The sequence below is a fragment of the Cyrtonyx montezumae genome, unplaced genomic scaffold (assembly GCF_038088225.1).
Source record: "Cyrtonyx montezumae isolate F1298 unplaced genomic scaffold, pur_monq_1.0 scaffold_3, whole genome shotgun sequence".
NCBI classification, from domain to species: Eukaryota; Metazoa; Chordata; class Aves; order Galliformes; family Odontophoridae; genus Cyrtonyx; species Cyrtonyx montezumae.
The window spans coordinates 157,854,023-157,926,111 of record NW_027072034.1 but is presented as its reverse complement, the minus strand read 5'-3'; the positions used below and the strand labels follow the sequence as shown (position 1 = coordinate 157,926,111).

Sequence of the window (72,089 nt, the reverse complement as noted above, 5' to 3'; positions counted from 1 at the left end):
GAGAGCTTCCGAGTGAGTTACAATAGCTTTAGTCAGTGCCTCCCTTCTGCCCGAGCTCCTTGATCTTGTCTGAGTGTGAGAACAAATACGGGAAGTATTTTTCTTGGTGGGAAAAAACATTGGTGATGGGTAGAGTGATATAAAAACTAAATGCTTTCTTTACCTGGCTTTACCTTTCTTACATGGCTCCTCTCTTCATGAGGATCCTGAACCTCCACTCTGAACTGGAGGTCTCTTAGCTGGAAATGTCTAATTCTTTTGCAGATTGCCAGGGAACAGTAATTTTGCCTCTGCATTCTTGGCAAGGGTAAGGAAAGAATGAGAAATACACTCAAAAAGGGCAATCAATTCTGCCAGCATCTCTTACCCATGAATTAAATCATATCAGGCAAGATCTATGCATGCATGTGTGTAAAAACAGAGATAAGGCGTTTAACACTGTTGTAAATATAACATTTTACTGGACTCTGAGTGGCTGGCGATACCAACACATTCATGGGAACAGCCTCATTTCTGAACTATATCAATGTCTCTTCTTTTTTTTTTCCAGACCCTCTCTATTTTCTGGCTGCTGAGCATTCTGCTGTCACTGTCTTCAGCTGCTCAATGCACAGAAGCAGTTTACCTTGATTCTGCAGGGAATTCCCACCATGCAGTCTTTCCTAGTCCTCCCTTAAACTTCTCTGTGTGTGTGAGTTCCCCCCCCCCGCCCCCCCAACTAATATGGGATGCTGCAGAACTCAACAGGAGGGTAAAGGCTGTGGAAGTGTTCATTCTGAGCAGCCCAATGAATATAGGTCAAAGACAAACAACATAATAATGCTCCCACTAAAGAATCTAAATGAAAACCTAAGGTAGAGAAAGAACTCCACTGGAGTTCACCGATTCTGCAAGTCCAACCCTGAGTTTCAAGGCAGCAAATCTAGGCAGGTTCTGTCATCCAGGAACAGCTCATTTAGCCCTGACTGGAATAAAACAGATTTAGAAATAATAAGTGAAATGAACTTCTAAGCCACCCAGCTTAGGATCAGCTTCAGGTGGAGATGGTCTAACATGTTCATAAATGCCTTTCACAGTAACCCACTGACCTTGGGTTGCAGCTGCTCAGTCTTGTGGTAATGTTGTTAGTGCATTTGTGATGATAAACTTGGTATTATTAAAATGAGTTCTTCTGATTTGCCTGCCAATAAATAAATGCTTGCACAGTGCTTTGGTTTTGAACCACTTCAAGGAAGTAATATTAAAAATTGTGGCTTCTGCTAGTGCAGAGAGATGAAATCTATTTTGCTTTTGGAGAGAGGATGCATAAAGCTTTGCTGTAGCAGGTCTGGAAGTGTATGCAGAAGGAATTTATGGAGTTCTTAAAATGAAAGAAGATCATATTCTGGAGGAGGTTTTAGCTCATAAAAACTAAAAAAGATCTGCAGGATTTCATCAGCTGGGAAATGAGAAGCACAAAAACAGTTCAGGGAGCAAGAGAAAGGAGAGCAGATCTATCACTGAAGATGCAGGATAGTAAAGCAACATAAATGGCAATTACATAAGGCATCGTTGGAATTTAATGAAGAGCCTCTGCTGTCCCGGTGAACGACCGCTGGAGAAGACTATTGGCCACCACTTCTTGTGAATCTCATCAGAACCTTCAAAGTGGGCTCTCCTGGTGGGTAGGTACATAACTGATGATAGAGCTCCATCTACTGCCACAGAGGGAAATGTCAGTCCTCCACCAGCATCTGCACATGGCCATTTGCTCATGAATTGAACTCAGTGTAGAAGTGACTCACTCGCTTAAAATTAATAAGTATATAATATTATGGTGAAAATAACCATTTCTGGACTTTGACAATATGAAACCATTCTTTTTTTCAGCATTTTTTTTCACTCAAACTTCTCATTTAAGTAGCATCTTGTAAGGAAAGTGCAAAACAGCCTAAAAAAAGCAGATTTTGTACAACACGCTGAATAAAACCTTCATTGCACTACAGTGAACACAGGAACTGATACTAGTGTGTATGATGCTAATGGAGGAAAGATGCTGCCCAGATATCCCATTCAACAAAGAAAACTTTACCTGTCACAGTTAACCAAGACCAAAGAGAATCTTTCAAAACTTGGCCCAAAACACTGTGGCTTAACCTTACAGAAGAAAGAGACATGATTTGATCTTGATCAGTGGGATGAGTTAGTTTTTCAGTGGGTTAACTTTCATCTTTATTTTGCCATTGGAAAGCTAAGGACTGAATGTAAAATAATTGATTTGGTTTTGCTAGTAGCCAGTGTGGAGAGGAAGACAACTCCAATGGGCAATTTGTCCTCCTTTCTGGGATGCTTAACTCAGAGTTTCATGTCTGTCCCTCTCTCTGAAGAGACATAATTTCTGAATGCAGTATCAGGAGACATCCAGAGATGGAAAAAATACTTATGTGGGTCTGGAGAAGGGCAAAAAGCATAGATAGTAGGTAGTTGGTCACGCACAATTTGCAATGGGCAGAGCATAATGGACACAGGTTGTGAAAGCATCCATCAGGTCAAGAGAGCCAGCTGCCATTCTAAACATTATCAGGGATCAGGGACTAATTAATACTAGTGATGTTATTAATGATGCAAACAGAAGTTTTCAACTCTCTAGGAGAAAAATCTTGCTCAAGGATGTAAAACAAGAAATTAACTTTTTCTTTTAACACAGGTTCTTGTATGGTTTAAAACAACAAGATGATGCTTATTTGCGTAACTTCTCACTTTCAGCTCCTAAAAACATGTTCCTATACCCCAGCTCTGGTGTCACATCACACAAGAAGCAGCTCCTAGGAAAAGTAAGGAAAGTTTTGAAAAGGGTAGAATCATTAAGGTTGGAAAGGGCCTATAAGATCATCTAGACCAGTCATCAACCCATCCCCACTATTCTCACTATCCATGTCCCCCAGTGCCACATCTGCCCTTTTCTTGAATACCTCCAGGGACAGTGACTTCACCACCTCCCTGGGCAGCCTGTTCCAATGCCTTATAACTCTTTCTGAGAAGAAATGTTTCCTAATATCCAGCCTGAATGAGTATATGATCCAGAAGCGGTTGGAAGAATTCAATTCCTCTGAGAATAAGAAGCACTTAATAAATACTAAATACCTGTTGTAAGTCTGGGGTTATATCTAGCACCTTCTGAAATATGCAGAAAAAAGTGTCCACAGTTTTCAGCATCACCGTGACTCTGAAGGGAAACATGTTAAGGTCCCAGTCACATTCAGCTGGGGTCACTGGTTAACACTTGTATTGATGGTAACAAAAGGCGAAGCCAGCCTAATTTTGCAGAATCCAGGGGCAGTGCATTGGCTACTAGAGACAATGCCAGTCTTTCTATTGACATCACTGGGCTCAGGGTACAGCTATGAAAGCTGGTCTTGTGTTGCACAGAAAGGGAAGGGCTTTGGGACTGCATAGCTCCAGGGATTAGTAATAAACAAAGAGCCTTTAACTTTTAGATCACTGCTCCAAACCTCTGCCAAGCTGCAGGCGGCTGATGCTATTACCATCTGTATAGCTGATGAATGAGTTTGGCAGTTCTCAGCACAGTCCTGGCCAGAAAATCCCTATCATCACTGAGTCAGTCTTCTGCACCTTCCTTCATGGAGTAATAGAATCATAAAAGTTGGAAAAGAACATTAAGACAATCTAATCCAGCCATCAGCCTATCCCCACCATGCCCCCTAAACCATGTCCCCCAGTGCCATATCTACACATTTCTTGAGCACCCCCAGGGTCAGTGACTTCACCACCTCCTGGGCAGACTATGCCAATGTATACCCACTCTTTGGGGGAAGAAATTTCTCCTAATGCCCAACCTGAATGCAACTTAAGGCCATTACCTCTTGTCCCTTCACTGTTACCTGGGAAAAGAGGCTGACCCTCATCTCACTACAGCCTCCTTTCAGGGAGATGAATGGATCAACTGAACCTATAAGATGGATCATTTTGCTGCTAGTAGCATTCTCAGATATGTGAGACCTTTTGGAAGGGAGAACAGAGGTGCTGACCTTTGAGGAAATATACTTCCATCCATTTGCTTTGCCATCAGTGCGGCCAGGACAAAGTAGCCAGACTTTCTCACCTCATTTTTTGTCTCTCAACCCCATTCAGTTCATCTTAAATTCAGGTACCTCTTTGGGATCCCACTCCTGCCCTGTCCCTCTTTGCCTTGACCCTATCAATCTTGTGTTGCACTTTGCTTCACAAAAGAAAGTTTTATTTTTTTTTTTTTTCTACTTTCACTTCCCATTCCTGGAGGTAATCAGGGCCAGCTTGTATTTGCCTCTGGGCAACTTGATCTGGTGTCTGATTTAGTGGTTAGCAAACCTGCCAGAGGCAGTGGAGTTGGAACTGGATGATCTTTGAGGTCTCTTCCAACTCCAGCAATTGTATCACTGTATTATTCTTTTTTATTTTTTTAAAGAACAAATGTTTGCATGTGTATGGGGACACAGGTGTCTGGGCACATACTTGCCACACGAATGGCAAGTTTCAAACACATAATACCTTATTTGCATCACTGTACTGCATGAGCAGCGTCAGCTTTCCTGCAATGTGTGGGACAATGAAAGAAGAATTTTTCAAAGCATATTTTATTCCCTCAGTTCTGTCCCTGACAAGTTAAAGTGATGTCAGTAGGTAGTCCTGGAAAAAAGATATTCTCTCAACCACCAGAAACTCTCAGACTTGGTATGCCTTGTACACCAGTTGGTGTGATTTGTAGCTCAGTAGCTTACTTTGCCCTACTTTCTCTTTTCTAAAATCTGCTCACCTGTTTAACCAGAGTTTAAAACTAGTCAGTGGTGTGGTCTGCCTGTGAAAAGCTCTTCCTACCCCACCCTTGCCTATGCTATACTTATTTTAAAATTATAAGAACCCACAGAAATATGGACCAAAAGGAGGGTGCTGTGTGAAAATGGAAAAGTAGCAGGTAGTTGTGTGCAGCCTCTTGAAAAGGAGCAGGTCTCTCCAACAAGCAACATGGAGAAAAACCCACACAATAAATTGGGTTGGCTATTGCAGGACGTCAAGGCAATTGCAGGGAAGGAGTAGCTAAGTGGTGATCTAAAGATAGGTTAGGATTAGACCAATATATCCAAGGTCCACCTACTGAATTGGAGCACATCTGAGCCAGGCTGCAATTTTCCACCATTTGGTTTACTCAGTTCCAACCACTCTGCTATTAACTTGACATGCTGTCGAGTCGAAAGAAATCCTCAAAGCTAAGCCTAAATTATAGGCACTTTCAGGGGAGGAATAACGTTTATTAATGCATGACTGTGCTTTGTAGGAGGAAACCTGAAGACTTCTAGGAATGGCATTGAACCAGTTTGTGGGGGCTGAGAGGAGAAGATCGGTTTGGTTGAGGTTCAGTTATGATCAAGATGATCTGATTCATGTCTGGATTTGCATATAAGTAACGCTTGAAAGGGCTGTTTGGTTTCTTGTTGAAGTGAAAATAGGTGATGTGAAGGGATTTTCTGTCTGAATTTTCTGCCCTGCTTGTGTCATAAGGCAAATAAAGACCATAGCTGGGTGAAAAAAGAGCAATATCTCTTCTTAGAGAGTATTTTTAAAAGATTTCTTAAAATCTCCAGGTGATTTTTCATGAGGAAACAAATAGCTAAAACTGAGTAAAATAAATTCACAACTAGTAATGGTAAATGAAGTTTTGTTGGTAAATTTTCTATTTTCTTGCTCTTTCCCTTTCCTACTGTGTTTTCACCTCCAAAGTCATGGGAACTATGTAAAATGGCTTTAATTTAAAATAAGGGAACTTTAGATTAGATGTTAGAAAGATAATCTTTACTCAGAAGGTGATGGGGCACTGGCACGTGCTTCCCAGAGAAGCTGTGTATGCCCCATCCCTGCAGGCATCCAAGGCTTGCTTGGATGTGACTCTGGGTGGCAGCCTGACCTGGTGGGTGGCAATCAGCCCATGGCAGGAGGTCAGAAACTGGATGATCTTTAAGATTCTTTAAGCTGTTTTGTGATTCTAAGTATCAAGAAGTTCCTGCCTGTATCTCCTGTGTCACTGACACCTACCTGGACTGCCGCCAGGATGATCTGAAGATGAGCACCTGAGGAACCTGGACATTCACAAGTCTATTGGTCCCAATGAGATGCAGTCCAGAATTGTAAGGGAATTGGCTGATGCAGTTGCCAAAACACTGTCTATGATATTTGAAAAGTCATGGCATTCCAGTGAAGTCCCTGGTGACTGTAAAAAGGAAATATCATATCCATTTTTAAAAAGGATAAAAAAGATGACCCCAGGAACTAGTGACCCGTCAGTCTCACCTCTGTGAGGATGATGGAATAGATCTTCCAGGAAGTGATGCTAGAGCATGTGGAATTCAGGGAGGTGATATGAGAGAAATAGCATATCTTCACCGAGGGCAAATCTTGCTTAAACAACCTAGTGGCCTTCTAGGATAGTGTCACAGTATCAATGGATAAGGAAAGAGCTGCTGATATAATCTACCTGGAATTTATTAAGGACTTTGACACAGTAGAATCATAGTATCACCAAGGCTGGAAAAAGGTCTACAAGATCATCCAGTCCAACCATTCACCTATCACCAATTGTTCTCACTAAACCATGTTCCTCAACACAGTGTCTCAGCGTTCTTTGAATACCTCCAGGGTTGGTGACTCCATCACTTCCCTGGGCAGCCCATTACAGTGCCTGACCACCCTTTTGCAGAAGTATTTCCTAACATCCAGTCTGAATCTCCCCTTGTGCAGCTTGAAGCCATTCCTCTAGTCCTATCACAAGTTACAAGAGAAAAGAGGCTGACCCCCAGCTCACTACAACCTCACTTCTGGTAGATATAGAGAGCAATAAGGTTTCCCCTAAACTTCCTCCTCTCCAGACTGAACCATCCCAGCATCTTCAGTCGTTCCTCATTAAGACCTGTGCTCCAGACCCCTCACCAGCTTCATTGCCCTTCTGTAGACATGCTGCAGAGCCTCAATGTCTTGCAGTGAGGGACCCAAAGCTGAACACAGCACACGAGGTGCAGCCTTACCAGTGCTGAGTACAGGAGGACAATTACTTCCCTGTGCCTTCTGGCAACACTATTACAAGCCAGGAAGCCATTGGCCTTTTTGTCCACATGGGCCCACTGCTGGCTCATGTTCAGCCAAACACTGACCAACACTTTCAGGTCTGTTTCCTCTACACAGTCTTTCAACCACTCTCCCCCAGGCCTCTAGCACTGCCATTCTATCCCAAGCCTGTAGCATTGCCTGGGGTTCTTGTGGCAAAAGTGCAGGACCTGGCACTTGGTCTTGTTGAACCTCATCCCATTGGCTTCAGCCCAGCTATCCAGCCTGTCCAGAACCCTCACAGGGCCTTGCTACCTGCAGGCAGATTGACTCTTCCTGCTAACTTGGTGTCATCTTCAAACTACTGAGGGTGCACTCAGTGTCCTCGTCCAGGTCATCAATAAAGATAATGAAGAGGACAGGCCACAGTACCAACCCCTGGGGAACACCATTTGTGACCAGTTACCAGCTGGATTTAACTCCATTCACCATCACTCTCTGTGCCTGGCCCTCCAGCCTGTTCCTTACTCAGCAAAGAGTATACCTGTCCAAATCACAGGCTGCCAGCTTCTGGAGGAGAATATTGTGGGAGACAGTGCCAAAGACTTTGCTGAAGTCTAGGTAGATCATGTCAACAGCCTTTGCCTCATCCACCAGATGGGTCACCAGATCATAGAAGGAGATCAGGTGGGTCAAGCAGGACCTGCCCTTCATGAACCCATGCTGGCTAGACCTGATCCCCCACACTCCGCGTGATCTCCCTCAAGACAATCTGCTCCATGACCCTCCCTGTCACTGAGGTCATGCTAACAGGCCTGTAGTTCCCCAGATCCTCCTTACAACCCTTCTTGTATAAGGAAGTCCAATTGGCAAGCCTCCAGGCATTTACATTCCCATGGATTTTGCATGGTCTTTTATGAGTCCCTAAAGAGGAGAAGGTAAATTTACTGGTCACAAAGAAATCCTGTGCAAGAGCAGTAGGCAGACAGATGCATGGCCCCTGTACAGACTCCTGGGGTCTCATCATACGAAATAATTGTGGTGGTTACCATCCCCTGGAGAATCTCTCATCCCCTCTCCAAGAAGAGAGATAACATAAGTCCTTGATAAATTTATAACTGCATTTCTTGCAGCAATCATGCAATGTGAGTTTAACTTTGCTTGTCTTGAGCCAAAGGGATGTTATGGCTTATTCTAGAGAGACTTTTTGGCAAGCTTCATCAGCAAAGGCTTCCATATGGGCTTATTTTAAGCACACTGAGAAACAGAAACAGCTACACGCAAAGCAGTCTATGGGTGGATAGCAGCACCATCTTGTGTTCGCTTTTGGAGAGAGCACAGTGATCATTTTCATCACTGAACAGACAGGGATTTTCAACTTGCTCAGCAACTCTCCTGAGAAAAATAATAACTATTAGCAAACACTAAGCCAGTTTCATGGGCAGCCCTACCACACAGGGACCAGCAAGTTGTTAGATCCACTCTTTACAGTCAGATTTCAGAGAGATTTTCCCACTAGGTAGATATCAGTGTACAGGAATTTTCATTATCTGGTCTTATGGGATATAAGTTCATTGCAAGGAGGTTAGACTTTAGATCTTTAAGGGTCCCTTGAAATACAGGCTATTCTATGATTCTATGATATCTCTATCTGATTATCACGTGCATCTGAATCAAACTAGTAATTTGCTCCCAGAAAAAGCTCCTGGAACAATTAAAGACAGTTTCATCCTATTTTAAAAGAGTCTTTGTAGTCAGAAAGCTTTTACTTCAGGTCACTGATGTGACAAAATGAGATAACTTCAATTATTTCAGATTTGTGTGTTTGCATACATCTCCTAAATTTCTTCCCCACATTTGTGAACTCTGTGTCTTCTGCCACTTTATTCCTCATGGGCAGGATCAGATCTCTTTCATTCACAGAGCAGAACCAAGATGATTCAGTTTTGATGCATCCAATCATCATGTAGACACATCTATATGGCAGAAAGTTGCCAGATAAAAAGAACTAATGAGATGTTACAAGCATGTAGATAAGAAGGAACACACCAGGAAAGAGCAAAGAGAGTGACTGTCTACTGGGGGCGTAATATTTGACCAGTTTGCTCAAAGAGGTTATCAGTATGGTCAAAGTGTTTTAATTACAATGCTGATAGACCAAAGGACCTAGGAATGATAGCAATAGGACAGACAGATGCACTTTCATCACAGGGAAGGAACTTGCAATACTTTGAGTGTCTGGGTGTGCAAAGCTCTTTTGGGTATGTTCATCCAATGCACTGTCTGCTGATGTGGTGTGATAAGACCACAGCACAGCTCTATACCCTCACACACCAGTATCTTCTGCACTGGGGAAGTATCCCCAAGCGACAGCCAAGCTGGTACCAACTGGCCACTTAACTAGGGCACTGTCTGCTTAAATATTTTCCAGTGAACCCATATCTATGAGTAAGTTCTCCTAGCAGTTTTTGGTACTTGTAATTCTACATCGTTCCTACCATGTGATTATCTAGGTGCCTGGGTTTTGAGCTTGACCTGCACTAGATATTTGCAACCAAACCAAACCAAAGCAAGCAAGCAACCAACTTGCCAACAAGCAAAAAAAAAAAAAAAAAAAAAAAAAAAGAATAAGGAAAAAAAAAAGATGATACTTGACTAGATTTGACTTAATGACAGATTTGTCATTGCTCCTGGTTACAGAATATATGTCATAGTTGCTATTTGTGAAAATGTTGAGATTAAAGCCCAAGGTCTAAAGCAAGGATAAGATTGACTAAGTACTGTTTTTATATTGCAAGTGTGATCTGTTCTGAGGTGATGTCTTACAACACTCCCAGTTGGAAGGAACCCATAAGGATTATTAAGTCTAATTCCAGTTTTCAAGTAAGACAATAAACAACATGAATGAGTAAAGTTGTCATTGGAGGGATTTGGTCTTAATAAGAGATTTCAAGGCTGAAGGATTGGTCTGAATTAATATATCCATCAAGACAAACTATCAGGAAGAAAACAATTTCTGTCCATGAAGGTGTTTGATATCACAGGGATTCAAGAACTGAGATAAAGGAGGTAGAAATTACATAGAGGGTAATCCTATGGGTATGGTCATAAACTGAACTGGGGAGGATGAGTAAAAGGGGCTGCTGAAAGATGAGAGTGCATCTGACCACTGAATGCTGATGGTGGCTGGGACCATCTTAGAGCAGAGTAACATAACCCAAAGTTTTGTCTTCTGTCTTGCTCAGTGTCACTCATTTATCACAAGTCTTACCACTAGCCAGCTGCTCCATTTTAAATTTGCAGGAGAGAGGCTTCATTCTTTTCCCATACTGTGACACCTGGAGTCATGCTCACCTGTGATATTAACAGCTGGGGAGAAATAGGAGAGGCAATATTTTATGGCCCACTAGTGAGCAGTGTTATCCAATAGGGTTGTAATATAAATAAATCATAGTATTCCCCAACTTCAGACCTCTTTCATAGACAGCACAAAGAAGGCCCAGGGGGAAAAAAAAAAGTCAACTGTGGCCCCCTCTGTATTAGAGAGCATCAATACATCTAACAGATCCTGGTACCCCTAAGCTCAAAGGTGACCTGGGAGAATGCTGAGCTAAGTAGCAATCACCTTCAGTCATCCAATTTCAGGCTTTTCTGCAGGGAATGATATTAGAGCTGCCAGTTGTTGGTGTGGCTTCTCAGTAGCAGGAAATTAGCTAAGCTTGCCAGCTAATTTTATTTAAGCCAGTAACTGTGTTTCAGATGGAAATGACTTTCTGTAATGCTCAACCCAGCCTCAACTTAATTCAGCATCCGTACAAGTGAAGTGGATATATATACCAACCTCAGACACCTTCAGCACTCAAGAATCGTGATTCAAGACATGAAACCCTTATAGATTTACTGCATCATAGCAATTACTGTCAAATAGGTACCATGGGTATTCCCTCTGATTTTGAGGCACATTCACAATCAATATCCATTTATCTTCTGTGTGCATTTTAGCAAATGAGTTTGCTCGGTGAAAACTCCACTCAAGTAGCTAATTAGAGCAATTCATTATAAAAAGAGATTTCAAATTTGCAAGCATAAAATGATGCATGCTGAAAGTGAGTTCTAAGCGTAACATTCAGTCAGGTGGGAAGAAGAAAAAATATTGGGACCTACGTCATCTGGGCTCACAGTCTCATGGATTTTGACTGGGTATAAGGATAAAGATTTTTACAATGAGAGTGGTGAGGCACTGAAACAGGTTGCATAGGAATGTGATGGAAGCCCTGTCCCTGGAGACATGATTCAAAGTCAGGCTGTACAGGGCTCTGAGCACCTGATGAAGCTGTAGATGTCCGTCTTCACTGCAGAGGAGTTGGACCAGATGATCTTTGAGGGTTCCGTTCAATTCAAACAGCTCTATGATTTTTTAATGTCACGAGGATGGCCAGCCAACAATCACAAATGAGTTGGTTTGGTCACCCAGAGAAACAAAATATCTCCTTGACTTCCTCATTTTCTCAGAACCGTTTCTAAGAAGCTTAACCTGAAGATCATGAAGTTAGATTTGCTACTGATCGAATGGTATCAAATCACAATTCATGTGACGTACATTTACAGCCAGCCTACATTTGTAACCATTAGAAAGTGTTGCTCCTGGAAGAACTACAAGCTATTCAAGGGAATTAAGCAACAACTGACCTTCAGCTTGGATTTGGATTTGAAGAAAAATCCCCATCTGCTGATACTGAGAACAACAAAAAAGGGTAAAAAGCCATGCAAGGAGATTATTTGTCATGTGCCCTCTGTGTAGCTACTGTTGTTTTCCACATTAGAGTTATTTGGTAAGGATCAAATTCTTTTAGAAAAACTCTCCTCTTCAGCATTCTGTGAACTTTTGAGGTTCAAATTATCCACATACTTAATTAATGAATGTAAGTAGGTTTGTTGATCTGCCAGCTCATATATGGTAACTGGTCAGATGGTTGCTGCAAAACAAAACTTGTAATTACTGCCTTTGTCATACAATCATAGAATCATTAACGTTGGAAAAGACCTCTAAGATTATCCAGTCCAACCATCAGCCCACCCCCACCATGCTCGATAACCCATCCCTCAGTGCCACATCTCCACAGTTCTTGAACACTGCCAGGAGCAGTAATTCCACCAACTCCCTTGGCAACCTGTTTCAATGCCTTACCAAAAGTGTGTCATGAGTAAACACACTACGTTGCATCCATCTAGCTGTGGATGTACGGAGAAATTAAACAGCTAAAGATCTTCCTGAGCTCTGCATTGGATTCATTCGGTTGTTGCAATGAAGTTAAAAATAAATAAATAAAAAATAAAACTCCTGTGGGTTGGCATTCTTACAGAAAGCATTAGTTGTCCAAAACTTGGAAGACATCGATGAGCAATTCAGAAGGGACCTGTCATCAGGGTAAAAGAGTTGGTCTTGACTGCAGAAGGACAGATTGTCTCCTGCGGCCTCAGGCTTTGACCACAGCAGTGGTTTTCCTTCTATCTATTAATTTTGGTTGAAATCGGCCAAGAAGGTGAATGGAATAAAGACATGAAAAGGGAAGCAAACAGGGAATTGGACTTCATGTCTCATTTAGCCAGAAGAGAAGAAAAGAAGGAGGAAAAAAACAAAGACTGAACTTCTTTCATTGCTCAGTTTAATTTTAACATGGTATGTGGATGCTAATGATGGGTGTGCTGCAATTCATAAAGTCTGTTGAACATTTTTCAGCACAACCATCCTACTGAATCTGAGGAATCTTTAAACAGGGATTAGTTCCAAAATTCAGCTCAGACACGTGAACTTAAAATATTTTTTTCTTTAAATTTGACTGTACAAGATGATAGCCTGTCAGAACTGAATTTTGGGTTGCCTTACCCACTTATCAGAGCTTTCTGGGAGTACAGTAGTCATGCTTGTAGAGTTAGGTCACAATGTTTGACTTTAGCTATGTAATTATCCAAGTGATTGAAGTCAGCTTTGGAATCAAGGCTCTTTCCAGAACAGGAGTTAGAGTCCCAGCAAGGCATCATGAGTTTAAGTCACATATCTAACTGTGATTTTCCTATTTTTCTCTGCCTTTTGTAGTAGAGGCTATACTTGTGCTAGGAGAGGCTGAAAGTATATTGTCAAAGTTTCATCACATAGATTCATCCTAATAGAGAAGAAAAATAGTTCTCTAAATAAATAGAAAATACAAGAAAAATAAATATTCCACGCCCTTGTGGGCAATACAGCAGCAGTCTTGAGGAAACGGATGTCATTTGTTTCCTTGGATAGGTGTGACAGTAGTGCAGGGTAAAAGTGACAAATGGAGACAACAAACACTTTTTTTTTTTGCTTTTTGAGGTGCATTTCCTCAACCACCGGGACCTGCTGGGCTTGGACCATCTCCTCACATCATTTTAAGTGCTTGTATTACCTTCTTATTGAATTACTCCACTTAGACATCACAAACTTATGTGTTAGCTGTAACCACACTGAACAAGGAGCTCATTATTCCTAAAAATAGACGGGTTTGTAGAACCCACAGGGGCTTTGGAAAAGATGAATCATGATGATGTTATCCTAGAATAAATCTAATTTGACATTTTGGGCAAAGATCAGCCACCACTGTAGTCCTGGTCGCTGTCTGTTGGTCCCTTCTTTCCTTTGTCATGACATAGCAGTGTTTGAGGAAGAGAATAAGACAACAGGGAGTGATGCTGGATTTGTCTTCGACCAATTAAGAAGGAGGGAGTTATGTAGAGCCAGTACAGTAGCCCTAAATATGGTTGAAATTAGTCTCCCTGAAGGCTTTCTCTGAAATTGCACTGGAAAGGGGCTCCTTATGAGCCAACTGTTTCTTGGAGTGTTTTCTTTCATGCCATTGTTTAGTTTTGAACATCTGATTTTTTCTTCTTCTTGAATCTGACTGAACTATGCACAAGGGTGATCTACTGGCAATGTGTTTTGTGTTTTCTGTTTCATTGCCATATGAATAACTGATGTAGTTGCAAGGAATAGGACTTCTGAGAAAAAAAAAGAGGACATTTCTTGGCACACAAAAGCTCAAAAGTTCATAAAAAGGTTAACAGCAAGATCAGACTTCAGAGCTGCTTGAAACTTCCCATGGTATTAAGCTTAGGCTGACAATGAGAAAATCTCTGCAACTCTAGCTTGTTCATTATGCTTTCTATTTCATTCAGCTTTAAATCTGAGGAGAACAACTTCACGAGAAAGAAGATCCATAGGTTAAAGTATGCTTGTACCAAGTTTCAAACCACCATCCACCAGAATACTATGTGTGATTTACAGGGAACGTAGAGCTGAGACTGAGGATTGTACCTGTGCTCAGGTGGGGCTGAAAGTAAAACAGAAATAGCTGGACACTGGGGATTCAGTACTTGAAGATATAACACAATTTTTCCTGCAAATGGAGTGCTCCTTTGGTCAAGTCTTTGGCCAAACAGGGCTGCCTAGAAGAGAACCCTGTTATAGTTCCAGAACCAGTGGATGAAGGGAGGATTTACAGTAAGACCATCACACAACAGGGCTAATAAAGGGAAAATGAAAGTGAAGACAGCTGCTCCAAATCATAAGGCTTCAATGGCTGCACAGAGCACTTCTTGTGTAACTTTGACTGTCGGATGAGTTGTTGACTATTGAAAGTCTGAGCACAGGCAATTGATGAACGAAAAGTTCTGATCTCTCTCTTTTTTTTTTTTTTTCTTTTTGTTCCCCATGAATTTTGATTTGTTAACTGTCTCAGCTGATCAGATACTGGATATAGAATCACAGAATCGTTAAGATTCAAAAAGACAGCTAAAATCATCTAGTCCAACCATCAAACCTTCCCCAACATGCCCAGTAACTAGTGTCCCTCAGTGCCACATCTACCCTTGTACTGAGCACCTTCTGGATTGAGAGATTTTGATCCTGTTTTAATTTGGGGCCTGAGTATATTAAGGATTCAGTGATAGACTTTGTGGGTCAGAGGCTTACTCACTGACTGAGCTCTGCTGGAAACACACCGTAGTGAGCCAGCCATGGAAAATAAAGGCAAGAGAGTTGCAAAAGGGGATGTGGTTCACGAGAAGTGATCCTTTGAGCCTTCATGTGCACTTCCGTGGTTGAATTAAAATCTGGCTGTCAACTCGGGTGCATCTGCAGGGTGTCTGTCCTACTGCTATTCTGTCCCTGCACATACTTGTTGCTTGTCTTTGATTTTCTCTTGGCAGAATTTGCTTACACACATCTCCATTTAATGAGATAAAAAGAAAATATTGAATTATTCATTTGAGTGGATAGTTGAACTGGAGTGACCTTTATGTTGATAAAAATGCCCCTTGCCTCAGTGCAAACATTAGCCTTCATGAAGCAGGGAATTCACTGCATCTGTTGAATTCACAAGCGGCTTTTTTTTTCAGTTTTTGTTTTGTTTCTGTTTGTTTTGTTTTAAATAACTGCCTAATAGCTGGAACTGGCATTGTGCTCCTCCTGCTGACTCATTGGTTTCCAAAAGCTCTGTAATGAGTGTGACATCTTTAAACACCACAGAATATACTGTTTCTTTTCAACCGGACATAATCTGCAATGATTCAAAGCTTGTAAAAGAACCATGTGGATACAAGTATCCCATCTGAATATGTCAACCTCTGTATCTCCGGCCTCTGTGCCTTGCACTGATGTACTCTGCAATTCAGATGCTTTTTACTATGTCAATCCATAAATAGATCCTTTTTGTTTCAAAAATCATATAATATATGTGGAACAGGATGAAGCAAAATAGTCCATGGTCATTCAGCTCTTGCCTTTACTGTGATATGAGTACTGGTCCCAATCATAAGGTTACACTACTGTGGAAGAGGGTAAGACCAAAAATCCCTGCACTAAAATATCCCTAAATTCACCAGTATAAAGTATCTACATCTGAACATCGTGTAAATATAAAACCATAGACTAATATTATCTTAGAATGGCTCAGGTTGGAAGTATTCTCAAAACCCATCCAGTTTCAGCTGCCCTCTTAGGACAGGCTGCCATCCACCAGCTCAGGTTGCCCATGGCCCCATCCAACATTGTTTTGAACACCTTCAGGAATGGGGCATCCACAGCTTCTCTAGGCAGCATCCTCTGGTCACCATTCTCTGAGTAAATATTTTTTTCTCAATACCTAACCTAATTCTCTCCCCCCTTTTTTTTTAGTTTGAAGCCATTCCTGCTTGTCCCATCACTATTAGACAATGTAAAATATGAGAATTCAGAGATAGTAGAGGTTAATTCATGATTATACTGTGTACCATCTAGTTAGGATCTCTCCACTGTGATGAACATCAGTTTCTTGTCCGGAAAATGAGGATAGTGTCATATCATTTGTTTTCTGCATTTACACTGAGCTCTTCGGAAAGGAGATAATTTTTCCCTCTGTGCATTTAAAAAGTTGAACACCAGAGGGCTTTTCTTCTGGGTGAGATCTCTAGACAGTGTTGCAAAATAAATAATCTGTAAGTGTTCTTCTGTTTATGTGCAAAAACCTTTCTATTTGCTTTTTCTCCAGACGGAGTGTTTCTTCATAGGAATGTCTGCAGAAAGTTAAACTGTCAGGAGAATTGGTGAGGATAAATATTCATGAGAGTACTCCTGTTGCAAACGCTTTTGTGGCCATCTGTAAAAGCTTTTTATTATTCAAGCAATGCAGAGCTTTTTGCAGATAATTTGCCAACAGAGGGAAAAAAAAAGAAGTTTTTTCTTTTTTTCTCTTCCATTTAGAGACGTGGATGCTGTAGTAGTAGCACAGCTATCACCACTGTTATGTGATTTAATATTCAACATGTGGCACAAATAGCTAGGAAGGAGTAAGGAGAGCACTGCTGCCTTCTGCTAGAAAGGGAAATTCTTCATTGTGGGACCTTCCCTCTTTTTTGATGTGAAACAGGAAGAACTCAACCTCAACAATTTTTCCCTTTTCGTCTGGAGGTCTGTGCTTTTCATCTCCATTTTAGCTGAGCATCTACAAAGCGTTAGAACTCGGTTCTTATCACATCTTTGTAAATAAGACTTCTCATCTCTGCTTTATAGGAAGAGAAATGCAGTGCAGGGGGAATATTTGGCCTCTGTTAGGATCAATTATTATTATATTATCAAGATTACTTTTTTTCTTTCTGTTGGTCATCCTATTCTTTTTTTTTTTACTTTATGCTTTGCAGCTGAAAGTGCAGAAAAGTAGGAAATGTCACTGTGTTCTCAGACTTCTTTTTCACAGGCACCTGACATTCATGGGGAGATCATTTGTGCACCAAAAGTACTATAGGAGACATTTATATCTATGACTGTTCTTGTGGTTTTCTTTCCTATTACACAAGTGCTTCATCAAAAATAACTGAAACATTTTGTGTTTCTGATGAACTTATTGTCATTGTTTCACAGCAAATTCCATAGGACAGTTATTAATCGAAAGTGAAATGACTTTAACTTCTTATAAATTTTTCCTTTTCCCTTTCCCTTTCCCTTTCCCTTTCCCTTTCCCTTTCCCTTTCCCTTTCCCTTTCCCTTTCCCTTTCCCTTTCCCTTTCCCTTTCCCCTTTCCCCTTTCCCCTTTCCCCTTCCCCCTTTCCCCTTTCCTATTTCCCCATTCCCTTTTCCTTTCCCCTTCTTCCTTCCCTTCCCTTCCCTTCCCTTCCCTTCCCTTCCCTTCCCTTCCCTTCCCTTCCCTTCCCTTCCCTTCCCTTCCCTTCCCTTCCCTTCCCTTCCCTTCCCTTCCCTTCCCTTCCCTTCCCTTCCCTTCCCTTCCCTTCCCTTCCCTTCCCTTCCCTTCCCTTCCCTTCCCTTCCCTTCCCTTCCCTTCCCTTCCCTTCCCTTCCCTTCCCTTCCCTCACTCACTGCACTGATCCATATTTCTTATTGTGACATCTGCATGAAAGTCCTGGAGTCAGGAATTCATCCCTTCATTCAAATTTATTTAAAAAGCCTAATGGGAATCCCTTGTACTCTTTCTTGCAGTGGGGACTTTTCTAAAGCACTGTGATTCTGTAGGAATCCATTCTGAAAACAATTCCTCTCAGTTCCTTACATCAGGGTGGGAAGAAAGCATGGAGCTACATCACAGTGCCCAACCATAGCACTGTGGATCAAAATCAGGGCTCAGGACAAAAGACAAAGAACAAAGGGCTGAGATCCTTTAGATCCCCTATGGTTTGAATCCTTGCTCAGGTATCTGTCTCAAGGCAGTATGATCACAGCGTTTCTTTCTGCAGCTGCAGCGATGAACACTTGAGGGAAGCAATGTCCTTCCGGAGGAGACACCTTCAGAGCACCAGCAGTCAGGGGGGGGAAGGACCAAACCTGGCAACAGGATGGGTGCACTCTGCATGGCTGTGTGTCCTCGTGTGCCTGTTTGAGTGCCTGCAAATATGGAGGTGCTGCTGGATCACCTCATCGTTGGGATGGAGCAATGGCACTCCAAGCTCAAAATCATTTTCTTTCTCCAAATCTCTTGGTTGCCAACCCTGAAATGTTAATTATTCTAAAATATTTTTTAAAATACTTAATTATTTCTACTAAGCACAACGTTAGGAGCAGGCAGGTACTGTGAATTTAGTGGATGGAGAGACTACACAATGCTCTCAGTTCTGAAGGACTTCACACATAATAATGCTGAACTAAAATCAATAAGAACAAATTTCATATGTGGTTTTACCCTACAGTGCAGTGACCTTTGACACTAATTGTCCTTAGACATCAATCTGAGTGTCATGCACAGTGTAGTGTGCTCAGGCTCAGACTCTGAATTTCTAACAAAAAAATAAATTTCCCTCTCTGCTCTGAACAGAACAGGCTTGTGCTCTGCAGCTCCTGTCCTCCCACATCTCTCTCCCTCAGCAATTCCCTTTTTCCTTTCACACATCAGCTGCAAACATCTCATTTGGTGGAGATGTGCTCATCTCGAGCAGTTCCAGACTGTTAATTCAATCAGCTCTTATATCAGCAGTAACATCAGTAAGTGAAAAAGACTCTTCAATTTCATCACCTTGTTAAAAACTCACGATAGATTTCTGCAAGGATTATTTGATTTGCTTCAATGGGTTTTATAAAGGTTTGTACACAGCATTTAAGTCATTATTATTTACTTTTAACAAGCTATTTATGTCCTACTCTTGACTGCATAATCAATACTGCTCTCCCATCTGTTCAGAGAACCTGACATCAGCAAATTTCAGTCCTCTGCTGACAGAGTAAAAAGGAAGGAATAATTTAAACTCAGTGAATGAGAGAAAAAGAAGCTGAAAGAAACTGGCATGAATGAAAGCTCCATGTTCAAAGGCAGACAGGCATTCAGAGTTCTGGACCCAAGATCTGAACTAGCCAAGGACACCTCAAAGAGCACTGAAGGAAGATGGTATGCCTAGGACTAAATTAAAATGATTGTTGCCCCTGACAAAAATAATATTTACACAAACATGAAAATGTCTTCAATTATATTTATTTATTTATTTATTTTACTTTGCCCTGAAACAAAGAAAAATTTATTCTTGGAAAGAGTGGTGAGGCATTGGAACAGGCTGCTCAGGGAGGTGGTGGAGTCACCATACCTGGAGGTGTTGAAGAAACGTGGAGATGTGGCACTGAGGGACATGGTTAGTGGGGATGGGTTGGTGGTTTGACTAGATGATCCTAGTGATCTTTCCAACCTTAATGATTCTAAGATTCTCTGATAGGAAAATGCAGAGGGATGCAGAAGCACGGGTGGGTGATACAAAGGGAAGAGTTTGCAATATACTTCTATCTGTCATTTTCAGGGCCTCAGAAGATACTTGAAACAATAGAGGCTAAGGGATTCTAGTTTAATTTGCAGTTGTGTAAGTTTGGCATAACAGCAGTGAAGTTTTTGGATAAAGTCAAATCAGGTTGGGTTGATTTCATCTCATTAAAAGACTGCTGGCCAAGGACTGGTGTGATAACTTCAGCCTGTTGGAGTTATCACCAGAAACATAGCAAAAGATAGTATGGAAATCAAAGCAGAAATTGACGAGATCACTTTTTTGGTGGTTTCTATTTGGCCAGTAAATACTTACATAGCACTTTGGTGTAAGGCTTAGTTGAGCCATAGACATTATTATAGCTGACACTATTAGCTTATGATTTAATTAACACAGGTTGTGAGCTTCTTGTTTTAATCTCACCTGGAAGGAGATTCATCTCACCTTAGATCCCTACATAGGTCAGAGCTCTCCTGTTCCTGTGATAGACCAGGGACACCTACTCAAAATCATTCATGAAGTTTAGGGTATGAATTATATGGGTATCTACTTAAAGATGAATTGACTTGTGCAGCAAGTTTCTATGAGAGTAATAATTAGTCTTTAGTGACTATGAAGGGAGCTGAGGTTGTATTTGTTCAGATATAAGCACTTATGATATGTATTCTTCCATATTTATAAATGACAGATCTGGTTTCTACAGAACAATAATAAGCAAGGTTTGCACCCCCTGCAGGGCTACATTCAAATAAAAGCATTTTCTAGGCTGTGATTCCAACTTGCTGTTTTAGTATCTGGCCAAGGTCATGCAGTCTTAGTTGAAGAAGCACAAGCTTAATCTAAAATCTCTTATCAAGGAAATAGGAAGCTGCTTAGGTCTGATTACCTATGTAAATCTAACTTTCGACACTGAGAGTTCTCTCTCTGGTAAGGCATGGTAAAAAGATGCTTCCAACTAAATTCTTAATTATTTTCTCCAAAAGAGCTTGATTATAACTTTATCACAGCTTCCGTGCTAGGGTGAGCGATGGCAAGAAGAAATGTGTATTGCAGAGAAACAGCATCTTTTCTCTTGCAGTGGTCCTTTGCAGCCCCATCACATATCCTAAACTTTTCTAGCCAGCTCCTCAGCTATGTTTGGATCCTACGTTATGGTATACTTCAGATACAGGAGATCTTATTCTCCCAAATGCTCCCATGTTGCTGAGGAACAACTTCACAGCTCCCAAGTGGTCAATCAAAAACCCTTCATTTGGAGATGAGAAGTGTTTCAGGACAGTTGCTGCTGCTAAAAACAATGGCTTGTATTGGTACATCTGTTTCCATCAAGCAGTTAATCCACATGAGTGTTTGAAAGGATTGGTGTTCTCCATCAAGACACGAATTGAAATTTTGAGGGACAGCTTGTAGTAGCTTTAGGACCAGATGTGGCTGATTTTCAGTCAGAACTGCTCTTGCCTTTTGTAGACAGTTTCTATTTATTCTTTTCTTTTTCTTTTTATTATCTACCTAGACAAGCCAGTGTATGATTTGATGTGGAGACAGGTCAGCTCAAACAAACAGCTAATGCTCACCTTCCCATCTGAAAATAATTTCACCTCCAGGAAAACTAACATGCATTATTATGTTTCAACATCATCTTTTTCAAGAAAAAGTAACTGTGTCACTGATGACTCCTACCTCATTATCTCATAAATGACACTGTGGTATGGGATGTATTATCCTTATGATAACAGCATGTTCCATTTTTCCCAGTCTGTTAGTTTTTCACTCTTTTTTATTATGCCTACTATGACCGGAATTGAGTTGATTTGCTAGATGTGTTATTGTTTCTTTTGAAAGAGTGTTGCTATTCTGTCCCTATTTCTCCACTACTTTGGCCCCATGACATTTTGGGGATGAAGGAAAGAGGCAATCTTGAGAATTTCACCCTAGTGGAAAATACCAGTGATTTAGAATAAATATACTCTCTGAGATATCACATTACCCTGCTGAGCTCATGCACAGCAGAGATAAAATGTTTTTTTAGAACTTATTTTTCCTTTCTTACCAGCTGAGTGGAATAGCAAAGTACACAATTTAGAGTAGCTGTTAGAAAAAAAAAAAAAAAAAAGAAAAAAAAAAGGTTATACACAATGCTATCAACAGAAAGGAGCTGAAAATTAAATGGAAATGATTACCAGAGAACTCATTTCCTTTGCTACTGGGAGGCTAACAACAATAATAAAAAAAAGAATATTGAAGTGAAAGCTGATATTCTTTCTTTGATGGCTGAATATTTTCTGTTTAGGTTCCCTTAAAATAAAGGGTCACATCATAAAATTGGATGCAGTGCTTAATTTTTATTTTCTCTCTGCTCAAACAACATGTTTACTTCTAGGTGACTGTTATAGTCGTGGTTTGCCACTACAACTACCACTTATTGGCATGATTTTCATAGAGTCACAGAATCACAGAAAGGCTTGAATTGGAAAGGGCCTTAAGGATTCCACCCCCCTCACTACAGGCAGGAATGTCTACCATCAGGTCAAGTTACCTGAAGTCCCATCCAGCCTGGCTCTGAGCTCCCCTAGGGATGGTGGTTCAACAGCCTCTCTGGGCAATCTGTTCCAGTGCCTTACCACCCTCACAGTAATGAATTTCTCTTATATCCACTCTAAACCTACCATCATTTAATTTAAAGCCATTACCGGTTAGGGAGTGTAGAGCTACACTCCCTGATGAAAAGTACCTGATCAGCTTTCCTGTAGGTGTCCTGAGGCGTCCCTGGAGCTTACTTTTCTCCAGGCTGAACAACTCCAGCTCTCTCAACCTGTCTCGGCAGAAGAGGCACTCCAGCCCCCTGCTCATCCTCACGGCCTTCTCTGGACCCACTCTAACAGTTTCATGCCCTTCTTGTATTGGGGGGCTTAGAGCTGAATGCAGCACTGCAGGTGGGGTTTCATGAGGGTAGAAGGGGCAATTGCTTCCCTCACCCTGCTGATTACACTGCTTTTGATATAGTACAGGGAACAAATAACTTCCTGGGCTGCAAGCACAAATTGCTGCCTCATATTGGTTTTCTCATCTATCAGCACTGCCAAGTCCTTCTACTCAGGGTTGCTTTCAACCTAGTCTCTATCCATTTGTGCTTGGGATTTCCCTGACTCACGTACAGGGTCTTGCACTTGGACTTGTTAAACTTAATAAGGTTTGCACAGGGCTAACTTTCAAACCTATCAAGGTCTTTCTGGATGGCATCCCTTTCTTCCAGCATGCTGACCGTGCCATCAGTCTTGGTGTTGCTGGCAAACTTGCTGAGGGTGCACTTGGTCCATGACATCAGCAGAGATGTTAAATAGTGCTGATCCCAATACTGATCCCTGTGGAATACTACTCATCATCAATCTCCAGCTGGCCATCAAGTAATCGATCACAACTCTTTGAGTGCAACAATCCAGCCACTTCCTTTATCCATTAAGTGGTCCATCTGTTATTTATTCAAGATTTCAATCCACTTGAGGTTTGGAGGTAACATCATTGCTTTAATGAAAAATCTCATGCTGGTTGACCATAATCAAGAGAAGGATTAGAAGGAGTCAGTGTGGATTTATGTAGCAATAATTGTACCTGAGCAACCTGCATGAAAGCCTTCTATGACGAAATGATTAGCTCAGTGAAATCATAGAATCACAGAATCAGAGAATGGCTTAAGTTGAAAGGAACCTTAATGATTACCTAATTCCAGCACCCCTACCACTGACAGGGTAGAGTGATTGGAACTAGATCATCTTTATAGGGAGAGCACTTGATGCCTTGACTTCAAAGCTTTCAACACAGTTTGTAAGAGCCTTACGGACAAACAGATAAAGTCCAGTCTAGGCAAGTGTATAGTGAGATGAACCAGCTCCTTGGTTGTTCCTAGATGTAGTTATCAAACATGAGCATCGCTTCAAAGACCTCAGTATCACGTGACTTGCAGCACATTCATTCAGCACCAGTCTCGGGAGAAGTAAGTACCATTTACACCCACCTGGGGCAATTTTACACAAAGATAAAGTTCAGTGGGCTACTTAGAGAGTCTGCCATAGAATGGGATGAATCACACTCTTAGATTCTTTACTTTGATAATCAAGGAAGCCTAGATGATTAACTTGGATGCATCTAAATAAATTTTAATAAACTTTAAAAGATAACAGGCTCTTAGGCAGTTTGGTTAGTTGAGCCTGAACCTCATTCCAAGTCAACTGAACAGTTCAGAGCAACAGAGTCTGAACTATTTCCATTCAGAGGAAGAAAAGTTAAAGCAGATTGCATCAGGTCACAGGAGGTATATATAGCAGAACTGTGAAATGAATCTAGGTCTACAGAGACTCAATAGCACCTTAACCACAAGATTGTCTTTGCCCTGAGTCACGTTTCAGTGCAAAGTTGTGTTGAATGTTGTTACTTCACAGTTTTGTTCCAATTTAAACCCAGCAATAGATCAACTAGGCCTTGCTATTAAGAGTTGTGTTAAGAGTTTGCAATGACGTTCTACAAGATTTTCTTGGAAGTGAATGAAGATTGATAGCAGCATTTTTCTTTGAATTTTTAATTTTTGATGTATAGAGATTAAAAATGAAACAGAATATTCTTGAATGCTTTTGGAGTTTGAAACTAAGGACAGTTTCAGAAGACCATAAATTCTAAGCTTTGTGGCTCCCTGATTACCAGTGCTTTAGTGAGGGAGAAGGGAAGAGGCTTCCCAATGGGAACAGGGATATTGTGTCCTTTGGTTCCTCTTAATAAGGATGACTGAGAGCCATGATGATCAAGAATTTCCTGTCTGAAGTTTCTCTAACAACCGCACTGCACTTATGACTCATTTTTGATGCAAGCTCCTCCTTGTCAGGGACAAAGCATGATGACATTTCCAGTCTTCAGGTCAGTCTGTTTCAGTACTTTGATGCTGGCAAATGTCCCATGAGCAACCACTGAACGGATGCAGATCCAGTCCAATGTCCACAGTGCTCATGCTCACATTGAGGTGTCCAACTGTTCTCGAGGATGCTTTGGGGTAACAGGGCTTGGGGTTACTTCACAGGTAATAAAAGAGACCCCTGTTCACTAGAGGGATGCAGGAAAGTCCTCCTGATTACCTGATGGTCTCAGTGAAGACTAAAGGTGAACTGCATTTCTATGCTGTAGAGAGCTGAATTCGCATGTTTAAATTGAGATCTGAATCCAGATTCGTGTCAGAAATACTTTCATTTCTGAAGGAAATATAAGGGTAAATGTGACTGTACACCCAGGAGGACAGATAAGAGCTGTTCACCTGTTATAGTCTCATACTCACCTACACTCTGAAATCTCCAGAAATCCTGTGCTTCATCTACAAAAACAGCTCTGGGAAAATACTAATGGGTTTGGAAAGCAGAAAGAAAAATAGTAGAATTGTAGCTGAAAACACGGAATGAAGTATTGCAGAAAATAGTACCATCCTGTATTCCTCCCTTCTCCTTTGTTATCTTTTTCAGTGCTTGTTTCATCTTCCACAACACAAAGCTGATGCTCTGTTTTTCCCATGTTTTCATTTTCCTATTGTTTTATACCCTTGTATATATAAATATTTAGTTGATATGGATTGGTACATATAATTGATATAGATGATAAAGGACTCCACCATGCCTGTTACCAGCAGTAGGTGGGACCCCATCATGCCCAGGTACAGTGGCTGAGCCATGTAAGACCACTGACTTGCAACCAGTTCCAGTTACAGAAGAGACAGAAGTACATTAATTCCTTATTATCAGCAGCTTTACATGTTCTGTCTTGGTTGCTGTGAGACAATAAAGGTAAGGGGGGGGGCGGGAAGGGGGGATAGGGGAGGGGAGGGGAGGGAGAGGGAGAGGGAGAGAAGAGACAGTTATGGAGATGTCAGATTAAGCCAAAGCAAAATAACATCTCTGTGACTGCTAGAGCTCCTGTTCATTTCCGTGTGGGTGTTTGGCTTTCAGCCCATGTCAGCCTCTATCTCTTGATCACTCTCACCACAAGAACACACTTGCTGCTTGCCACATCTCTCCTTGCACACCGCAGGCACAGTTGGGCGGGTTTTCAGACTGTGGTCCTGGTGAGAAACGAAGCACGTGAGGTGGCCCATACCCAGCCGTCCTGCCTTCCTCCCCCCATCCTCAGTGGGCTTGCTTTTTAAACCAAAGATGTTCTGCAGAGAGAAGCAGTCACTTCTTTCTTGTGGTTTGCATCAAAAGCCCTGAAGTTAGCTTACCACTGCATCTGCTCTAGCAGTTAACCAAACAAGCACTTTCTCAGAAATCACTCTTAGGTTTGGCTGCTTTTGCTACACAAGGACTACAGCTGGGGTGTGGAAAACACTGTCCTTGGTCAGAGAGGTGTCAAACCCTTCTGCTCTTCAGTTACTCAACCACAAGAGGTGATTCAGCACCTTTCTTCCTCAGGCTGCGTTCTTGGGTTCTCTGCATTGCTGCCAAGTATAAACCACTGTGCCCTTGCAAGAAAACTTCTCTGACAGATGTTTAAAATGGTGTGTTGCTCAACTATCTTTAAATGCGCAGAAATGCAGTTATCTGGGCTGTGTCAGGCTATCTAGACTCCTTCCATATCATGCAGACCGTCACTCACTCCAAGGAGTTGTCTGGTCAGTCCCCAGTGAGGTGTTGAAGGAAGACCACAGAATCATAGAAGGTTGGAAAAAGAACTCTAAGATCACCCAGTGCAACCGTCATCCCATCCCCACCATGCCCCCTAAACCATGCCCCTCAGTGCCATGCCCACCCCCTTCTTGAACACCTCCAGGGATGATGACTCCACCATCTCCCTGAGCAATCTGTTCCAGTACATCACTACTCTTTATGAGAATAATTTTTTCCTAATATCCAACCTGAAGATGGCCAGAATTGCCTTCTGACACTGACCATCTCCTTACATTTGGCTTTGCAACCCTATAGATCCTGGTAACATCTGTCTCAACCCCCGATAGCAAAAAAAGAACTTTTTACTTCTTGGATTCCTCTGCACAGCACTAAATCCTGCTTTAGGTGCTCACCTGTCACCAACAATCACTAGGAGCTCAGTAGAAACAAACACAGTCGCATCCAGGGACAGCTTGACTGTGCTGAGTCTTTTGTGGCATCAGTAGAAAATACAGGTTGCATTTGGCTTTTGAATTGCTCTTGCAGTCACAGAAGAGTTAAGTTGTCCAAATGCCTGAAAATGCTGTGTATTTATGGTTTTGTGCAGAAAGCACAGAAACATTTTAAAAGCTTTTCCTAGCACTGCCATTTCCCCCCCACATTTAATCACTTTCACACCCATTTTCCAATAGTATACAACGTTTTATTAAACTGTACAAACAGCACTGGCATTTTAGAAACCCACTTTAACCATTCAAATTAAACATGAAAACCATCTGCACAAACTGCGAGCACAGATCCCCCTGTACTTCATGGAGCACAAACAAGAATTTCACAAAAAGTCACAGGGCTGAAATCAGCTTTTCTATTTTTTTTTCTTTGTTGTCAATGTTAGGCACCTTTACTATCAGCCTTGCAGGATTCAATGCCTGCAGTCACTGCCAGTGATATCCCAACAGTGGCTGCTTAGTCTGCAAGGCTGCGTTCATCCTGCTGGGAGCTCCAGGTGAACAGTCCGTTCCAGTGGAGCCAGAAAGGCACCTCCAAAAAGAACTGGGTTTTGAGATGATTCATCTAGAACTTCTGAAAGGGCTGAGGGAGTTCAGGCAGCAAAACTCCAAATTTACAAATTCCAGTTAAATCCAAATGGCAGCTGGGGTGACTTAAGTCTAAGATATTAAAGAATTCTCTGTTGGGACTTTGACTTAATTTTGACACGGTACTTACTGGTGTAAAAATCAGTAGTTGGCAGATACTGCATGCCCCCAGTGTCTGAAAACAGCACAAGTTTATTTAAAAAGATCCTGTCATAAATTGATAAGGGATAAGATTATTACTGACCCGCTACATTTCACAGATTGACAGAGGATAGAATATGCAGCAAAATGTAATGAAGTGGAAGAGAGGGTCACTCTCAACTGGTGTGCCAACCCACACTGCGATGTTTACATCTGCAACGCATGACAAAGTGTTGGGGAACCATTTAGAGCAATAGGAAGCATATCAGACTTTGTAAGACCTGATCACTAACTTTTCACTGAAGTACAGCAACCATTGGAAGGCCGATTTTTTTGATCAAGAATGGTTTGAGTAAAACTCTTCCATTTATCCGACTCAGTTTCAGAAAATATCCTAGAAAGCCCAGTCCAGATTTTGCAATGAGTCTGGTATGTTTGAGAACAGTTAAATCTTTAGAACAGATATGTATTTTCAGTGTTTTCTTCAGGACAGCAGCCTCCCATCTTTTCTGCTCAAGTACTAAAACCACTTGGTTTCTGTACTGATCTTGATACTTGCAATAGCAACGCTCCTCCTTTATGTTTGAGCTGTTGGTTGAGATATATGAACACTGGAAAGTGCGCCTACAAAATTTCTGTATCCCAGTGGACCTTGTGGCATAAAAAGGAATCCTAACACCTGTGAAGATTATTTTTTAGGCATGAGGGGAGATAATTGGCTTCTTCAACATTCTCGTACACATAGCCACGATTCTGTGCATGTTTGAATGGAAGTTGCAAAGACACCCAATCTTCCCAGATGCCCTGAACTCAACTCTCATTCTTCAGGAGAAGATGGGTCTAGGTGAGAATTGCAGAAATGGGCAATGAAAACATCAGAAGTACTTGCTTTTTCTTATAGAGAAAACCCACTGACTGTGTGGACAAGTGCAGAGGAAAACATTTTGTCACCTCCTCCTTTTCAGATGTTCTAAACTTCAAGAACATCAGGAAAACAGAAGAGAGGCTAAAAGATACCGTGATGAAACTCCATTGTTAGTGAAGAGTGGCTGGCATCTGCTGCAGGCTGGAACAAGCTGAAAGCCTTCAGGCATGGTACAAAGTTTCACTGATGGGTTTTTTTCTGGTGGATTCTTGATAAAAATAACCATGCCGTCTTCAGTTGACAAAATGTTACACACATCATGCGGGGAATTCCACCAGTAAGGCAGATCTCAGGAAAATATATTCTCCATTTTAGGGTTCACAAAAGAAAAGTTGCGGAACATATTTTGGTCCATGCTGTTAATCAGTGCTCTGTCAGCACAAGACAGTCTAGGCTTTTCACTTAGAAATTCCTTGTCGAAGTTGCTACAGTCACTTGGAGATTTCTTTGAGAAAAGAAAAATAAAACACTGTCAAATCACTAATACTCTTACGTTCATTATAACGGTATTGGCCCCATCAGACTGCTTCCTATGGACTCAGCTTCTCCAAGGAGCCTACAATGTATTTGTCTCTGACTTTTGCCACATTAGTTAGACACTAGAGTCCCAGTGATGCACAGTGACTTGCCAGGCTGCACTGAACTGCTGTCTGAACTCTTAATATCCAGCAGCTAATCACTTTCTTATTATTGTCCTACTGAAGTAGTCATGAGAATACATTTTACATAAAGAGCCTGTGACCCATGTATTCTGCCATGCAGGGATGTAGTGTAAAACAACAAACTGGATCCATTGATTAAAGAATGCTTTTGAAAGACTGTAAAATAGAAGCCTGATGCTCATATAAAGGTAAATTATATTATTCTTATTAATAGGACTGATTCTATTCTGACTTAAGTGACCACTTGGTTACCCAAACTACTTTTCCTTCTTTATCCTCTGCAATGAAACGACAGATAAATCCTACAGAATGGACTTCTCTTAAGTGGATAAAGAAAGGCATTTTAAGTGGCATTCAAACCCGTCCTATGCTAACTGAAATAGGGATGGGTTCCTCACTTGATTGTTCCTCAGGTGTGCACATGTCATGCCTGGGCTTCCTATAGCCATCAGAAAGTAGTAGTCCTAATGACCAAGGTAGGCAGCCTAGCCAATACATGGACATAGCTCATAATTCTCTACCTAATGATTGTACAATGAGCGAGGCTATAGCAGATCAAAACTGTAGATGGTTTCAGCCATCTACTTTATATACATATCCAACTTACACTACAGTCAACCTTTGAACAATTTAATCTGCATTTGGACACTTGAGCAAGGGTCAAGATTTTCCATTCTGATTGCCCAAGACAAAGGTTCTCCTTCAACTTTTAGATATAGAAGGATGCACAGAACAACTCTAGAAGTTGACCCTGAAAATTTGAGAGCGTTTTGAAAGTCCTGGCACTTTCTTCTGCTAGTTTAAATATGATGTCAAAATGTATTCACCTTTATAATGCTGACTCTGTGAATCTAAACAAGATTTGAGCTATCTAATGTAAAAGACCCATGTCTGAAAACTTTTGATCTTTAAATGAAGTAGATAAAAAAATAACTGTTGGTTTTGGTTTATTGCTTGCATGTTCTTGAGGTATAAATATTAGGGGAATTATTCAGGAGAAAATGGCATGAGTTGGAGGAAATGAAAGAAGATATAGCCTTACCACTCTTGGTTTAAAAGGAGGCTCCATCCTTCTTTCTTCTAAAGCTTCCCAGTTTATTTCCCTGAAAAAGGCATGCTGGCGGATATTCCCTCTGGGTCCTAGTCTTCTCTCAGGTTCTCTCACAAAAAGCTAAAATTTTGAAGAATAATAAATGCCTTACTGTTTATTATTTATTAATAACAGAGTATTCATTGGATCCTAACAGATAGGATCTCACACTTCAAAATCAAATAACACTGTTGAGAGTGTGAAGACTCTTCTACCTTACTCAATTTCTGATTGGATAACCAGTTTGGATTCTTAGTCTAACATGCCAAAAACTGATGGCCAAGATCTGGCCATATTCTATCTTGGTAAGAGAGAGAAGATAAATTTGCTACAGTGACTAGAACACGTGTCTGAAAGTGCAAGCATGCAACTATATAGGTGAAATCTCTACATCCCATTTGAAAGCTTTTGCCTAGATGATTTCTTTATATCAGGCAAATACTTACAGCTGAAGTATAAGCATAATCTGTGTAAATATTGGTCTGAGCTATGTGGGGTTGCATTCACCTCCCATAGCTTTGGATCACTTGAGTGTCTTTATTTGACCCTTCATTTCTAATGAAGAAAAAAGAATCATTTTAGGTGCAGAATATCTGTGTCTTTCTGGAGCTTGAGTGTCTTTATTTGACCCTTCATTTCTAATGAAGAAAAAAGAATCATTTTAGGTGCAGAATATCTGTGTCTTTCTGGAGCAAGTGCTTTTTGAATGCTTTAATTATTATCACTGCTCACAGGACTAAAACAATCTCTTATTCTCCATTGTTTTGTAGTGGAATGCTGTATATCGCCCTGTCACTTACCATGCTCAGCCATGAGGTAAGATGCCTTAGCTTAAATCATGTTCACAGTCAGTCCAAAACCTGACCGAAGGAAAGTAACTTGTTAGGTTAATTATGATGTCCCTAAGTTTTTATCTTGTAACTAACTCAAGGAGAATTACCAAACCAAACCAGAGAGGCCACAATGCTACCTGGCATAGTGCTGAGAGTGAAGTAATGAAAAATAAAGTACACTGGTGATAGGGAACCAAAAAAGCTAAGAAGATGACTATTACAGAGAGATAGAAGAGTGCTTTATTCACAAGGGAAAATATACATTACTGTGTTGGAGATTCAAAGGACCAAAAATCCAGATGACATGGTGCCATTAGCTTCAGCAGTCTTAAGCTCTTCAGGACAGAGCTCAAGCTTTGTTTTCCTGCTCTTGAACTTAGAGTAAAGATGTAAAATATTCCCTAATCAAAATCAAGCTGAACACCGAAAATATCAGCCCTTTGCTACAGATGTCCTTATATCTTTGAGGCACAAGAACTGTTTTAGCATGATAATTTTAAATAGTCACTGTTACCCTGTGTTTGAAGCCTGTGAGAATATCTTTCCCAAAAGTTAACAGGCCTTATGCCTGAAGGACTGCTCTGCAAATAAACTGAAATCTGCTGGTGTTTGATACCCTGTGATCTTACTTACTGGATGCGAGGAGCCATCAGCGTAGTTCAGGAGAAAGAAGTCATAAAGATGGCCTCAGGACTCAGGTCAGGTGAGCTCTGAGGTACCCAAACAGGAAAGGGAAAGTGACTCTCTCTGACCCTACCATACTAAAGTTGTTTCTCTGAACAACAGTTGAAGATACACAAGTCAAAGATGACAATTCTGGCAAAAAGGCTTACTTTTGATCTATGGTAATTCTTACCTTTACCAAAATGTCCTTTGCATCCTTGTCAAGCCAGCGAGGGTAGAACGGGTTATCCATACGGATAGACTGGAAAAGCTCCTCTTCATCTTGGCCATGGAAAGGAGATTGGCCAATAAGCATCTCATACAGGAGGACACCAAATGACCACCAGTCAACAGAGGTGTTGTATTTCTGCCCCAGAAGTATCTGCCCAAAGACAGGAGACAAAGACGTGCAAAATGTCTGTTGTCAGTATCTCAACTGCAGAGATGTGGCCAGGCCCTCATCCTTCAACAGCTGCTTCACTCTGAATGTGACAGCAGAGGTGCTTTTCATACCTGAAGCATAAGCCACAGCATCTGTCAGTGGTACAGGTGCTGTGGTTCAAGAAGCTCCTAATCACAGCAACAGCTAGGTGCCAAAACAGTACTTCACATTATGGACACTATGAATAACAGTTTGTTTTCTAGTTAACTCTTAAGTTTCTTTAACAATTCCTCAGCTAACAGAGAGATCTGAAACACAGAGAGTGAGAAAAATAATCTTTTGGTGCTTTACAAATTATTCCAAAGATTGAAACCAGACTTGTGAACTCCAAGAAGCCAAATAGTTAGGTAGTATTTTGGGACTAATTTAACCCACACAAGCAGTATTTTAGAGTTACAGGTTTGACAGTGTAATGGTACGCAATGGCTGTCACAGTGGAAAAGGTGTGAATCCCAGCAATCTATTCCAGGAAAAGAAAGGGATTGCTGATGTATCCTCTTAATTTTCTTTGTAGTCCACCAAGACTATGTCATAAGCTGTCTCCAGTTTACTACTGATCATATTTTCCATTGCATCCATATTATACAAAGTGTGTGTTGTAAAGAAGTGAAAGTTGAAGAAGAGGACCAAAACTCTGATACGCAGACAAGAAAATTATGCAAATTTTAGACATCCCACTGAATATCTACCTGCTGTAAAATGCAACCTGTTTTTCTCCTTTGGTTATCAAGGAGTCTACACAACATGCTCATATTCTGTGCCAGGCTGGATGGGGTTTTGAGCAACCTGGCCTAGTAGGAGGTATCCTTGCCTATAGCATGGGGTTGGAACTAGATCATCTTAAAGGTCCCTTCCAACCCAAATCATTCTATGATTCTATAATACACAGGTAATTACATTACAGATGTCTAATGAAAAGTCTAAAAATCTTCTAAAGAAGACTAGGACGTCTAGAATCATTATCAGGATTTTGGAGTTGGGGAGGGTAATAGTTCATTTTAAGCCATGATCTTTGTTCTTGTGCCCACAACCTGGTAGCATTGCCATCCCCTACAGAACAGCTGCATTGTTGGAATCAATGGCAAAACACTGAAAAGGCTTAATAACTTTGAAAACAAACACCTGGACCAGTGCATATGAATTTGTCAGTAACTGAAAAGTTATGATTTAGAGAGAGAATCTTTACTTCTGGATCTGAGTTACAGTAGACTTGTCTGAGTCTACTGTAGTACTACCTTGTCTGAATGTCTTGTAAGTGCTTTAGAGAGGTTTTTCCCACTTAGTCCTGGACTCATTTTATTTCCTAAAGGTTATGCATTTTATTAAGCTAGTTTTCCAGAGTCCTTCTAGAGTCAAGGAAGGAAAAATGGTGTTTTATCTAACTTACACATCTGTGGTAGGAAGGGATGAACTGGCTTCTCAAGATGCTTGTTTTCCAACAATGCTATAAGGTGCCACCTGATGCTTCATTTGTTGATAAATTTTGTCACATTAGGTGAGAATATTCCCCTCTGAGGTATGTGTGGCATCTAGCAAAGTAGGACCTTAATATCTTATGTCTAAATCCAAGCTGAGTTGACATGAATAACATGTCTGTCTCCAAAATGCCAAAAGAGGAAACACAAAAAATGATAACAAAAAAGGTATATATTTGAATGTAAGAGGCAATATAAACAACATGTTTCACTCAGAGTGAAAGAAAATAATAAAAAGAAATAGTAAATCTTCCTAACACATTTTCTTGCTCTGTTTGTAAACAAAATCATCCAAACCTTTCCCTCTGAAAAGACATATTTCTTTTATAAGGTCTCACACTAAAGTGTCTGAAAAACTAAATGAAATTATTTCTGTCAGTTAAGAGAAAGATTTATTTTTGTTTTCTCTGAAATTTCAAAGTAATGTCCAGAAATTTCATTTCAGATTAACTCTTTTCTTTTTGGTCAAATATTATTTAAGATAAACGATTGCTTGTCTATTGACCCAAAGTCCTCTTATTTGCACATGCTAGGTCTGTAACAAATTACAGTGCTAGCAGTCACACTGAAATACTGACAAGAAGTCTATAGATCCAACCTGTACTGTGTCCAGATGAGGAGTTCTCAGTACAGGAGGGACTCAGACTTACTGGAGTGCCACCAGAGGAGGGCCACAAAAACGATGCAAGGGATGGAACACCTCTCCTATGAGGACAGGCTGAGAGTGAAGGGTCTGTTCAGCCTGGAGAAGAGAAGGCTCTGAGATGACCTTAGAGCAGACTGTCAGTATCTAAAGGGGGGCTATAAGAAAGAAGGGGACAGTCTCTTTAGGAGGGTCTGATGTGATAGGACAAGGGGAAGTGGCTTCAAGCTTAAGGAGGGTGGATTTAGGTTGGATATAAGGAAAAATCTTTTACAGTGATGGTGGTGAGGCACAGGGTTGCCCAGAGACGTGGAAACTTTCAAGGTGAGGCTCAATCAGGCCCAGGAAACCAGACCTAGCTGTGCATTTCTCTATTAATTGCAGGGGAGCTGGACTACATGACCTTTAAGAGTTCCTTCCAACTCTAAGGATTCTGTGATTCTGTGAACCCCTGTCAGGGCAATTGATCCATAACCTCTAGCAGTGCTTTCAGTTTGGAGGTAAAATGTTTTATATGCACTTATTGGATCCCTGAAATAAATGATAGTGCAGTAATAAAACCTATAAGCTATTTTTGACTCTCTCTCTTCCATGAAGTAAAATCACAGGTACTGATTATCACTTGTCTCTCCTTTAGGATCAAAAAAAAAGTATTTTCTTTTTTAATTGAAAGTATATTGAAATGAAATAAACGACAATTTCATTTTGATGGCAGGCCACACTTACACCTATTCTCAGACAATAGAATGTCAGTTATTGAAGAGCCTTGTTCTTGTGTCAGCAGTGGAATAATTTAGATCAGAACTGAGGTCTTGGTAGATAGTAAATGATCAATGAATTACAGTGGAGAGGAAGAAAAAAAAGAACCAAAAGCTTTAAGAGCAATTCGGAAAGCACTGCTATCCATCATGAAAACATTAAAATAATGAAATGGGATTTTGAAAGGCAAATAAATGGATTTTAGAATGATGTTGGACATGACACATGGATGACTCTTAAGATTCTTCCCTAAGATGAAAAATGTCTTCTTTGGCTTCATTTTGCCACCTAATTAGTCAAAATCTCTCCACAGTGACATCTGTCATTGTTTGAACTTAAGGAAGCATCCTATTTTCTGAATGGATCCAGTCCAAACTGAAGTCTAGTGTCTGGGATCACCTGGATTTACTGCATGGGCAGAAGAAGGCCAAGTTCAGTTTTTCTGTGTCATGTATAAGGGCTGCTCTGAAAAGCAGTATCTCCTATTTTATTATGTAGACCCATAACGTCAGAGGTGCATGTAGAGTTTGAACCTTCTCACCAATATTTAGTTACAGATTTGTTGCTCTGTGACAGATAGCAGCAGAGGGGCAGTTTGACGAAATGGCATCTGACATGGAAGCGTGCATGAAGCAAAGGTGTGGATCTGAACTCCTCCATGAAAAAAAATTGCACCTGTTGACATTCACTGATGCTTGCTGAACATTAAAGAAGACCTAACAGTGGATGTTAGCACAGTGAGGTGCTTGGTGATGCGTTTCAGTAACAATGCCATCACATCAGCTGTGAAACAGTGGGTCACCTCCCCGGTGCAGATTTTTATGAGTGCAGCATGCAGGCTCTTATACATTGCTGGTGAAAAAAACACTGCTAATGGTGATGATTACATGGAAAAATAGTGTTTTGTAGCTGGAAATATGTTCTATCAAATAGTGTTCTCATGCTCTTTGTATCTGTTGTAGTTTGCATAGAAAGAAATAGGAGACATTAATTTCAGAGTGGCCTATGTATCAGCAGATATCAAATGGGGAAGAAGAAGTGCATTTTCTGACACATCTATGCTGCATGCAACCTGGACACTGCCTCCAGCCTCAGAGGACAGTACATCACAGGTAGCACAAATATCCAAGTCAAGACAGTAGAGCTCGGCCTTAATTCAACCAATGAGTTCTACCATGCTCAAGCACATCCAGGACTGAACACAGCCACATCAATACTAGTTTTAGGGTCTCCTTCACCAGGATGCAGCTTGTAGAGTTAAACCGAAATACAGTTTCTATCCTGGAACTTTTCAAATGTAGGCTATTGCATTTTGCAGTCTTCATCACCACTGACCAGCAGTCATGTCTCAAGGTGAGTTCTCTGTCCCACAGTGGATTTTCAACATCTCTCAGCCCCACACCTACCTCAGGAGCAATATAGTCAGGAGTCCCACAGAAAGTACTTGTCTTTGCATCTCCAAACATGTTCTCCTTACACATCCCAAAGTCAGCAATTTTGATGTGCCCTTCACTGTCCAAGAGGACATTGTCAAGCTTCAAGTCTCTGTAAAAGAGAACATGTATTTTTTAACTGTTACAGAGACATGAAGTTTTAGCAATGTAAACAATTCCATCTGTTATCTTCCTCTGTGTAGTGCCTATGTACTGCAATTACAAAGGAAGACTGAAGGTTGAAGGAGGTGCTGCTGTCCCTTGAACTTCAGTATACCTTTTCCTCATTCCCCTGTCCAAACACATATCTATTTTCTGGTGAAGACTTTACCCATATACTGTTTTACAGTTTATTTTTATTTTAACTCTCTCAAAGAAGGACACTTTCAATGCACTGTGTTACTGAGATGGTTACCTACTAATGCAGGAACAATGGCTCTTCATGCTCCTTTGCAGTGCCTACACAACCAACTGTTGTCATGGGGCAATTATTTGCTGTTGCTAGAAAACAGCCAAAGGAATAGAAGGAGTCATCAATCAAAAAGAAATATAGAGACAACCAATACATTTGCTTTCAGTGGCAGACACTCAGGTTGTCACAATTTCCAGCCGGAGTGACTTATTTTAGTTACATCATTGAGATCAATCTCTGCCTGCCAGCACTGCTTTTATTCATTTGGTAGTTTGAAGTAAAACAAAAAGTCCATCACCTACAGTTTGCTTTTGCAATTTTGATGAGTCTCAAACTCACTGGCTTCAGAGATTGGAGTTTCTGCCAAAAACGCCTCTGCTCATTCATTAAAATTTAAGCCAACATTTCCAGACATGGATGCAGGATACAAAACAGCTGGATTCATTATTCTTACTGCATCACTAGCTGTGTAGTTTCACAAATTATTTCTGTCCATTTTCCAAAGCGCTTTGTTAGTTCTGACTGAATTACTGATGGCTGTGCATTCTCACTTGACCTTGTGTTCACTGTCTTCAGTGAAAAAAGGAAAAAGGAGCAGGACTGGTAAAATCTTTTCTATCAAAGCAAAGCCACACTGATTCCTGAGCTAGTTATTCACGCCACTATGTTATCTAATGTCTAACTAACATTTTGCCCACTCTTCCCAACATGGTGTATGGCTCCAGGCTCTCACAATCTCTCTTCTTTCATAGGAAGATAGGTCCCAAAACCTGGCAGACCACTGGAGTAGCAGTTTCAAATTAAAATGTGAGCGATAAGCAACAAGTCAATGTTAACAGTCCTATCATGAACTCAATACATCCTGCAAATTCTTCTGATCAAACTTTTGTAAGAAGTTTCAGCAAAATCAACAGATACAGCTAAGTGGTTTGGGAACCACTATAGAGGTCATCCTGGCTTAATGCTATTGAAACGGATCTCATGCTTATACAATTGCTATCATGGGTCAATAAACAGCTCTCACAATGATGACTAACAATGAATAATGAGATTTTATATGAATGAAAGTTTGATTTTAATGGGAGAGTGAATTGTAAATAAGCCATTAACTTCTACATCTTTCTAATGTTCACACTATGTGACAAACATTGAAATAAGCTCATTTTGGCTTCAGCTAACATCACTGATCCAGTGATCTCTCTCGCTTGTGACAAGCTATTTATTTCCCACTTTCACAAGAAGCTGCAGTGTAGTAACTAAGTTTTTCCAAGAAGACAAGTTAGACAAGAGCTCCCCAGAAATTTTCTCCTTTCAACCATTTTCTGATTTTTGCAGTCCCTCTTGCTTCCATCTTGTCCCTGTCTTTTCCTATAGGTCTCAAGCACAACCTTTGTGATTCAGATCAAAACACCCATGAATAACTTCTAAGCTCTTAAGAAAGTGAACAAGCAACACAGCAGACATTCCAAATCTCTCATGGTATAGTTGAACTTACACATCTAAATACATGGAAAGCTTAAACTGAGTGCTTATACTGAGTGCTATATGAATGTCTTGGTATAAATGAATCAATTAGCCTGCTTTAATGTTAACTGGAAAAGAAATGAATTCCAAAGAAGAGCTCAAATCAGCCTTTTCTGAACTACCTCTTCAGAAGAAAACAGCCAGTCATTTTAGAAGGAAATCTACATAGGAGTGTAATGTCAGTAAGTATCTCCAAGAAAGTCCCTCTGTTACAATCAGTATTTTCAGGGAAAGCACAAAAGTTTAGCATATTAGACAGTAAGGAGTGGAATTACCTGTATATTATGCCCTTTGAATGCAGGAACTGCAGCCCACTTATGATTTCAGCAGCATAGAACCTGCGTGATAGAAAGAACAAGTTAGAATATATGTTTTCCAAAAGCTGTTTTCAGCTAGCCCCCCAAGAGATTCAAGTTTGCCTTCACAGCATCCAAAATTTCATAAGCCCCCTTGAAGGCCCGGAGCATCTCCAGAAGCGTGGATTTTTACAGGAGATTCCCAAACCATTTCACATAGCTAGCAGTCCATCTACACTGAAAGTATTTTGGGAAATGGATAGTATTTGAAGTGTTGTCATCTTCAGGGCTTTGGTAATCACACTACATGGCTAGCTGAAAATTTCTGGTGTGTAAATGTTTCTATCGATGTGACCTTAAGTGTACCAAGTTAGAGGACAGCAGGGCTTGGAAACAACAGAGGGACTCCTCAGCTTGTCAAACAGATCTCTTCATTGCTCAGAATAATGACTTGCTTCCAAGATTTTACTCAAGATGTGAACTAGCTAGCAGCTTGGTGGTCTTTATGTAGAGACTTCTAGAGTTTTAAATCTTTGTTCTGAATAAGTTTCTGCCTAAACTGCACAATGAAAGTGCTCTGACCAGAAGGAAATGTCATCATCACCTCATAATCCCTCAGTGTTGTAAGGTTTTGCTTTATTATGAACATTCAAACACTTCTGCAAAACAAAAGGAGCTCAGAAAAGTGAACACAGATGTAAATGATTTTTTTAGATTTTTTATTTAAATTATTAAATAAAATTTAATTCCTAGAGTGGCTTTGATGCTGACTTTTGAAATATAATTGTTTTTCACAGAAGGATTAAAACACCTTTCATTTAGTCTAATTCTCCTATTTAATCAGAGCAAAATAAATTTTTAATTCTCAGTTTATCTTTTTTAATCAATATAAATCTAACTTTTGCACTTACAATAGGTTTTCCCTATTTTTTTAACTCAAAATTTAGAAGGAAAAACTAGTTCATACCATTACTTCTAACAAACAATAACATTGTCCCTCATAACTGAACCGTGAACCTCATTTGATTTGGTGTTGTAAAGAACAAGATGTTTAGTTCCACAGTTGACTGAAAATGTTCCTGAGGGATTAATCTGATGGAGGTAAAGCCAGGATCATTTTTCTAGGGCCTCCAATTTTGGACTGTTCAAGAACTCAATCAATGCAATCCTAGAGAAACCCCAGGGCTGTTTTAATTCAAAGCAGACACCTGTAGGCTGCTTTAAAATGATTTTAGGCATGCTCAGTGCTACCTGCAGACTCCTTTAGACATAAGATCTCAGGTGAAAAACTCCTTTCTGTGGACTAATTCAGCAAGCAAAGCAGCCTAAGGCACAGCTTCTATCCAACTGGCCCTGGGGTTGAGGTAGTATTTGATGTTTGAGGGCCTATTCTGAGGTTAGAACAAAGTATGACAGTCAGGTCACAGAATGGGAGGAGGCCTCTCATCTGTAAGCTGAAGGACAAGACTGCAGGCAGATGCAATGCTGACGAGGGTATAGCACCATCTGTAACACTTTCAGACAGAAATAGCTTCCCCAGTTGACCAAGAATGCAAAGTGAGTTCACATCTGACTAAACGAACTGCATGGATGTGAACCAAAACACTTTTTGTGGGAGGAGAAAGATGACAGGCAGAGGAAGTGACTAGAGGAAGCTCCAAGTCTGTAACAGAGAAGGGGTGATGACCTGCATATCTGTTTTGCTCAGTTTGGAGAGAGCAGGAATTGAAAGTGGTTCTGCTTTCATGCTAAAAAGCCAGCTGACAGTGCTTTGCAGAAGAGACAAGGCACAGAGAAGTCAAGAGTTGTGCCCAAGGACAGTGGTAGAGATGGAAAACTAAGAGCCCTGGTGTCCCCATCTGCCTCTTTTGTTTCTACCATGTGCCAAAAGGTAATCATAACATCTTACGTTGCTCTGGGAAGGTCAAATTTATGACAACTCTGGATATGGAACATGAGGTCTCCTCCGTTGAGATATTCCATCACAAAAAAGAGATTTTCCTTTGAGAATGAGATAAAACAAATATTAGGGGTGGGGAAAAGGAAAATAAAATCGCTGAAAAAGAGAAAGGAAAACATTAGAGATAGGGTTTTGGGTAGAAAGCAGCTTCTCTTTTAAGTTCCTAATTTCTAATCTTTGTTCTCTAAGCCCGTGCTCACCCTTATTTCTTTAATTTCAATAAGCATCATTAACAAACATTGTGAAGCCACATAACAACCAGCTGGTGCCATTCTTTTTTGCCAGCAGAACTCAAGGATCTCCAGAAGGAGAGATAAGTAACTTTGATAAGTAACTTTTCAGTGCTTGTATAATGGAAGGACAGATAGACAAGATTCCTCAGGGACCTACGGAAGAGGAAGAGGCAAATCCCGGGTCAATCCCTCTGGTTCCCAGCCCAGGGCATCATTCACTCAGTAGAGTGATCTCAAGTTGGTGTTACCTGCATGCCCACACATCTTTAATGGATGAACATGGCTCTGGCCTATTTGAGTTACCAGAGACACTGACCACATGCAGTTATCTAATCTAAGCATGTTTGATATGAAGCCTGGGAAGTGCTACATTAAATAAGGCAGGATTTAACTTGCCAGTGGTAATACTTGTGAACTACTTGTATTTCTTGATGACCATTGGGTATCTACATGCTAGAGAAAAGTGAAAAATAATGAAATCTCTGTTCCCCTACCAGGGCAGTGGAAAACTCTCCTCTTGTACATAAGAAGAATGGGGGAGATCTCTGTATTGAAGAAATGGCAGAAATGATCACCTAGGTTTCCTTTCCAATCCTTGGTGTATGCCATACTGATCCTCCCCTTGCCCCCTCTAAATAAAGATAACAAGCTGTTATCTAATGTCTAGTACTTATACACTTCACCAAGTTTCCCTGTCTCTATAATGTGCCCTCAGCCCATTGGAGGAAGGTGAAAGATCCTTGTCTTACTTTGGTCTGAAATGTACAGAAGACATGAGTCAGGAACGGGTGCTCCCATGCTAAGGAGAGGACTCTCTTTTCCACCATCGTACATTCGACATCATCATCCATAAGAACCACATCCTTCTTCAGGGCTTTCACAGCAAAATACTGGTCTGTGTTCTTCAGCTCAGCAAGGAACACCTAGAAAGGAAATGGCTGCTCAGAAAAAACAACTCTCTTCTCTCTCAGCTGGCAACAATGGCCATGAAAGCTGACTGAGATAGCCTGAACTACAGCACCAAGCAGCAAATTTTGCATGGGAAAATGGCTCTGAGGAATTCACAAGTGGAGACCTTAAGAAGTTGTTATTTAGGTCCCGATTCTGTCATGAAGACTTTGTGGACTCTGATTTGTTCCCCACATCCAGAACACTTTTATGAAGCTGAATTCTGAGGAGAGATGTGTAACTGCTAATTACAAGAACACGAGATACCTGCTCATACAGATGGGACATGTCAGAGAGCAGAGCACTTCTGACAACAGAAACCAACTTTATGCAAATGCTGATGAGACAAATTTCCTGTTTCCTGGCTTGAATTAACAAATCACAGAATACTGCTTTGTCAGCATATGAAATGCAAATGCCTTGCACCAGATCCTCAATAGGTGTAAATTGGTGTTCATCAGTTAGACCGATTAAGTCCCCTTTCTCACTGTCAGCAGGAGGTGGGAGCAGACAGCCTGGGTCCCCTGTGCATCTACAGGACGCCTCTGAGAAAAGTAAAACACACTGCAAAGGAGTTTAGGACCTCTGTTGTTATGGGCAGGGAAGGCAAAGTAGCCTGTGCTGGAAAGCAGTGCCAGTTGTGATCTTCATGTTAACAGACGGTCAATGCTGTTTCCTAAATACTGAATAAATATCTACAGTTCATCACAGACCTTTGCAGTTCTCTACCAGACACTATTTGCTGAATTAGCTCAGATGTGTTTTGACCCTGACAAAGGTTTTATTTACCCTTTTGGTTACTGTTGTATTTCACTCTGTAGCACTATACACTATATGCCTGTGGCCCTCAGTCTCCCCAGGTCCATGCAGAAGTGAAGAAGTCTTCCAGGCCTGGAGATCTGAATATCTTGTTCTCTTTGAGGGAAAGTGAATGACACTTCAAATAAATGCAAGCACCAGGAGTTATACCTACATGGGAAACTTGTGGGACAAGTTTGATGCAGAAAGACATAAACTATCCCTCCCCCTCCATGCCCAAAGTACGCATGGCAGAGAAATGTGGATTCTTGGCTTCTCTACTTGACAAGCCTCTGAGTAACCCTCATCCTGTGAGACCTGTTTTAAGCAGAAGTTGAATTAGATGATCTCTGGAAAACCCTTCCTTTGATGATGAATACTTCTATGACATCTGCACTGTTGAGACCAGGTTAGCCTGGACTGTGCAGTTGAGTTTTGTGGTTTAGTTTTAACTCACATGTCTCAGCTCTGCTTCACATACAAAGTGCAGATGTGCCACGTGCTTTCAAACATACAAAGTCAACACAACAGATCTTTCCCCAGTTTAAGATTTGGTTGCAGTAGTTGCTCTAGCTCGCTTAGCAAAAAGCAGGCTTTCTAGGAGGCAGTTTCTCTCTTGGAAAGGTTTGTGATCCAAGCAATGTGATACACAATTACTCTCCCTATTGGCTATGAAAACACAATGGAGAGTTCCTCTGAAATTACTTCATGCAGTTCTGCATTGGCATTGAATAACAAGAGTCCACTTCCAGGAGACATCTGCACAAAGGAGGAATAATCAACCATTCATCAAGATTAATGAATCTACTGAAAACAGGTGGCCCTTGTTTCAAAAGCACAAATTCTCGACTGCTGTGAAATTTGCTTTATGCTCCAACACAGATCAGAGATGGGAAAAAGCAGTTAGCACTCCCAGCTGGACTTGCTGCTCTGGAGAAGGGAGGTGACCCATACTCACCTTTTCAGCTGAAGATTCTACCTCCTGCCAAGATGGCTAAGCTAACCTAATGGGTGTAGCTGTAGGAAGAGGAACAGCAAAGAGATCTCATCCTCCTAATGCTTACCTTGCCAAAGCTACCCTTTCCCAGCATCTTGTGCAGGACAAAATCCTCAATGGTTAGCTTTAGCTGCACTTGGTCCTCTTGCTGCTCCAGGAGTTGTTTTCCTCCCAGGTCTGTCTCTATTAGAGACTCTCCCTTGGTTGTGCCCCCCACTGGAGTCTCCCAGGAGATGCCCTGTGGCTCTGCAACACACATCAAAACATTCAGATAAGCCCTGGGAAGTAAGGAGAAAATCACCAGAAGTATTATGAGGTATTTTGAATAGTTTTAGAAGTATATTTTCAGATATATGGAAATGTGGTGGCCAGATAAAAGAGTAGATTGTCTCTGCTTGCATACAGCTTTCTCTCCAGATGAAATTTTGCTCCAGCATAACTCTATTGTCTTCAGTGGCTTTATTCCCACTTTATGATCTACTTCATCTGTTCTGTAGCATGGTAGCAAAACACAACCAAATCTCTTACTTCTGGCAGCCTTTGTTCTTCATTCCTTCTTGCTGGTTGCTGTTACGATAGGATCCCATTTCTTTTGAGACCTTCCCAGACCCTTGGCAAAACTAATGTGTCAAACAAATGGGACAGCATCTTCATATTGGGTCACTGCTCCAGTTATGGAGAATTAATGAAATATTCCAGCTGTCCTGGAGAGGAATTACTAACAATCTTCAATTCTTCATTCCCTTGGATGTTTGTGAAATTCTAAGAGCACTTGTCCCTTATTGGATTTATCCCACTCACTCAAGTGCATGTACTTGCTGTGCTGCCTGAAATTGCTGAACAAGAACACTAATAATCAGATAGAATTGTAGAACCACAGAATCATAGAATCACCAAGGTTGGAAAAGACCTACAAGATCACCCAGTCCAACCATCCACCTATCACCAATAGTTCTCACTAAACCACGTTCCTCAGCGCTATATCTAAACATTCCTTAAATATCTCCAGGATCTGTGACTCCAGGATCTGTGACTCTACCACCTCTCTGTGCAGCCCATTCCAGTGCCTGACCACTCTTTTCAGAGTACTATTTCCTAACATCCAGTCTGAATTTCTCCTGGTGAATCACATGTTAACCAGACGTGAATAATCCCTTTAGGCTTTACTAGTTCACACTGACACATTCAGTTCTACTTGTAGCCCACAGAAAATGAACACAGATGAGGACATCATTGATTTTCTTTAAGGGGCCAAAGGGAATAGATAATACCAAAATTTCAGGTTGGATATTAGGAAAAATCCCTTCTCTGAAAGAGTGCTCAGGTGCTGAAACAGGCTGCACAGAGAGGTGGCTGAGTCACTGTCCCTGGAGGTGTTCAAGAAATGTTTGAACGTTGTACATGGTTTAGAGGGGAAATATTGGTGATAGGTGGACCATTCAGACCAGATGATCTTGGAGGTCTTTTCCAACTTTGGCGATTCCATGATCCTATGAAGATCAGCTTCTGAGTCATGATGGGCTTGTGCTGTATGGTATAAAACCCAGAGCACTGGTTTAATGTGGCTCTGCTTTAACAAGAGCCCTCTGGTATTTTGCTCTAGGTCAGTTTCTGAGTAGTTTCAGGATATTATCTCCACACATGGGAGTATTTTTTTGCATTGAGGAAGGGACTGATGGTGGGGCCTAGGCCTTCATCTCTAGCTAGGATTAGAGCTACAGATCTACTGTTCCAGCCCTTCCTTGGTTTAAGTATTAATTTACTTCTCTTTCTTCCCTTCCCTTTCTGGTAGATGTACTTTATAGCTTGCAGGAGTCTACAAAAACGTTGCAGTTTCAGAACAATGCTCCACAAACCATGAAGGTGGAGCACCTCTGAAATGACGTTCTATATGGGACACGTAGATTAAATGAAAGATGGTAACATTTTTGATCCTATAATCCAGAGCTCTATGACTTCAGCACAAAGTAGACAAAGAAGGAGTCTTTCCAGGACTGCAATTTTTCATTCCATGCCACTGAGCCCTTGGTAGCTTTGTTCAAGGTCTGTGTATCAATGCTCATCCCCAGTGTTTCTTTTACATTCCTAAATCTCTGCTCTTATAGCACAGAGCAAAGCAAAAACTTGATCATTTTTTGAGTGAAAGAATCAAAGATCTGTCAGTGGTTTTTAAAGGGATTGGATATCAACTCCTACCTAAAAATCTGAACTCAGAAAGAGATTTCGCCATAATGATCAAAAGGACTCTGAAACTCCTGCTTCAAGGTTGGTTTCTCTTTGAATTTCTCATATATTATGGTTTATGAGTCCCAGGAAAAGAATAAACACATTATTGCTGGCTGGATGAGTAGTGATTGGCATCTTATGTCACTAAAGGCTGAAGAAGTCATGGGGGAAGTGCATATTTATAAAGTGGAACGGAATCTTTGAGGTCTAGGGTCTCTGCTTATCCCAAGTGATGTAGCTGGGAGGAGTTATAGATATCCAGGGATGAGAAAGGTATGTCTTGCACTAAGTGGAAATGATATATGAAAGATTCATTGGCTAATAAATTTTCTACCCTTGCCACCTCCACTTAACTATGTAAAAAGATTAATAAAGCTTGCTGTACCATACCACTAGGGTAAATTACCTTTTTTTCCTGTTGTAGATGCGGGCACTGCCTGAAGAGGTGTCACCTCCCTCACCAGAACTGGGAACCCAATTTCAAGAGGTCCATCCCTGGAGATCTGTTCAGTATCACGCTGACAGCGAGCCTGGATGACAGAAAACTGCAAATGACTTTTGAGCCAAACATTATGTTCTGAGCTCCTGCACACTGCTTCCTCTTGAGTGTGACTGGCATAGAAGCCAAGATCTAGAACAGCTCTTTGCTTATGAAAAGAGTATCTTTGTACTCATTGTTTAGGGGTCTGATCACCTATAGGAACCCATAAGCTTCATCAAAGCTTCTTATGTGTGCAGGTTTTAACAGATGTTTGTACAGCCAATATAGAGTTACCTTATTCTGCAGAGTGGTCTGTGTCCCCCCTAATTAGCCACATGAAGACCTTTTTAACATCTTCCTTCCTAATAGTTCTCTATGAAGGGAAACATGGCAAAACACTGGAGGCTGGAACATACCACAGGCTTATCCCTGTACAGTGACTGAATGTTACTTTGAGAAACTCCTTGTCCTGGGATGCTGCAGAGACTCTGAGTTTGTGTGGAATTAGTAGTGATGAAACAGAAGCAGGAAATGGAAATACTCTGAAGGTTATTTAAACTCTGAAACTCCACCTATGCCTCAAAAAGCTCCCTTAACCTAAATTTTGGGAAATAAGGAGAGTATTTTAGGGAAAGTACATAGTGTTTGCCGCCTTCAACTCTCAATGGTGACTCCTTGCCCTGTTCTGGGGACAGGCCCTGTTCACGCCTACTACAACACTCAAAGGTACAGGGCAAGGAGCTACAGAGAGCCAGAAGATAGAAAATGGAGAAGCAAAAGCAGAAAAACAATCCTATTTGGAAGTTTGGCAACACTACTTATTGCACAAAGCTGAGGACTATGACGAATTGAATCTGGTACACAGACTCTCAGGAAGTTACAAATGGAAAAACATCTACTGTGTATATAAAGTTGTTGCCTTGGGATTTCTGAGGAACCAAAATATGATGAGCGGGGTACCTATAAATTTTATCCCCGTTTGAAACTACTGAAGAGCTGAGAGGCACCCTGATAATCCTAATTTAGAATGTAGATTTATGAGATGAGATGTAAGAAATACTTTACAGTCAAGGTGGTGAGAAACTGGAACATGTTTTCCAGAGAAACAGTGGATGCTCCATCTCTGAAAGTGTTCAAGGCTGGTTGAATGGGGCTTTGAACAGTGTGATCTACTGACAGGTGTCCCTGCCCATGGCAGGGGTCTTGGAACCAGATGGCCTTTAAGGTCCCTTCCAACCCAAACCATCCTACGATTCTATGAATTATTCTATGAATTCAGAGTAGATTTATCTTCCATTGACATTGGAGTTAGCCACCTGAACCCATGAAAACTTATTACCTACGGTGTCCCCTTTAATGCCTTTAATTCTTGTACTGAGCTAAACATAGGGCAATCTATCTTCCTTTCTCCACGTCTCCATGGCTTAAAGTACCTACCTGCTGAGTGCTCCCTATCAATGCCAGAGCTTCTGCCATTAGTTTCTGGTTAACTCCACAAAGGTTTGCTACTTTTGTTTGGCACTTGTGATGGACATTCATGCAGCACGCTAAAAGAAAGAACAGAGGTGTCATGACAACAGAGCACCACTGAGCTGTAAAGGGTTCAGCATCAGGCTGGAGAGCAACACGTACTGCCCCTGGCCAAGTGTAGAGGCTAACCATATGCAGAGAAGTAGGCACTAAGTTCTTTTGTACTTCTGAGAAGTGACTCTTCAGCCTCGTGGACCACATGTCCTTCTACAGAACCTCCTCCAAGGGTGGTCCTCTTGACCACTCCTTCACCATCCCAATATCATCTCAAATATGTCTCAGAGAGAAATGAGATTTGGCTTTTTAGATTGCATCCCTCTGAAGACAACAGCCTGTTTATATGCTTAGACCAGGAACTCACCATCACACTTCAGCCCTTGCCGTGCAAGGCCCCAGAGCAGCGTGCCACAGTGATCACAAAACGTTGGGCTTTTGTAGTTGTAGACTTTGAAGCGGTGAGGCATGTCAATCTTGAACCTCTCCTTGTGGAACTGCAACAGAAAAGCTGTGCTGGTGAATCACTTCTGCCCACCTCAGCTCTACATGAAAAAAACAACAGTCCTCAAGTTTCTACCACAGAAGGTGGAATATTTACTGTCACTTTATTCTTGACTATGACCATCTTTGTACATCTGAAGCTCTAACTTTCAGATGTACAAAGCCGAATTTTGGTGCCTAATATCTGTGCAACTCAGTGGCAAATTGGGTAATTTAATCCCTGCTTTTGATTTATCCAATCAGATAGCTGTTTGGACCTCAGCTACTCACACAGATGCCCTTAATGCTCAATGGAAAAACAAAGAGTACTTCTCAAAATGGTTTATTTCATCCTGAAGCACTTATCTACATTTGTTTTTATTAATCACTCTCTGAAAAAGCCTGTTTTTCTTCTTTTTGTATGTAGAGAGTTAAAGTAGATGACAAAGCTGGATGTGATTATCTACACTAGTGACATCAGAAGACAGGTGAGATGATTCTCATCTCTGAAGACTGTAGAAAGAGAACAAGTATTAGGAACTGTAGAAAAAACAGAAGCTGTAATACACAATTAAGAGATCAAAAGAAATAGTCCTACCAAGAGCTTAAGTTAAGATCTACTTCTGCCCACCAAAAAGGAGCTTTATTACAAATGGATATAAGAAAAAATAAATTAATAATGGGGATGTTAAATCTTCCTCTAGATGGTTTGGAAATCTCATGTGAAACATACTGGGACATTAAAGTACTGCTTTAAAAATTCAGTGTGATATCCTGCCTAACACAGGATAGTAAAGAATTTCCTCTAGTTCTCCAGCCCTTGTCCATGACTTCTCCCTGAGCTATACTTCATACCTTAGAAAAATGTCAGTCCTGATTCAGTGACTGCTTATTCAGTGGCTGCATTTGAGTAAATCACAAATCGGAGTTAATGAAACCACAGGGCATATAAAAACCAAAGGACGAAGATCAGATCACATTGCTTTTAGTTTAGTCACATATCTGAACCTCTTATACAGCGGTGTAGGAGAGATCTAAATGACTCTGAAATGTTTTAAAAGCAACAGAGTAGTAATACATACCATTGTTTCTCTGCTATTTACTGCTGATCCTGTACACTTGGCTATTACTTTATCGATGCACTTCTTATGAATGGCAGCATTACATTCTGAAAGAACAAGTGTGTCATGGCATCAATGCAAAAACCTCTTAAGGGAGAATCAAATAAATAAATAAATAAATCAACAAAAAAATATTCTTACGTCTGCACTGGTAGCCTTGTTTATTCAAACCCCTGAAATAAACAGAGAAATGGTTGATTCTGAGTTTTCTGAAAGCTTCCACATAAGAGAGGAGAGTAATACTTAGGAAAGAAATAGAATATAACAGTCTTGTTTTTTATCAGCCCTCAGAGAGTTTCTCTAATCTAAATACCTTCTGTGGCTTTCGCACCTTTTCCAGTGAATATTCATATTTTGCAATATCTAGATAGCAAAGTAAGCTGATTACAGATGTCTGTACATTAGGTCAAACCCAAAAATATTTATTAAAAACACACTAAAAAATGAAGGGAATTTTCACAGTTGGAATTATATTGTGAACCACATCCTTGAAGTGATGCAATAACTCCTGTATTTAGGATGCCAAGGTTGCTGCACTTACTGACAATAAAAACACAGATATTCGTCAAAGGAGCAGAGCTGCTCCCTCAAGTTGAAAGGGGAAAAGGCACAGATCTATTTCATTTACCACACGAATTCGTGACAGACAGAGCAGAACGTAGGTTGTGGAAAGAAGGTGGCTGTGAATTCATGGCACTTCACGTTATGGATTTTGGCCTGTTTGATGGCTCCCCTGCGCTGATGCAAGGAGAAAAAGGCTTCGCTCTCACAGTCAGCCAGGTCCTTCGCATCTAGGGAAAGGAAACAGAAGATCTGTTAGGGTACAATGCCCAGGACAGGCACTTTGAGAAAATGCAGCTACTAAATGTCTGGAACTGGTGATTCAGTCATGGGAATGAATATTTTAAAGAAACACTTCTTTCTGAAACCTACACAAGGCTAGTTTGGATGTTTTCTGTCTATTATTCCTACAGGGACACTAAAGTTACTTTAAACATGGGGTTGTAAGCTCCCTTGAATAATGCTATTTTATGATTCTATGAGATCTGGTAGTAAACATATGTCTGTTCCTGGGATACTCTTTTTTACATTATTTTTCCTTGCCAACAGTTGCTTTACTGTTTCTCATGTTCATATTTTTATTCACAGTTAATGGTTAAACTTCTTAAAACAGAAAATAAGCCACTTCTGGTTGCACATGTATGTACACGTGCACTTACACACAGGTCCATATCTACAAATCTAGATATACAAACAATACCTCAATTTCAATTTCTTTCTTGATTTAATTGTGTATTATACAACAAGTTACTTAGATATTCTGTGGAAACCAGTCCCCTGCCTAATCTGGTGGTTATCCTGCTCTTTTTAATACAAACACCACTTGTATTTTCTACGCTTTGTAGTATGTCCCTGGAAGTGGAAAGTCCTTCCCTATATCTATAACCCACAGTTTCATCTCACTTTTGTGAAAGATAGCAAGAACATCAGCATCAAAGACAGGAGAACAAGACTGATCATTTTGGTTGCAATCCATTTCCTTCAACAAAACAAAACACATTTTGCATGGACATTGAATTCAGCAGGTGGGATTCAGTCCTCAGTGAAGATACCTAAACAAATGTGTGTCATACTGTGCAGGATGACTATGCCACTGCTACATGTTTGTGAAGATCTAGCTGGTGCAAAAAATGGAGCCTAGTGAAGGAATGACTCAGCTCACTGTGCAGCAGGCACCTCCATCTGGTCAGATGAATTACTCTAGGCTCCTGCTTTGCCTTGATTGCTCTTGATTTTAGGCATACAACTTAAATGTCTATTCAGGTGTTGTCAGCTGAAAGTTGTATCCTATCCATTACGACTACATTAGAACTCACACCATGGTACACACTCAATGCATGTGTACATGTACTATGATTTCAAAGGGAACCAGCTCCTTTGTATCTATTCTCACTTTATATAATGAGAAAACATACAATTACAGTGGCAAAACATCCACAAATTTGCTTTGCACATCACAGAGGAATAATATTCATCCCCACCATACAACAGAAATTATATTTCTGAAGTATTCATTTCAAAACACTATGATAGTTCCTATGAATAAATCAGTAATAAAGCCATCACTGCTTACAGTGAACATACCACGTCTGCCCTGCATAACTAGAAATCGCATCTATCAGTTAACAATCAAAATCACTTGCCACTGATTTCCAGGAAGTATCTTGCATTCATCAGCATTCGCCCCTGAGGTTTCAGTTCTAGCTGGTCGTGATAAGTGGAAAACAAGAAAAAAAGAAAAGTGTGATCATTACAGAGCTATTCAAAGAAGCAACTAATTACCTCAAACTACCTCTAATTCCCAGGGGAATTAATGAATGGATGCTAATTGTTTGGTTGCTCATACTGGCATGGGAGAATATGGAGAGGTAGCAACAACTGTAGAGAGACAAGGTCAGATCACCTCTTATCAAAACTGTATGATGAAACTTGTAAATGTGACTAAAACACAGAAATAACAGGAAAGTTTTAAGACAGTAGATCAGGACCAGCACATCTACAGTGACAACTTGTCAGTCCCTGTGGATTATGCCAGGGAAAAGTGAGAGAACCTCTGAAAACCCAGTATCACCAGAAAGATGCTTAAAAGAATGCTGAAATCTTCATAAAACTGGGTCTACAATTCTAGCATTCATTACAATCAATATGAGTGATGCTACAGTCTTTCTCAGGTGTGTTGAGCTCTTCCTATTGAGTCTTGAAATTCCCATCTATTCCAGTCTTCATGCATCATGCCTGTTTTAAATCTGGACCCACCCTTCTGGAAAGCTTTCCGATTTCTTCAGCCTGAGAACCACAACAGTGCCTTCCCCAAATAACTGGGTTATAATACACTTCTCCTCCTTACAGGTGAAGCAGAGCCATTATTGCACAGAAAAGTAAGAAAGGTGTTATTTTCTCCTCTCTCTTCTTCACCAAGCTACAGCCTTTCAGATCTGTGAATCTTTGGGTTGGAATGATCCTGAGCAGGACGTTTCAGTTTTCTGTTTCAGTCCTAAGTGCCTTAATTCCTTCTAAGATATGTGTTAAAAGTGCAGTTCTCTATCAAATTTTGCCCTTAAGTCTTTTAAGCAGCCACACTATTTTTGACATTTCTGCTGTCTGATTAACCCAAGCAGCTTAGCTTGAGAACTAACAGGAGAAACAAAACAAAAAACAATTCCAGGAAATCGGTGTATCTCCAAATGTCCTTCTACTTTATTGTTATTCATGATGTGGCAACAGGATAATACACTAAAGACTTTTTTTCTTGCTTGGACTGTCAGGAAATACAACCTTACATTTAGCATCCTTATGAAGACTGTTACTTCAAATTTACTCCACTATAACTCCAGTGATTTTGAAGGAGCTCTTTTGCCATAATTCTGAAGTCAGGCAGCTGTGAATCAGTTCCTCGATATTAGATTAAATTTGTAAAGCTGTTTCCCCAGAGCACATAGAATAATTCACATTTAGCCACTCAATTACCAATTTTCCCCAGTGAGTTTATTAAGTGAAGAGTAATATGTGGGCACAGCTCACGTGAAACAGAATCCTTGCTAAGAGAAAGCACATTTCTATAAAACAGCAGCAGGTATTGAAAAATGTGCTGTGCTCTTTTTTTTTGCTGACATACATGGAAGTTTTTCTTTCAAGTCAAATGCAAGCAGACTGAAAATGTTATTCTTGGATGGCAGCTACCTCCTTCTGCCCTGTTGGTGACAGTTCGGCTTGGACATAAGGCACTTCCCCACCCTACAGCAGCTTTCCCATCACGTGCTACAAGAGGAGATAGCAGCACTCACCCATATTTCTGTCTTCCCATTGCTCTTTTTGCACCTCTCCGCCAGCACCTTGAGTTCCACTGTGGTCTCTGAAACCATTTCAGCACTTTTATCCTTGACGACGATGTGCATAACCCTGCCGTTGTTGATGTGGGCATCAAAAGTGCTATTCCAGGGGGGGTACATGGTGGGTTTCTTCTGCACGTACACTTGGCCATTTTCTGTCAACAAGAAGTGGTTTGGATTGAGTGGGCTTGCTTTTCATTTGCACTAAGGCCATTGCTCTACAGTCCCTAAGACACGTGTGTTATCTACCCTCTTCAAGGTCTTTCCCCAGGCAGGATGGGCAAAGGATCATATCAGTGTCTTAGGGAATTACTGTGTGAAGTGAAACCTGGAAAGGGTTTTATCTCACTTAAGGTGTTTACAGTGTGTATGTCCATACCTGTTTTAGCTGAATACTGACTGTCTTCAGAGCCAGTGAAAGGAATTTAGTCACTACGAATCAAAGGAGTTAAGAGTGCATTCATCTGCCCAAATACAAGCATCTGCCTTAGAGAAAAACAGTTTCTGCTCTTGAGTGCATTAACACCACTGAGTAGATACCAAATGTAGACTCCACATGTAGATATCCACATGTAGATATCCAAATCTAGTCAGACAAATCCCATGGTACAATAAAATACCCACATCTAATCAGATGAATCCTACAACCAACAATCAGCTACACGTATAGTGTGTCCCATGGCAATGCAAAACAAAACACATTTACCAAAGCTGGATGTGCTTTGCGATTAGGTTTACCCGGAATGCTCAGACAGACAAATGCCACACCTCAGCTACCTCAAGGCAGTTAATAATAAATCACTGACTTGCAAACCTGCAAGCATATCCATAGCAATGTAGAGCTGCTGACTTAGTAGACCTTTTCTTCATCTCTTCATGTGTCCATTCCTTTTCCTTCACAATAGACACTTCTTAAAATGGTCTAAAGTGTATCTTTGAGCCCCAGCATGAGCTGGCAAAGAATCATCTCTCTACTTTGTCATGTCAAGTTAAAGAGTCTCAGAGAAAAAACAGGGATTTTTGAGGCTTGTGCCACACCTACAGGATGGATTTAAGTTAGGAAATAAATTCAGAGGTTATTGGAAGCTGAAGAGAAGGAGAAAAAAGATAACAAGTGATTCCTGACTGTACAATATCCTTCTCAGGAAATAAGCGAACATTTATCAGGGAAGAAACAAATATCAGAGATGTGAGATGTAACAAAAAACACTCTATACACTGGTTTCCTGTGAAAGGAAAATGACTGCCAGCGATACTGATGTAAACCATGCTGGCTAGATAAATCTGAGAAAGGATTCTGCTTAAGGTAGATATGCAGGATCCTGCAAGCAATACTAGCTTGCTGAAATGTCACTCCACAACCCAATATTTGCCCACTGCACATACTTGTCTTACCCACATAAGCTGGGTTTGAGCTGCAGAATGCTCTGACCATCAGCACTGGCTTGCATTGCAAGCCTGAGGAGCAGTCATCCCCACAGCAGAAAATCATTTCTCACTCTTGACCTGCCTGGTATGATGAATGGTTCTACTGCTAAACCTTAGGTTCAAATTCAGTTTCTCCAAATTTTAGAGAACCTCAGTCTGAGCTAAATCCATCTTCATCAGTTAAGTGGAGTTGATATTTCATGTATGAAGATTTAGAAAATTCAGACAAGGGTAACAAAGACAATTATGAGGCTGGAACATCTCCTGTATGAGGAAAGGCTGAGAGACCTGAGACTCTTCAGTCCGAAGAAGAAAAGGCTAAGAGGGGAATCTCATAATTCTTTGTAAAGAAAGTGCTGTAGTCAAGTTGATGGGGAGTGGACTCTTCAGTGATGTGCAGCACTAGACCAGGAGGCTCCAGGCAAAAACTGGAACACAGGAAGTCTTGTACTAACGCAAGGAAGAACTTCTTTACTATTAGAGTGATGGATCATTAGAGCAGGCTGCCCAGAAAGGCTGTGGAGTCTCCTTCTCTGGAGATACTGAAGATCCATCTGAATGCCTTCCTGTGTGATCCGCTGTAGGAATCCTGCTGCGGCAGAGAGGTTGGACTTATTAAGCTCACTGTTCACAAGCTTAACTTACTTCTGTCAGGCTTGCAGAGGTATTCTGAACACTCTTTCAACAAAAGCAGTTGAGATAAGACATGAAAATTGCAATGAAGAGCAGAAATATCAGTAAGGACTGCAACTCCCTTGTCACCTCAGCAAATCACTCGAAGAGCATGAAATGCCCTGCTTGCAAAACAAGTGTTTTGGTTTGCACTGCACTCCTAAATGTACTGCTCAAACTAACAAACCTTGGAATGAAATGAACCAGCCAATACAAGGGATCAGACATACATCCTCGGCTGACATTTGTGGAAACCTGCCAAGGTTTAATCTAACTCTGGGCTCCCAAAGAATGAAATAGCATCTGTCTTTCCTGGGGAGGACTTCCCACTGTAGCTGGAGTGCTTTTCCTTCAGGCCTGCTGAGTTTGGACACAGAGCAGGATCTTCCACAAAGCAAATGTCACCAAGACAGGCAGCAAAACGGCATTGGGGTCAGCTGGCTTGGGAAGGAAGAAGCTACTTTAAAAGGGCAATTTCTTTTGTACCTCAGTGGTGCCTTTAATCTCTGGAATAGTTTGTCATTAGTAACAAATTGCTATAACACTTCTAATTGCACTTTTTTTTTCTATTGTTTTTTGTCGTGGCTAGTCAACGTGGGGCAGCCTTTGGCATGTACTCAAAAGGAGGGCCATACTCTCGTTTTTAGGAACCAGGCATACTTATAGTCTACCACTTCTCTTTTGCAAATAAACAAAAAAGAACATCCTCTCCTCCTACTTTCCTAGCGCTACGTGTGGTATATGCCATTTATAACACAACTTTGCAAAAGCAAGAGCAGAGACATCAACCAAAAGAGGACAGACAGTTCATTAGCGTGAGACTGAATCTATGATGAAGGAAATGAGATTGTTTAGGCTGGAGAAGAGAAGGCTCAGGGAGGCCTTATGATTCTCACAACTGCCTAAAAGGAGGCTGTGGCGAGGTGGGGGTCAGCCTCTTCTCCTGAGTAACAGTGTTAGGATGAGAGGTGATGGTCTTAAGTTGCTCCAGGAGAGGTTCAGGCTGGATATGAGAAAAACTTTCTTCTCAGAAAGACTGGTGAGGTACTGGAACAGGCTGCCAGGAAGGTGGTGAAGTCACTGTCCCGGGAGGTGTTGAAGAAATGTGGAGATGCAGCTCTGAGGGACATGGTTAGTGAGCGTGGTGAAATGGGTTGATGGTTGGACTAGATGATCTTAGAGGTCTTTTCCAACCTTAATGATCCTACATGATTCTATTCCATATTTTCAGCTCTGTGTTTAGGCATGTTCTACTCTGCATTCTGCCCTTTCTGTTATGCAGCAATCATTTGCTGTACAGTTTCACTGTCCATGTAGCAGAGAATATGAGTCTGTCAGGGTTGTTTGTATGTCTTACAAGCTTCGGAGCTGATACACTTCTGTTTCCCCGGGTATATCACTGTTGCCAAAATTTGCATATCAGAGTATCAAAATACAAATGTTTTGAATTTCATCACTGCTAAGCTACAGACTTGCTGTGAACTCAAGGAACCAGAGAGTAAACAGTGAACAAAAAAATAAACAACAAACCAGGGTGGCAGCTATTTCAGATATTCTCAGCTAGCATTTGTCCTGAGGCCCTCACTGCTTTTTGCTTCTTTGAACCTGATGGAGCAGCTCCTCGGGATGGTCATGCTGAGATAATTTCTGGCATTTAGCATTGGGCTTATGTCATTGTATATCAGACACGTACCTCTGAGCAAAATGAACTGCCCACAAAGTCAGAAAATAGCACTGGGTGTTTCCAAGGTGTGATTCACCAGATCCAATCTAGCTGTATTCCTTAAGAGGTGAATCCCACTATCAAAACCCCTCTTTGCTCCCCTGGGATACGATGCAAGGGTAGCCAACTTGCTCAGGTATTGATATCCTTGTCTGGAAGTAGGAGAGATGTATTCCACTATGATCTCACCTTGGCTTAGTTACCTTAAGATGAGGTTACACATCAAAATGATTGGATAGGGCCCTGGGCAATCTGATCTTCCACTCGATCTGGTGGCTGGCAACCCTGCCTGTGGCAGGGGGTTGGAACTTGACGATCCTTTAGGCTCCTTCCAACCCAAGCCATTCTATGATTCTATGTTTAGAAACCCTCTACCAGCAGCAAATTAAGAGCAACACCTCCAGGGGTGATAGTGAGATGAATTAATCATAGGAAGTTCCTGTTGCTGTCACTGACATGATGAGTGGTGGCACTGAGTGATACGGTTTAGTGGGCATGGTGGTGATGGGTCAGCGGTTGGACTAGATGATCTTAGTGATCTTTTCCAACTTTAACAATTCTATGAGGACTAGAAATCAAATCCTCTGGCTGCTCCAGAGCGCCCTGAGCAACTGCCAGAGAATTGCAATTACACCTCAACTAACAGAAATCTTTGACGTCAATTGTCAAAGGATGATGTCAATTGTTCCTGTATTTCACCCTCACCAATGAAAATAGTTCTTCCTAATACATTTTTTTTTTCATTTCTCATTGGTAGGGTATTATTATTGTTTTTATTACTACTACTATTATCAAATTTCTCCACAGCACAGAAATTATATCCGTTAGTCTGAATATTTTTTTTCATTAGATGCCAGAAAACACTTTCAGCTCTAAGACAAATAAATATTGGTCTGTTCTGCCCAAATTGACTTTATTCACTATTGAACTGGCAGGGGCTTCAGTTTGAGTTACTGCTCTTTCAAAGGTCTCATTAAAGCAAACAGCCAAGCTGAACACAGAGCTCAAACAGGTCATATTTTCAGTAAAAAGTGAGATTTTAGTGATATCTTATCACACAACATTTTCTTTCCTTCTGAATTTACCAGACACCACATTTTCCAGCATCACTGTAAGAGTAATTTCAACAAAGCCAATGTTCAATGTTATAAATGCTGATTTTTTTTAAACAGTAAAATACTGAATCCATTAAAAACTGTAAAATTTATTTTTTAAACTACTTCAACATCCCTGGAGGTTGGAATCATATTTTTTTTTTCAAATAATAAAAAGGGATTTCTGAGTTGATTTAACTTTTAAAAGAATCACAGAAGTCAAGACAGGAATTTATCAAAGATTTAAGATAAATATCAGCCAGCATAAGAAATTCCCTAACATTCAAGGTCTTGATCTCCATGGATGTTGAGAAGCAGAAGTGAAGAACTTTTTATCCTCTCACAAAGACTGTTTCATGCATAAAACATGTAAGAAATCATTTCCAAAAGAGGACATATCAGCATTGCTCTATTATAAAAAGCGTGTAACAACCTGTATGTATATCCAGACAGAAAAAAGTAGCTTAATGTAAGGTTTCAGCTTCAAACATTTCACAGAGCACAGTAATTATCCAGAGATATTAACTCTGCAAAACCTGGGGATGTTCTGAGAGCTCTTAATTAATGGTGGAAAACATCGGATCTGTCAGTTCCTCAGAAAATGGGATAAACAAGGACTGCTCTTTCAGGATATTTCTAGGACACTCAGATTGTATCTGTCCAAAGTCCCAACTGACAAAACAACAACAGCTGCTTGTATAAAAGTGAAACTGAGTACAGCACAGCTCATCAGCTGTGTCACATGCTGGGACCTGCAACTCAGCTGATAAAAATCTCACACTGAAGAGAGAGACTTTGTTAAGCACCACCTTAAAATCAGGTTTTCTCGCACAGTGCTGAATCTAACCCTGCCCTGGATTTAGCCACAAAAAGTACTTCATAAACCCTTATAAAGATCTACCACATGCTTCCCACACACCAGTAACGGCACAGTAAGGCACATGTTTTCTACAAATCTCACGTGCACGCTTAACACCTCCCCACTTACCTGACTCCACGGCTTCTTTAACCATCACAGCACAATAAGGGTTAATCACCTCCCCTTGGGATGGCAGGTAAGGACCACTGTCATAGTTGGATAAACCAATACGCAGAAAGGGAGACATGATAAGTCCTGTGTCAAACAAAAGACAAGGCAATATTTGGGAAGAGTCTAAAAATTCCCTCGGTTTTAAACCAGCCTCTTATCTTCAACAGCCAGGAGTACACCAGACGTTAGTTATCCATCCAGCTGAAGCTCTCTGACTTCCTCCACTGTCCCACGAGACGATGGACTGACCGAGTGCTGCTGAATGTGTGCAGTGTAATGTAACGTAGCTGTCAGCTTAAGCACGGAGCTGAACTCATCACAAGCCTGTAAAGACAGCAGCTCTGAGGACTAGTGACTCGACATCAGCTGTCAGAAAAGAGAACAATACACAGAAGCCAAATCAGGGCTTTCTTGGCTGGGACAACCTTTGCTGTAATTTATGTTGAGTCATGCGTTAACGAAGCTGTATGCTATGTGAATAGAAAGGGTTTTGGGAATATAAGGCTGCTAGAAGCCTGAAAGTTGAACATGAAACCGTGAAATAACTGCATACTATTTATATACAGCATGGAAATAATCTTAGGCTTCCAACTGACTGGATGCTGACCCATTTTTATCAGTGTAGCTATAAGGAGAAAATTCAGCTCATATGAACCATACTGTGTACAGAGTGGAGCAAAAAAAAAAAAAAAGATTCAGAGTAATTTTAGGCTGCTAAAAACAGAAACACATAAAAGCAAGATGCCAGGAAACAAAGCCTTTGGGTTGGTCTTCTCTGCAGGCTCTTTGAGAGCTTCCACTGAGAAGATTTAGTGAATCAAGCAATTACTAACTTCTGTACATGCTGCTCATCTTTGTGCCATCTGGGCCCAAGGATTGGAACTTACCACTCAACTTTTGTGTAAACTTCTAAGCACATTATTCTTGGCTCCCCCCTCCAGCCAATGGTGTGCAAGAGACACTCTGAACTTCACTATAGATGGCTGTGCTTTGGACCACCAAAGTTAAATAAACTACCAGCAGCTGTTACCTGCCAAATATTTTGTTCAACTACAACAGTAGAGGATTGAACAATATGTCAGGTGGGATGTAGCCCAAGCATCTTCTGCCTTTCACATAGAAAATGCTCCATCCCAGTGATAGCTTCTCTAGTCTCACATATCAGAGGATCAACATTCATTGCTGAGAATGACATTTTCTTACCTGTAAATGGTATTTCCTGATTTACAAATTCAGTCTTTGGCTAGAGAGGCTTCTCTGGTCATCACAGTTCTGGACAACATGGAAAAGATTTTCTCAGATGAAAGAATGAGGGTAAGAGTTCCTCTAGCTTGGCTGACTTTAAATCTTCGGCTCTCTGTTCAGGGAGACAGAATCATCAAGGAGAAAGGAAAACTTGAGAAAACAAGATGCAGTCTTTTCCTTGAGTGTCTTCTCTCTTACCCAGCAACGTGGTGCAATGAGTTTCCATCAGTGCCAGTGCAAAAGTCCAGGGCAACAGTAAAAGTCAGAACAACTTCCTAGCCATAGATGTTCATTCCCTGTTCGCTGAAGATGTATTGGACTGAATGATCCTGAAAGGTCCCTTCCAAATCAAATGATTCTACAATTCTATGAACTTTGTGTTAGTGCATGGCCAAGTCTCAGCAGGTTTTTGTTTCACTTGCCCCTTGGATACGATGAGATCTTCTTCTTCCTGTTTTCTAAAATGAAAATAAACAGATACAGTTAGCACTGGAACTGAACCACCAACTATTCTGTCGTTAATAAGTGTTGAGCACTCTGACTGCCACATTTTCTGAGATTTTTGCAAACAGTGCTTGTGCAGAAAACTGTAGTTATTCTCTGATAGCAATTTGAAAAGGGGAGGCTTTGCAGGTGATTCCCTAACTTTTTTACCTTACGTAAGGACAATCCATACACTGACAATATATGAAGACTCTCCTTCCCATGTGATCTCTCTGAAGAGTATTGCATACACCCATTATCCAAGTGCCTGATGAACTTTCTCTGGAAGCCACTTGCATTTCGATATTCAAGTACAGGTAGCTCTGTGTGGAGGAACATTTGTGACACTGCACAGTAGTACAATGAACAGACTATGAGTGGTCCAGGGCATAAAAGCTGAAATTTCACATTATTGTAGGTGTTGGAAGAGACCTCTAGGGATCATTGAGTCCAACCCCCCTGCCAAAGCAGGCTCCCTACAGCAGGTTGTACAGGTAGGCATCCAGGGTCTTGAATATCTCCAGAGAAGGAGAATCCACAGCCTCCCTGGGCAGCCTGTTCCAGTGCTCTGTCATCCTCACCATGAAGAAGAATGAAAAGAGGTTGGCAATGTCCCTTTGACTCTCACACTTAGGATATCTATAAACTTTAATAATATCCCTGCTCAGTCTTCTTTTCCCAACGAAGAACATACCCAGGTCTTTCAGCCTTTCTTCATAGGGGAGATGCTCCAAGCCCTTTATCATCTTTGTGGTACTCCGCTGGACTCTTTCCAGGAGAACTTTTTGTCTTTTTTTGTACTGGTGAGGCCAGAACTGGATGCAGCACTCCAAGTGAGGCATGACCAGGGCAGAGTAGAGGGGGAGGATCACCTCTCTTGACCTGCTGGCCACACTGCTTTTAATTCAACATCCCATTGGCCTTCTTGGCCACAGAGGGCACAATGGCCAACTTGTCATCCACCAGGACCCTCAGGTCCTTCTCTGCAGAGCTCCCCTCCAGCAGGTCATGCCCCAATCTGTACTTAGTCTAAAGGCAAAAGGAAAAACGAATCAAGGGGTCTCCAGTAGCAGCAGGGAAATCCAAACACCTGAGTCATGCTTCTATGTATGCAAGGAGATGGATTTTCTCTGCCTCTTCCCATGCTCTGCTAACATTTATAGTGACTGCTGGACAAGAGAAGGTTGCATATCCTCTTTCATTTCCACAGTTTCCAAACTCTTGGTTTTATGAATCTGCTCCTTTGTCGGGACCAGGAGAAAGTGCTGGTCAAGACTCAGAAAAGACTTGTGAAGCTTGTCTTTAAAACTCAGGGCGTTCATCAGAATTACTAGTCAATGTGTTGAGCATTAAGAACAGTAGCATTAATAAAGGAAGACAGGTTTTTTGAAAGCTACTTGGCACTAAAATGCAACAACGCTATTGGGCCAAGTACTAGGGAAACAAAACAAGGGTTAAAACTTTTAGCCTGGTATTCATCAAATTTACATGAAGTCAGTGTAGTTACAATGTAGTTAAAATTGTGAAGACTAGCAAATATTAATATAATTGCTACAAAAATTGAAGTTTAGATGTACTACATAGTACACGCTCAAATCTGTGGATCTGGTCCCTAAATAGTGACATTTAAAATGGAAGTATAACAAAGCTGGAATCCCAGCCTAAAGTGCAATACTTCACTTAGGCAGTGCACTCGTACACCTCTTGAACAGGTTTCCTGAAGAGATTCTGGTTTCGACTCCAACCTTAGAGAAAGTCAAAGTTGTTTGGACGTGGTCCTGGGCTACAGTTTCCAGGAGGCCTTGCCTGAGCACTGGAGTCAGACAAGATGACTTCCAGAGCTCTGTTCCAGTCTCAGTCAATCTGTGATTCTGTGAAACCACAGGTGGGACAGATTTCACTCAATCACAGATGTCCATGGCAATGGTATCTCCATGTGAGCAGTTACCTGGGCTCCTGAGAAAGGAACAGAGAGCAACTGGTACTCCAGATGGTGAATTGGCCTCATTTTAGATCCCTCCATAGTGTACGTTAAATCTTCTTCTCATCTTTGAAAGCAAAGGGTGCTGACTGGATACAGTCAATTCACATGTAACACTTCCATTGCAGAGATGCATTTTTGATCATGTTTCCCAAGCCATTACAACTTCCAAAAATTCCATTGTGCTGTATCAGATCTGTAAGGCTTGTGTTAGGATTTCACAAAAACTAGGCTGTCACATGAGATGTTTGGTAGCCACCATGAAACAGGCAAGCATTTCCTCCCAGCTGCAAAGCATGTAGATTTGGCTCACTCAGTGCTAGCTCTAGGAAACCAACAGCTGCTCCTATAAGCCCTGCAAAAGCTAGCTAAAACTCAGAAAAAAAACCAACAAAATTTAGTGTTGTACCAGCCTTGTGTGAGTGCTCTGCTCTGGAGTTAATTTCTTCACCGTCAAATAAATCAGACAGATAATCAGCTTCCTGCTTCTCTCTCACTGTCTTTCCTTAAACCACCTTGGCTTTGGCCCAAACATCTGTTTTCCAGGTCATCTCTCCAGCATTTGCCACTACAGAACTGCTACTTGGCTCAAATCCACAGCCGTAAACAATTAAGGAATGACACACTCAGCTCCACCAGCAGCTCACTGTAATAGCAGCAGTTTAATTTAACACTCGAAGCAGCTGCAATAGGCACAGTGTCTGCTTAACTTCCAGTGGAAAGGGTACTACTGTAAGGTATCTGAAAATTAAGGATGAAATGCATCCTTTAATAAAGGGCCACCTGCAACCTCTCCTCCAATAAAAGAAACAAATGCAGCTCAGTCAATTTCCAGCATACACCTCTCCTTCATTGGCATAAGGGAGTTATACTCACTCTGGAGAACAATACAACATAAGGAAATCCATCCTGAATGATACTAGGAAGCAATGAAGTCCTTAATATCCTTAATCAATTGTGGTTAAGGAGAGAGGAAGAACTGAGCTGCTGCTCGAAGTCAGCAGAGCTGCACTGAAGACAACTGTCTGTAGAAGGATTGGTTCTGTGTTTCAGTGAATGAAAATGGATGCACACATGATGCAGATAAAAGATGGCAATTTACTGAATGAGGATCAACTGAAATATTTCCAGATTTTAGAAGTTGGGCTCCTAATGTCACACTCATCTTTTAGATGTCAGAGGGTATAATTTCAGCTCTTTACTCTTTTTGAGACAAAGCTGTGCATACAAAATCAATTTATTATCTGAGATTCAGTATCCCCAAGAGAGAAAGGAACCAGGAATGACAGATGAAGGGTATGAACTTTTCCCCAACTTGCGACAGGCATCTTCCAACCAAAAAGTCAGATCCTTACCCTGAAAAGACATGCCTGCATGGATGGTGGAGACCTCAACATTAGCATAGCTCAACACATCTTGTGATCAAGAAGTGTCCATATGAGTGATGCAGTACTGGATGTAAGCAGAGATGGCTAGGGTCCCTGCTTCTGTATCCTGATTTCTTATATCTTGCAGCCCATCAGTGCAAGTAGGAACAGGCATACAGAATTGTACAATTATAAGGGTTGGAAAAGATCACTAAGAGTATCCAGTTCAGCCATCAACCCATCCCCACCATGCCCATTAACCATGTCCCTCATTACCACATCTACTCTCTTTGAACATCTCTGGGGTGGTGACTCCACTACCTCCCTGGGCAGCCTTTGCCAATATGTTATCTCTTCCTGAGAAGATAACTAACTCCTTCAGTGACTTCTGTTTTGGGTGCCTCTACCATGTGCTATTTCAGTGCAGGTACAAACAGCCTGTTTGCAAAGGAAGATCAGAAACCTTCCAGGTGGCACTCAGATCTTCTCACACTTATCTTCAACAATGGTGTGGGTTAGGGGAGGAGGAGGAAAGAGAGGGGAAATAGTGAATTTTCCCTCTCTCCAAAGTCAGGCAACCCATTTGCAGCCAGGCTCACAAAGGTAGCAGAGGAAGAGAGCAAGGGAAGGCAGAGCTAGCACGCTATAATGGAGCTGGTACAGTAGCAGACTCCTGGCAACTAACAAGCCTCCCAAAGTTTCATGGAAGGACTCAATGTCAGCATAGAGGTGGTGCTCTCCAAGAGAACCTTTCCCCAGAGTTTGCAGGCACAGCAAAACCAGGTTAAGCATTTCTTCTGTCATATAGAAAGGCTTCTAGCTTTTTCTGGGGCACATGGCTGGCATGGGGATAGGGGATTTCCCTTTAAATGTCTGTGGGCCATCTTGTGATTCTGTATTTAAAGCAAGCTGAGTGTATCAGTGACTAGTCTCCTATATATAGCATTCAGACATGGCTGTTTGGACATTGCTGAGCTCATGTGGTTTCCTTCTGTTGCATTTGTTGTGCACAAGTCAAGACAGGAGCCTCAGGTCTATTTTCAGACCTTAGAATTGATTTAGCTAAGGTGGAGTTAATGCGGGTGAACAGATTTATGGCTGCTTAAAGGTTGGTTTTCATCCCTCTGGGAAATCACAGAGAACAGGAGGATGCTAGTAATGCCAATGGTCTTCCAGAGATTCTAGGATGGGATCTACAATACTTGAAGCAGATACTTATCTGCATGGACCTTAAAAACAGGAAGTTTGTGCTTTGTGATCCTTAGGTTGCCACTTAACAACTGCTGTAAATGCACTTAAATGCAGGCTGTGCACAGCTTTTCACTCCATCTCAGAGTGCAGGTTGTCTAACTTCCTCCAGCACTGTGTCAGCTATCTGTGTAGGGTATGGGACCAGGGAACATGGTTTCCCTAAAAGCAGCCCTTCTCTTTTTCTGTACTTGACAAATGAGTTTGCAGCTGGATCTGTTACCTGTCCTGACTAACCCCACAGATCTGCAGGTGCAGGGTACTGCATGAAGTAGAAACACTGTAGTGGGAAGACATGCAGCAACTGTATGTTGGTAGGGATAAGCAGGCAGGGAAACTTGGGCTTCTCTGTTACATCCACGTGAATATATGCAGACAATTGCAGTACTCATCACTCCAGCTCCCATCTTATCCACTAAAGAGGTTTAAGAACTTGTAGGACATCATAAAATGGTAGAATATCTTGGGTTGGAAGGGATCTCAAAGATCATCTAGTTCCAATTTTTCTGCCATGGGCAGGGTTGCCAACCACTACATCAGGCACTCGATATGCCTCATGCTATCTTGGAGAAGACATCTAAAATAAGTTAGGTATCATTATTTCCCCACTAGCCAAAATCAATATATCTACCCCAAAGAAGCTTAAAATCAGGCAAGTCCTACTGCTGATGTGCTGATGTCTACTGAAAAGGACCCAGACCATAGGACTTGATCTACAAGCAGGTGCATTCATGCCTAACAGCTATGATAGATGTTGAAAGTGCAATGAAATAGAGCTGGGTGGGGACCCCACACTTCCTGCTTGGCTGGGGCCAAAACCAGTGCTCTGAAAGTGACACTAAAAATGGAAAGAGGGTCGAGAGGGAAACTCCTTATCACCTTTTAATTTTTATTTTTTATTTTGTATAACAAGACCCAAATTCTCCCATCAGAAGGACGTTCTCTTTCAGAAACACCTCTTGTTCTCCAGGAGGCAATGCTCAGGAGAGGCAAGATTTTAAAAGCTAAAACCCTTGTTATTTCTGTAAGCAAGAAAGAGAAGCAGAGCAGACTCTCCAAAAAGAAAAAGCTAAACCTAATTTGGAACATCCTCCTGTCCTTGAAGCTAGGTCATAACCCATTAACTCCAGCTTTAGAGAACATTTATCATGTATGCTCTTGAAATGAAGCAAACTTGCCCCCTCACCTGTCCCACAGGAAAGAGACACGACTCTCTGGTACATATTTTCATTTTATTGTGTGTGAATTACATTTTCCTTTGGATGCAGATTATTAAAAGCAACTTTTTTTGCTTTCTTCTTTTCCTAGAGAGCTTCTGATTCATTTAATTTCTAGTATAACTCAATTTCTGCAATATTTGAGTCACACAAGCTCGAAAAAATATATATTTTTTTTTACTTGAAAAATAATTATACCCATTGTATTTATTTACAGTTCTGAATTCTGTATTCTTTTTCAGGCTTTAGTTGTCTAAGACATATATGCCAAACTTGAAATGACAGTGCCTCGTTTTTCAAACAGTGCACACAAAACACTTTCAAAAAGCTATTTAGTGTAACAAAGGATAAAAATATCTCGAGCTCAGATGTAGGTGCAATATCTCCTTTTCTTTGCTCTTTTGTTTGCCCAGAAGTTCCTGTAAGATTCCGAGACACCAGTTAACAGACCTCTGGCTGTGTTTTTTTTGCCTTTGTGTTTTTAAATGATGCAATTACATTTTGCCCCAAATACTTCACCATCTTGCTCCAGCACAGCCACTCATGCTCTGAAGTAAACTTCCTGCAAGCCTGTACCTCTTTTTCACTTTCTTTACATTAAAATAAAAATAAAATTTAAAAAAGTTTAGAGGAAGGAGAAGGGTCGTAATGAAACATATTAATATCATTCCTTCTGCAGGCACTGTTTCATGCCTAGGCTTAATCTTGTTCAGCAGTGAAGACATTTAATAGCTTTATTTAATCTGGAAACTTTATAAACGTTTTTGGACCTAGACTCATGGAAATATTGGGCTGGAAAAGAGCGTTCTGCTCATCTCTCTGCTATCTGGCAGACTACATCTACACCATCCTTGATAAATCTCTATGGCCACCTGTTGGAATGAAGCAACCTGCGTGCATGGTATTACCACATATTCCTCAAAAATATGGATGAATTTGACGCAGAGGAACCTCGGACTGCAAATGCAATGTATGTCAAACAACCACACCTTACTTGTGAGTGTCACAGAGAATTTAGGAGACTTATTTAGCAAATTTACTTTGATCTAGAATGGTTTATTTTCTCACTGGAGCTTGCTCTGTTGATTTTTAAGGTGAATTAGTGTTTTCTTGCTGCTCTTTTCCAGCGCCGGGCATTTCATGTCAGGTTCAGCAGACAGAAATTGCAAGCAGCCACCTGACTGCCAGAGGACATTTCAGGCACACTAACAACTTGAGCATTACCCCCCTGAGCACTCGGTGCATCTCACACTTTACAATTAGCACCAGAATGGGTATTTCACACCATTCAGCATTCTCCACACCCTTGTATTTTAAAGTTTACAGTGCTAAATACCTTCAAAGCAGAAATACCTCTTACATGACAGAAGCTCTCCAGCTTCTGCTTTCCTTCTCTGCTCCACAAATCTCTGCCACTGAAATCACCCGCACTGAGTCCTTTGTTTCCATAGATCTAAGGACTCTTGCCTGTAGATGTCACATTTATGCCTTCTTTTTGCCAAGACAACTACAAGACCAACCTTTGTGCCTTTCCCATTCTAAATGAGTTGGGACTTCGGATACCTTTCTATAGAAGCTTTGACTCATTATTCATAGAATGGCCTGGCTTGAAAAGGACCTTAGAAGATCGTCTTCTTTCAACTCCCCTGCTGTAGGCAGGGTTGCCAACCACTAGACCAGGCTGCCCACAGCCACATCCTCTCTTCCTCAGTCATAATAGAGCCCAGTTTAAATTGCTTCTATTTAGACAAGCGAGTTCTGGATCCAGTTAGGCTGGAAGCTCTCTTCCCACATGCAGTTTGATGTCCTTTTCTCGTCATCAGAACCTCATGGGTGTCCCAGAAAGACCTTCCATCTCTCTCCATATCTGCCCACCCTCGTTATCATGGATCCACTGTTTTCTTTCTGTGTAATTTTCTTTAGTTATTTCCCTGACTGGAGGAAACGCGGTGTTCTGACTGGGGATTTGCAGTGGGTGGAAGAATGCAATACAAAGGTCAGCCAAAATTCATTTTAGCCCAAAGTGCTGAGAACCAGAAGGTTTGTGTTCTTTTTCTTTCTTTCATTCTTCCTTTTTTTCATTTTCCATAAATGTCCTGGATGCTAAAGGAAAATATAACGGATTCAGCTTCATGCTATGTGAAGAGAGAAACCACCTCCTTTCTCCTTCAAACCCCCATTGTTTTCCCTACTAATTAGCACAAATTAGCACTGGACTATAGTGTCCTGTAAGCTCAGAAGGTAGTGCAGTGACTCACATATAGCCAACAAATATTCAGTCTTACACTAGATATCTTGGTATCACTGTGGATCTTGATCTGTAGGAACCATGAAGCGTTCACACCTCAACAGAGGTCTCCTGAATAAGTTAAGCCATGCAGATGGCAAAGAAGATGCCTATCCCTCCTGCACATAGAATCTTTAAAGTTGAAAACGACCACTAAGATTATCCAGTCCAACCATCAAACCATCAACATCTCACCTGCCCCAAAAAACCAATCAGTTATGCACTTGGATATCCAAGGACAGAATCAGAGGTAGTCCTGGTATGTTCTCAAAACTCAGAAGAGTTTAGCTCAAAAGTGATGTCATCTCTGTATGGTAAGTTAGCCATTGCAGTAATTGCAAAGTTACAACAGATGATTGTTTTCCTTAGTCAAAATAGATTCCTTTTACTATGAACAGAAAAGGTCCAAAAGAAATCATGAAGATGTTTTGCTCCAAGGATGACAACAGATGTGGTAAAGGCAGTAATCGGGTACCACTCTTTCCTCCCCATAGTCCCAAAGGTAAAATCAACCCCTTTTCTGAGGTGAAAGCATAGTTGCTGTTTAATATATGGCCGCAGAACTAGATCTTTCAGAGAGGTTGTGCAAGTAGGAACTGCACTATAAAGAGGCTGATCAATATCACTGAAATTCTTAAAAGACCCTTTGACATTTCCTAAAAGAAATAATCTCTTAGGCTGACATCAGTATCGTGGTCCCAATTTCAGTGTGGATTTTAGGAAAAACTTTTTCTCTGAAAGAATGGTCAGGCAACGGAACAGGCTGCTCAGGGTGGTGGTGGAGACTGTCCCTGGAGGTGCTCAAGAAGAATGGAGAATGGACCCAGGAATGTGCTATAGTGTCCAATGCTGGTGGTAGGTGGAGAGATTGGATGATATTAGAGGCATTTTCCAACCTGAATGATTCTACGCTTCTGTGATTGTCCAGGCACAAGTTTATGGTCACATAGGCTACACATGTATGTATCCACCCACTGACCCTGACACACTTGAGCTACCCTTTCCTCTCTTTGCCCTTAACAAACAGTCAGAAGTAGGGATCCATTTTAGGGCCAGTTCTGCTTGATGAATTTGACATAAGACTTGAAGGTAAACTGACTAGCTTTGTGGATGACACTGAATTAGGGGTATCTGTTGACTCCCTTGAAGGTAGAGCGGCCTTGCAGAGAGAAAATGACAAACTACATACTGTTCAAGTGCCAAATTCAGATGAAGTTTAACAACAAGTGCTGGATTCTGCACCTGGAATGGGGCAACCCTGGATATTTGTACAGTATAGAGATGAGAGGCTGAAGAACAGACTTGTGGGGCCTTCGGAGGTCTCACACGGAGGGTGGCAACCCTGACCATGGCAGTGGAGCTAGAACTGGATGGGCTTTAAGATCTCTTCCAACCCAAGCCATTCTATCATTTTGATGTCAAGTAGAATATGAGCCAGCAGTGTGCCCAGGCAGCCAAAAAAGCCAATCATACCCCGGGGTGCACTAGGACCAGAACTGCCACCGGGTGAAGATAGGGGTCATCCTGCTCTGCTCTGAACTGTGTGGTCTCACCTCCAGCACTGGATGCAGTTTGGGTGCCACAGTATAAGGACACAGAGTTATCTGAGGGCATCCAAAGGAGGTCTGTGAAATGGTGAAGGGTCTGGAGGGCAAGTTGCATGATGAGCAGCTGAGGTATACTGGTTTGTTCAGCCTGGAACAGAGGAGGCTGAAGGGAGGTCTCATGGTGGCTATGGCTCCTCACAGTGAGCAGAGGGTCAGCACTGAGCTCTGCTTTCTGGAGACAGCTCCAGACTTGATGATCCTTATGGGTCCCTTTCAACACAGGATGTTCTGTGATTATGTGATTTTTGGTTATGCAAAGAGAAATGAGTAAATGGAGGACATGATGATAAGTCTATAGCTTCGTCTAAGTGCAATAAGCTGTGAAAAAAAATATTGAAATCTTTATTTAACTTCCTATGGATTTTATGGGCTACAGTTGGTCTGACAAACACCCTCCCCTTGTGTGAAGGGGAGGAGGAGACTGGGGAGCTGAAAGCAGAAGCGAGAGGATGCATTTTCTCTACTCTTTCACCAATATTATATATCAAAATATAAAAAAACAAGTGTCACAGCTCCGCTGCAGAAAGCAGTGGTGGGAGGGGGAAATCTAGCTAAATTCAGCTCTTAATATGTGCACAGCGATTCAAGACAAATAACAGCAACTCCCACATTGGCACTTTTCTCTCTGGTTTCCATGGGTAAGTAGGGTACAACCTTGCCTAAATCCCATTCACAAGCCAGAACAAATCTCTCTAAGCCTCAGCTGCTCTTTCTTTTCTCAACATACCAAGTTCTAAATGCCAACTCTTTTTACTCAGATGGATTCTTCCCCCACTGTAGCACTGATGTACAAGCTCACCGGAATGCAGAAGCTCCACAGCAAATTCAAACAGTTACATCAAAGGCCTCCTCAAAACAAAAGCCTTCAATCCAAGTGAAAAATTATCCAAATATGAGTTTACTTTTGAAGCAAAATAGAAGTTATGCAGTTAAGTATTATTACTATCCTTGTGCCAAACAAAGCTGCAATGTCTGTCAACTTCAGAAAGTTATTCCAGCCTTACACTTACACAACTAATTCTGCTGCCACTAGCATTTCTCATACATTTTTCTCAATTAAAAAAACAGAATTATAGCCACATACCCGTGCAGTTTCTTTAGGTTACTAGCTGAACTTCACTGTCAGAAGTACACATGAATCTCACAGTGAGGTTACTGCTGCTGCCTGGTTGTTCTGAGGACAGAATTTGGACTGATG

The 72,089-nt window shown here is 41.1% G+C and overlaps 1 protein-coding gene across 1 annotated transcript; it reads right to left on the bottom strand.

Annotated features, from left to right (window-relative positions):
• Positions 1 to 28,610: 28,610 nt before the first annotated feature.
• PRKCQ (protein kinase C theta) lies at positions 28,611 to 61,141 on the bottom strand. Its single transcript, XM_065743802.1, has 18 exons — positions 60,660 to 61,141; positions 59,415 to 59,540; positions 53,465 to 53,664; positions 51,824 to 51,884; positions 50,248 to 50,410; positions 49,761 to 49,792; positions 49,581 to 49,666; positions 48,383 to 48,512; positions 47,929 to 48,038; positions 46,417 to 46,540; positions 43,852 to 44,030; positions 41,791 to 41,964; positions 40,758 to 40,849; positions 38,828 to 38,890; positions 36,590 to 36,728; positions 32,058 to 32,246; positions 30,321 to 30,449; positions 28,611 to 29,061 (listed from the first exon to the last, which is right to left on the bottom strand). Exons 2-18 carry the CDS (start codon positions 59,530 to 59,532, stop codon positions 28,906 to 28,908), a joined length of 2,145 nt encoding a protein of 714 aa, XP_065599874.1. The 5' UTR covers positions 59,533 to 59,540; positions 60,660 to 61,141; the 3' UTR covers positions 28,611 to 28,905.
• Positions 61,142 to 72,089: the final 10,948 nt, after the last annotated feature.

What these genes read in the sequence shown, in the direction of transcription:
- PRKCQ (XM_065743802.1), bottom strand. Translation starts at nt 59,532, where the DNA reads ATGTCTCCCTTTCTGCGTATTGGTTTATCCAACTATGACAGTGGTCCT. An exon ending in ATGGGAAGACAGAAATATGG is followed by an intron (nt 51,885 to 53,464) that starts GTGAGTGCTGCT and finishes TATCACGACCAG; the next exon opens with CTAGAACTGAAACCTCAGGG. An exon ending in ACAAGGCTACCAGTGCAGAC is followed by an intron (nt 49,667 to 49,760) that starts GTAAGAATATTT and finishes TTGTTCTTTCAG; the next exon opens with AATGTAATGCTGCCATTCAT.